General features: G+C 39.7%; 1 protein-coding gene and 1 long non-coding RNA gene across 2 annotated transcripts; one reads left to right on the forward strand and one right to left on the reverse strand.

The window, feature by feature from the left end:
* Positions 1-15,984: 15,984 nt before the first annotated feature.
* LOC121489756 lies at positions 15,985-22,619 on the reverse strand. The gene is made up of 3 exons (XR_005987415.1): positions 22,438-22,619; positions 18,171-18,271; positions 15,985-16,043 (listed from the first exon to the last, which is right to left on the reverse strand). It is a non-coding gene; the product is annotated as an uncharacterized LOC121489756 (long non-coding RNA).
* XRCC2 (X-ray repair cross complementing 2) lies at positions 22,614-48,681 on the forward strand. Its single transcript, XM_041753077.1, has 3 exons — positions 22,614-22,735; positions 38,216-38,297; positions 47,827-48,681. The coding sequence occupies exons 1-3, from the start codon at positions 22,697-22,699 to the stop codon at positions 48,543-48,545; spliced, it is 840 nt and encodes a 279-aa protein (XP_041609011.1). The 5' UTR covers positions 22,614-22,696; the 3' UTR covers positions 48,546-48,681.
* The last annotated feature ends 23,408 nt before the right edge of the window (positions 48,682-72,089 follow it).

A 72,089-nucleotide genomic window follows, 5' to 3' on the forward strand; every position in this document is an offset into this window, starting at 1 on the left:
CCGGGTCTCCAGGATCGCGCCCTGGGCCAAAGGCAGGCGCCAAACCGCTGTGCCACCCAGGGATCCCACATTTAGAAAATTTAATGAGTGAAGAAAAAAACCCTTATAACTGAAGAAAAATTTACAGTGCAAATTCCTGCAAAGTGCCAAGCACTTACGCTAGAGCCTTATCCTAGAGTACTGAGAAGTAAAGCCTGAGCCAGAGTGCATAGCCCTGGATAAACCCTGGGTGAGCTCTCACACCTTTATGCCTTTGAAAGGACATGCCACTCACTTTTGGATGCTATTTTCAAGTTTTGGATAATTTTTAAATTTTTTAAAAGATTTTTATTTATTTATTCATGAGAGACACAGAGAGAGAGAGAGAGGGGGGCAGAGACACAGGCAGAGGGAGAAGTGGCTCCATTTGGGGAGCCCGATGTGGGACTCAATCCAGGGTCTCCAGGATCACGCCCTGGGCTGAAGGCAGGGCCAAACCACTGAGCCACCGGGGCTGCCCAATTTTTAATTTTTTAAAAAGATTTATTTATTTATTTATTTGAGAGAGATAGAGCGTGCAAGCAGGTGGAGGAGGGGCAGAGGGAGAGCAAGAGCCTCCAGCAGACTCCCCACTGAGGGTAAAGCCCACTGAGGTAGGGTCCTGAGGTCATGACCTGAGCCGAAACCAAGAGTCAGACACTGAGCCACCCACGCACCCCAGAAAAATTTTAAATAGTCTCCTCCCCCCTGACAAATAATACTGGCAGATTAGTGTTCTGTTATTTATTTTGGTGACAAGAAAAGGCTGGTCTCCTTATGTTTAGTCTGATTATTACACAGTTGCAGCAGAGGGTTATATTAATCTGTCAAGTGCAACTCCCCAAATATCCGTAGGTAGAAAGTAATTATTCTGCTGTTTAAGTTGATTTTTAAAATTACTTGGAAGATTCTCCATCTCAGTTGTACGAAGCTTGAGGAGCACTCTATTCCAGGGCAGGAAAAATTTCCAATTAGTGCTTGCTTTGTCCTGCCTCTGTGTGCTGCTCATCATGCTCAGTCACTTGTTTAGAGCTTCCAAGTCCAAAATTGCCACTGCCTCACCCCTACTTATTTCCTCTCTTGTCTGGGTGTCTCAAGGGCAGCTCCAGTTCAAGCACATCCAGAGAGATAAATGATTATCTTTGCCAACAAACTCAGTCTTCCCTCTGTGGGAAATTACTATTGTCCGCCTTGCCACTGGAGTCAGATACCCAAAGTCATGCATCTAGTTCAACTAGTGAACAATTTTCAAAAAAATAAAATCACAACTTGCATGTAACTGTAAAAGGAATCCTTGTCAAACATTTCATTCAACTCACTACCACACATCAACATAAATGACTCTCACAGACATACTGAGCAAAAGAAGCCAATCATAAAAAAGTACGGCTCCATTTATACGAAGATTAAGAATAGGCAAAGTGATGGTTATAGAATTCTGAACAGCTCCTAACTACAGCTAGAGGAGGTGGGTATGGACTGGGAAGGAACATGAGACAACATTCTCAAGTGCTGGAAATAGTCTAGATCTTGTTCTGGAGGGTGATTACATCACAGTACATATGAACAAATTCACTGAACTGTGTATACTGAATGTATGTCATATCCCAGTAATATAGGATAGATTAAAAAGTGATAAATTTAAACACCACATTTCCAATCCTTAGTTACCATGCTAAGGTACTCTTACTCATTTCTCTTTTAAAAAATTTTTAATTTAAAAAATTTAAAAATTTTTAATTTTTTTCAAGATTTTATTTTAAAGTAAAAATACACCTCTACACCTACAGGGGGCTTGAACTCGCAACCCCGGTATCAAGAGTCACATGCTCCAACTGAGCCAGTCAGATGCCCCTACTCATTTTTTTATTAGCATTTCATATTTACCCTACAAACTTGTCTACAAATTGGGTTTGGTTGCAATTTGTCTTATCTTTCACTCTAAACAAGTCTGCAGCTTCTTCCCTACCTTAAAGAGTCCATGATTAACAAATCAAAACAAAAACAAAAATCACCTTTCACAGTGACACACCCAGACAATGGAAGTCAGTAAAAATCAGTAAAAAAAAAAGTCAGTAAAAAACATCCTGGCATATCTTCATCATTAACTGGCAAATGGAGACATTAGCCAAGTCCCTTCAATCACATGCCGAAAAGAATAATACCTATGATGTCGGCCTATGTCAGTGGTTATGCAATGAAGTTAGAAATAATTATGAACAAGCTTTAGAAATGAGTGATGCACTTGCCACATGTAAGCTTTTACTACTGGTGCCACTAAATAAATGTTCATTGAACAGTTGAATGACTGATCATTATTCACCAGCCAGCCAGGCTGCTTCAGAAATCCCCAAAAAGATGTATATTCAGCATAAATCTTTTTTTTTTTTTTTTAAGTAGTTTCCACAACCAATGTGGGGCTTGAACTCACAACCCTGAGATCAAGAGTTGCATGCTCTACCAACTGAGCCAGCCAGGCACCCCCAGTGCAAATTATTTTAAAACACATGATTAATGGGCAGCCTGGTAGCTCAGCGGTTTAGCACTGCCTTCGGCCCAGGGCATGATCCTGGAGATCTGGGATCGAGTCCCATGTCCAGCTCCCTGCGTGGAGCCTGCTTCTCCCTCTGCCTGTGTCTCTGCCTCTCTGTCTCTGTTTCTCATGAGTAAATAAATAAAATCTTTAAAAAACAAAAACACGTGATTGTCAACACCAATGCCAAACTGTCAATCTTGCTAGGTTTCCAACTCAACCTTACAGTTTTTACATGAGAGTAACTGGGTAATGGGCCAGCATGGGCAGGGGGAAGTCAGAGGAAAAACGAACAGCTATGTGTGGGTGCTCACCACCCGACAGCCGGTTGATAACCTGGAGAAGGAGATGGGAGCCACTGGGGGTACTGCAGAGTGTTCTGCTGGGGCCTTACAGAGTAGAAGCCCTCTTCTTCCTTAAAGTCAGCTGGACTCTGGCTGCTGCACAGAAATACTCTCTCCCCATGTTGCATGCTTTTTTCTCATTGAGCTCACAGTTCTTAATTTTTAAAATATCCCCACCATTTAAACTCTAGCTGTTCTCTATGGTAATATTAAAAAATTCAGAAATTGAGGGGTACCTGCTGGCTCAGTTGGTAGAGCATGCAACATTTGATCTTAGGGTTGTGAGTTCGAGCCCCATGTTGGATGCAGCGATTATAAAAGTCTCAAAAAAAAAATAAAGTTAAAAAAATCTAGAACTTTACTGTAACAAGAGGAGGTTGTGAATTTGAAACCACTGATGCTCATTAATTTTGTAAAGCTAATATATTTCTCTGCGGGTTTGCACAGTTAAGATTTGATGTCCGTTGACATTCTCCCACGTTACTCTCTCTCCTTCCCTCATCTGTCCTCCTCTTATCTCTTCTAATTTCTGAGGTCACCAGTCCACTGAAAAAAGTTTTAATGTGTTACTTTATTAATAATTAGAAAAACTTAGTATCCACTTCTTTCTTACATGGACCATAAAACTGAAATTTCTGCCATTACTAGCTAATTGACCCTGGTCAACTCACTCATCTTTGCTGTCAACAGGGTAGCTAATGATGCCTTCCCCATATACCAGAAAGGACTATAGGAAGGTCAGGTGAGATAATAAATGTGAAAGTGCTCTGATGAATCGAGAAGAGTGATACAAATGTCAGGTGTTATTATTAATAATTCATAAACTAAAATGCTGACTTACACTCCCTAACCAGAGGAAATTGGTTCTTGGAGTTTTTTTTTATTCCATTTACTCTTATGGGACCATAGTTTTTACTAAAACTGGATGAGTAAGGGTGGCTCATTCTCAACAAGTTGTTTGTAAGTAAGACACCATAAATTAAAGACTTGATATGTCAACAGAGACAATTAACTCAATGCTAAAGCCTATTATACAACATCAAAAAAAAAAAAAAAAAAGAGTTGGAGGAGCAGGCTTTTAAGAATCTTCTCCAATAAAGCTTTTGGGAAGGTGCTGATTGCCGTGGGGAAGCAGTAACAGTCATTTAGCGGGATTATATGACATCAGGCTGAGTCATGCTAGTATGTAAAACTAGTATGAGGTCATTTTAAGCTAATCAAATGGGTGGCTGGAGAAAGGTGCCATTCACTCTTTATTACCTCAACCAGAAACAAAAGGACTGGATTCAGTTAATGGAAACCAAGGGCTTAATGAATCAGAGGAAACAAGGAGGGTGGTGGTAATTGTGTCATTAAGGCCTTAATACTGAGAATCTGTCTACTTCTTATATTGGCCCTAGGGCAACTTTTCCAAAGGTGGTTCTTTGGTCATTAAAAAAGCTTTCTGCTTTCAACGAGTAGAGCTTTTCTTTTTGAAAGTCACTGAAAAGTGGTTTCTGGGTTACTGAGAGTTTGTTCTGGGTCATTGGGAATGTTCGTTATTGGTCTGCAAAAATGTTGGTAATGCCCATCAAGTTCTCTTCCAATAGCAGATGTCTAATCAGTCAGTTGATGTGACTAAAAGAAAAAAAAAAAGCACTAAAGCTGATTATATTGAATGGCTTCTGGAAACCAGTCTCATTTTCTTACTGTGCCATCACATCAGACAGGGACACAAATTATTACAATTCAAGAAGAGGCCATAAAAGGAGCATAAAGAGCTGGGGGTGGGAGGAGGGGAAGACCAAAGGTCTGACATTTTTTATATCTAATTGGTGGGCTCAGCTCTTTAGAAAGATGACTCTTACAGCCATTCACAGGACAGAGGGGCAGAGGTAGAGGGCTGGAAGTGGTGAGAATCTGCGAGAACTGGGTTAGAGCCAGAAGAGCAGGAGTGGATGAAAGAGAGCTTCTGCACAGCAAAGGGGCTCAGAGAACTTTGGCTTCCAGTCTGAGTACACAGGAAAGACTGGAAACAATTCACCCAAACGAAGGAGGGGAACGGCATGGTTGAGGTAGGAAAGGATGATTTGGGTTTGGGATGTGCCAACCTGGAGCAGCAAGGATTCCTAGGTAGAGAGAAGACCAGAAGGCAGGGACCTGGAGCCAGGTCAATCTGCCCTCTGTGTGGACACCTGCTGATGGAGCAGGAGGAAAGAGGCTATGATTCAAGGAGGGACCACAAGATGGCCCAAAATCTGGGTCACCAGCTTGAGGATGGAGAGAGAGGGGAAGGCAGACTGGGAGGGGGCGCATTGTGGTATAGGACAGCAGGTCCCACTGGCCTGCGTGAGCACGTCCCCTAAGGGCTGATTCACACACAGGACAGGGCTCTGCCTCAGAGTCCCTGATTCAGCGGGTCTGGACAGGGAGCCTAGAATTCACATTTCTAATCAGTTCTGACATGCTGGCCTGCGTCCCACCCTTTGTAAACTGCTGGTGTACAGAAAGCAGTACAGATGGGTTTTGGATTCAGAAAAACATGATGCCAGGTTCCAGCTCGGTTGCCTCACCTATCTTCTCTGGAAGCTACCATTTTCTCAGGTGGAAAATGAAGAAATAACCTACTTACCTCAAAAAGTAAAGGGTATGAGTGTATAGAGCCTCCTAAGAGAGCCTGGCACATAGCTGGAGCTCCGAGTGTGATCCTCAAGTTGGGTAGGCAGGAAGAGGACAGGATGGCAGGTAGGTAAGATGACAGGTGGCTGGATAAGACAGTCACAGAGGCAGACACAAACCCACTAGTCATGGGCAGGGAGACAAGAGATGACAAGAAGCACAAGGAAATCTGTGATGTAAAGAAGATGGAGCACAATAGCTCCCTGGTCCAAAGAGCGATCAGCCTAAGGTGCTTTTGTACCTGGCAACTGGCTTTGCCAGCAGAGTAACTGTTTAAAGACGTAGCTGGGGAGGGGCACCTGGGTGGCTAAGTGGGTTAAGGGTCTGACTCTTGATTTCAGCTCAGGTCATGGTCTCAGGGCCCTGGGATCAATCCCTGCATCTGGCTCTGTGCTCGGCGGGGAGTGTGCTTGAGATTCTGTCTCTCTCTCCTTCTCCCTCTGCCCATCCTCCTGTTCATACACGGGCTCTCTCTGTCCCTCAAATAAAATCTTAAAAAAAAGATACAGCTGGGGAGCAAGAATAAACCTGGTTACTACACAGGATACAGTAAGTGGTGATAAATAAGACAAAGCACGATAATGCTTGAGCCTTGCCACCCAGGTTGTGGGTTGGTGCAATGATGACCACTGGAGACTCTTCTCAAGAGAAGACACACACTCTTAGTCCTGATGCTGGGGCCTCGCATGGCTCCAGGAATACAGAATTAGCCAGGAAATGGGGGGAAGAGAAAAGAGGCAAATTCTATTAAAGGCAGGATCAGCTACATAGTTTTCAGATCTCAGTGCAAAATGAAAACATGGGGCCCTGGTTCAAAAAGTATTAGGAATGTCAAGCACATGTCAGTAGTGTCTTACCAAGGCCGGGCCCGTCCTCAGAGTGGAGCCCCGTGTGCACAGGTCATGCGCCAGTGAGACCCACCCAGGTATCACCCATCGTGCCCTGGTACACACACACTGGCCTATATATGCAAACTCTGTAGCTCAGTTCACAGCTCTGGCAATCTCTTAGAATAAAAAGGAAAAAATATTCTCTTCTCTCCCATTTAGAATCCTTTCAATGCAAACTGATGCAGCCCTTGGAGGTGTTTTGGGGGCTCCTACAACATTCTAAAACTCAAGGAAAGAGGATGCCTTTATAAGGGACATGCCTTTGCTCCTGTGATCCGACAACAACCTGCCAGGGTCATGGAGGCATATGAGTTTGTGGACCTGGTTTGAATCCTGATCATGAAAAGTCAAAAGTCCCTTGTTTTGGGATCCATTTTTGATGAAGCACTTACCTCCATAGTGTTTATGTTGGCCGGTAAATCCACACTCTTTCCTGCTGGGAAACCTTCCTCTCCAAACTGACCGAGGCCACCTGTCCACACATCCAGCAGTGTCTGTATTCGACACTAGGAGGCAGTATTGTCTAGTTGTCTGTAGGCTGCACTATGAGGATTTTTTTTTTTTTCCCCTCTTAGTTCCATTTGCTAAAGGACTTTGAATCTTTATCTAAAGAAGTGAGGGGACTGTCTTAAATGTCTACCTCACAAGCAGTGGAAATGTATGAGCTTTATGCAGGGACCCGCAAAAGAAAAATGTAAAGGTAATTTTGGCTGCAGGGTGCCCGGGTTAACTGGAACATAAATCATTCAATCTAACACTACAGGGTCAAATTCTAGTTTCAAGGATTTGAAAGAGATTCTCCTGTGAATAACTGTCCTGAAACTGAAGGAGAGCTTAGATTTTTTTTTTTTTTCTAAACTAAACTTGCTTTGCAATGATGCTCACGACACTGGCTTTGACCAGAGGAATTTCCTGTTTGATTCCTATGCCCCGAGGCTTACCAGCTTTCCTTTGTTGGCAAGACAAAATAGAATTGATACCGACAGAAGATAGCAATACTAACCAGAGCTCACAGCAGGCCTCCTGGGCCATCCCACCCTCTCCAGGGCCACAGATCCCTCCAATCCTCCTTCCAGAAAAATCCCACAATCCAAGTCCTCTGGAAATAGTCACTGAGTTCCCAGAATGGGCTTAGAAAGAGCTATATGTTAGCTTCTATCTTCTTACAGGATCTTAAAGGAGGTAGTTCATATGCACAAGTAATTATAGGTGATAGTGTGTTTAAAGAGATGATATAAACAGTATCACCCACAACCAAGGGTTTCCAGGTGGAGTAGGGAGAGATCCCTTCACACAGGAATAATCTGACTTCACGAAAGGATGGCACTTCACAGAGGCCTTTCTCAGAGGAAACAGAACAAAAGTAGGAAAGCACAAGTCAGGTTCAGGTTCAGCGGGTAGTTTAACTCTGCAGGATACATCTTCCAGAAAGATAAGTGATGAATCGTTGGTAAGCAAATACGGAGTTTAACAGTTGCCTGTTAAAGAGCCAGTCCAGATTTTTAGAAAAGAGCTGAAAAATGTCTTATGGGAAGATCTATAGAAGAGAATGAATGAAATATGAGCAAAGAAGCACTTAAAAAAAAGTCACCCCAAAATACAGCTGAGTCAGGTGAGGAGGCCTCAGGCTGTTTGCCCGTGAATTCTCACTCCCTGGCATTGAGCTGTGTGACCTTGGGCAAGCTAGTCAACCCTTCTGAGCCTGTGTCTCATCTGTAACACGGGGTTAACAAGAGCATGAGCCTCATAGGGTTAATATACATATCACATAAATCAGCTACAGAAGGCACCTGTATGGTGGCAGCATTGTGTACTCGTCACTGATGAAGATGATGGCACTCTGAGGAAATTGTGGCTCAACTAGATCAACAACTACCCAGAGGTAAATCTGAACAAACTGTAGTCTTATGACTCTGATCCACGGTTCTTCTTCCTTACACGTACAAAAAAAATCCAAAGTCCTTCCGTCCCCAAATATCTCCTGCAATCTTGTATTTTCACCTTTATGTTAAAGCACCAATAGCTTCAGAAATATAGTAGTCTCAGTAGTAGCTCCATTTTCATGACTCTGAGGAAGAAAGCCTAATTTGTGACTACAGTTAACTGATTTCCAATTAATAAAGATTTTATTTAGCTGGGGATTTCAATGCCTTTCCGTCGAATCCATTGTTTTCATTTCAATAAGTAAATTTGATAGTATCTATAAACATGCTATACAATAAAATGTATTTAAACTTTTTTCTGGGCAGCCCGGGTGGCTCAGCGGTTTAGTGCTGTCATCAGTCCAGGGCGTGATCCTGGAGTCCCGGGATTGAGTCCCACGTCGGGCTCCCTGCATGGAGCCTGCTTCTCCCTCTGCCTGTGTCTCTGCCTCTCTCTCTCTGTGTCTCTCATAAATAAATAAAATCTTTAAAAAATAAATATAAATAAATAAACTTTTTTCTACTTTAAGAGACATAGTGTATACATTTTTATTTGTATTATTTTATTTAACGATTTATTCATTTATTTTAGGGTAAAACAGAGAGAGAATGAGGACAAGCTAGGGAGGGGCAAAGGGAGAGGGAGAGAAAGAATCTTAAGCAGACTCCCTGCTGAGTGTGGCACCCAACAGGGCACTAGATCCCAGACCCTGAGATTATGACCTGAGCCAAAATCAAGAGTCAGCTGCTTCATCGACTAAGCCACCCAGCCACCCCGTCTATACATTTTTTTTTTTTTTAATTATCTTAGGGATGCCTGAGTGGCTCAGCGGTTGAGTATCTGCCTTTAGCTCAAGGCATGATCCCAGATCTTGGGATTGAGTCCTGCATCGGGCCCCCCACAGGGAGTCTGCTTCTCCCTCTACCTAGGTCTCTGCCTCTCTCTCTGTGTCTCTCATGAATAAATAGAATCTTTAAAAAAAAAAAAAAAAGTTATCCTGATTTTTAAAGTCTACTTTTGTAGGTGCAAAAAAACCCAAATCATATAAATGTCTTATTTAGGCAAGTAAAATTAAGATAATTGAGATGCATAAAGTCTTCGGGACATAACCACATATAACCAAATGCTATAACAGCAATAATGATGCTATATAATGGCATAATAATGCTATAAGAACAGGAACAAACCAATCATCCTTTCACCAGAAGTGATTAACTGGTTTTATTTAACCCAAAGCAAGCTTACTATTCTGGATGTTTTTACTGGCAAGGAATAAGTAAAATTATTTTTAATTCTACGATGCCATAGGAGAAATAAAGATACTCAAAATACTTTGGCGGGTGCTGGGAGAGAGAAGAGCACTGTCTTGAAGCCCTTGCAGAACCATCACTGCATGGAAGAGTTCCACTCATTCCATGAAGTTCTAGAAGCCAAGACAAGGACTAAACAATTTGAAATGATATAAGTTCCAGTTCAATTTAGCACAACTTTCTGTCCATTAGAGTGCTCAAAATGGAACTTAACATGAAATTATGTTCTTATTCAGATTACATAAAAAGTATATGTGTGGTGCTGTCTGAAGGAAGGGTACAACAATCATATAAATATGTGTACAAAACCCTCCAGGTACAATGGTTGCCACAGTGAGGGGCACTGAACAGACGGAGAATTATCCTCTCAGCATATTCTTTTGTTCTGCATGTGTTTTCATGTGTAATAAAATGAGAAAAAAAGGAATGCCTCAGTAATTTTTCGAATTCTGATGGTGGTTGGGCACAATCTTGTCGACCAGTTGATAGGATTGCTTTGAAAAGAATTCTTGCTTTGGGTGAGGACCTGTTCATGACAAAATTCCAAGTTCCATTCCAATTTAGAGATCTATGAACAGGTTAGAGTGGTGGAGGTAGATGAGGCAGGTGAGCCAGAGACAGTGGGGAGGACTTCATGCACTACATTTCTTTCCAGGTTCCATGAAAGAAGGGTGTTAGCCTTCCAGGTGTGCACCAATGCAGAATCAGTGATGGTTACCAGAAGCAGAGGGATGCTTGCAACGTAGTCTTGATTTTTCTCCTTATACTTTTCTGCTTATATATTTAATCTCTTAGCTTCACATCAGCACAGTGGCAGATAGTATCAACAACCATTATCTCTGCCCTGAGGTAGTTATCAACCTGGGAGAGAAACAGGATCGACTCTGGGGAAATACCACCTGGGCTTTGCTCCTAGAGGCTGTAATTGCCTCTGTCAGGAGAGGTATAAAATTCCACTTCCCTCTGCCACAGAAACCAGAGTGAAATTCTCTTCCCTTGCATTCCTCTGGGCTCATCCCATTGAGAATAAGGCTGGCTCTGGACAAGAAGGAAATGAAAGGAGATTGTCCCAGTTACAATGTCTCACTATATCCTTCCAGCTGCCACTGCCCTAGCCAGTTCTGCTGACCTCCCTCGGGCACTGTGGCCAGTTGACTGCCAATACCATCTTGCTTCCTCTGCTCGTGTTCACTCTGGCCCAACCTGGCCCAGGCTTTGACATATTTAGTATTGATCACTGACTTAGCTATAACCTTTCTTAAGAGGTCACCTCCTTGCTTGCACCTTTAACCCAGTGTCCCCTACACCCCTGGTATGACATATGGTGTGTACAACCCCAGGTCATTGAGGAAGGAAAAATAAGTTCGGTCCTCTTTGATGAAATACCTGATTGCTTTATGCTTTGCATAAAGAGAAGTTTGCTTCAGGTAACACATAACACATGAAAGCTGAGAATGGGATTGCCTTTTTAAAGGGAGAATGTCTGCTCAACCTAATTTGGGGAATGTTTCTCTTATCTCCATTGTTCAGGCTAACTATACAATTTGGGAACCAACCAGATCTTTTCCTTTATCTTGTTTAGTCACCTGCCTAGCCTCTCAGTTATTTAGAAAGTGCTTAATAGCATCTTCACTAATGAGTAAAGAAACAGTGAATGACATTTAAAAAAAAATAAAAGCTTTTGTTTTGTTTTTACTATTAACTTATCTGGTAAGGATAAAATTTTAATAAGGATTGAATTCAATACCTTCTGCAAATGGTAGACTGGATAATGAGGAATAACTCCTCCACTGAGAACAATTAGAAAAGCTGCTCAAAATATAGAAATAATTTGTTTGAAGGCATTAGGGGAATTAACAACACAGTAAAAAAAATTACAGGGCTGGCATCTAGAGAAGAATTAAACCCAAGGAGTGACATCCAGCATTAGGTCTACTATTCCCCCAAGGCACCTGCCTTACTAAAAAAAGTAACTGAAAGATTGAAAAGCTCAGCAGATATTTTAATAGCTTTGTGAGGGAGATATCTGAGGGGGAGTGCTAGACACACACACACACACACACACACACACACACACACACCACACTGTGTGTTGGGAAATTCAAGGAGCAGATCCCAGAAATCAGGATGAACTGAAACTCAGCTTCCAATTATCTTAAGGCCTCTATTGAATTAATCTGATCTGGAATTCCTGGTATCCCTAGCCACCTGCCAAAAGCAAATACAAATCTTCTCTAGCAAAAGATAACATTATATCAGATTTAAATTATTTCTGTAATAATCGATATACAATGTTCTTGTACACAACAAAAAAGAAATAGGTTTATGAGGAGTCAAGTCAGCTGAAACCTAGAGAAACAAAAAACAATAGAAATATACCCATAAGGATCAAAATAGTGGAGTTCTTCTTACTCAGAGGTGTTAAAATAACTATGCTGATTATGTTCCAAGAGACGAAAAACAACTCAAAAGAGCATTGGAAACTATAAGGCAGAACTAAATGAAAGTTATAGAATTAAAAAAGTAATAACTTTGGTTATTATTATAAGAATTCAGTATATGCATTTAACCTATTAGACACAGCTAACAAGAGAATAAATTAGAAAGAGGTCAGGAAAAAATATCTAGCATGAAGCCTTGAGAGACAAAAGGTAAGAAACCATAGAAGAGGAAGTAAGAGGGATCCCTGGGTGGCACAGCGGATTGGCACCTGCCTTTGGCCCAGGGCGCAATCCTGGAGACCCGGGATCGAATCCCACGTCGGGCTCCAGGTGCATGGAGCCTGCTTCTCCCTCTGCCTATGTCTCTGCCTCTCTCTCTCTCTCTCTCTCTGTGACTATCATAAATAAAAATTTAAAAAAAAAAAGAAGAGGAAGTAAGAGGAAGAGGCAGAAGGGATTAAAATATGTCTAAATAGAGTACCAAGAGAGAAAAGAGAATGGGGATGAAGCAATATTTGAAGAGATAATGGTAAAGAATGTTCCAAAATTGATGAAAGATATGAAGCTACAGATACCATCATCCCAATGAGCCGCAAGCAAGATAAATACAAAGAAAAATTTCCACGTAGATACATCACAGTAGAACTTCTTGGAAACCAAAAACAAAGAGGAAAATATACAAGTGCAGCCAGAGGAAAAGAAGCTTTCAAAAGAATAACACTAAGACTGGTCGCAGAATTCTCAATAGAAACAACAGAATCCAGAAGATAAGAAATATCTTTGAAGTGGTTAAAAAAAAAAAAAAAAGATTTAGAAACTACTTGATAAAAAGCAACCTTACTAATTCATTCAATCAGTACATATCGTGCATCCATTGTGTGCCAGGGACTCTGTTAGACAATGGGCGTATAGCAATGAAAAGGCACATTGCTTAATTCAAGAAGCTCAATAATGGTACTCAACCCTTTGCTCAACAGCTTTCCACACTTGAGCTACATAACATATTTCCAGCATTAATGGGGGGGGGGCTCCTCACAGAGCAACTTGAAGAAGGTGGGGATTCAAGGATACACATCAGAACTTGAAGGTGTGTGTCATTTTAAAAGCATCTCCCAAATGATATAATACTCTCCCTTAATCCCCTGCAGGATGTTAGATGTATTGAGAGAGAAGGTGTAAATATTTGCACTGTAATAAAGTAAAGTCATGATCAGTTACCTAACCCAATCATTTAACATTGTGCTATGAGTACAATGATAAATAAATCCTATTTCCTGACTTCAAGATGCTTACAGGTCAATGGGAGAGACAGCCAAGAGAAATCACTAATTACAACACAGGGTTTATTATTTAATATTCTTTGGGAAACAGAATGGTACGAGCATGATCTCTCTCTGTTTCACTATGTTCTTATAAAGATTAAGTGAGCATATGCAAAATATTTAGTACCATACAGCGCTTGGAATTTTAAGTAACTGTTAGTAAATATTGGCTATTTGTTTACAAGTGCCAGAATTCAACTTTATGTCGAATAAGCAAAAAAGGTGGGATTTTCCTAAAGACACAGGCATATACCAAGAAACTTAAGGACAACAGGGCCACAGGAAAGGATCCAAATGAAATGAAGAAAATTAGTAGAAATGGGCAAAGTACCATCTCTCCTCTTTCCTCTCTACTTTCTGCATTCATTTGGCTATCCTTCTGAAGCCTGGACTTCTTTTTTTCAGTAAAAAGGCCAACTGCGGCCACCCCCTAACTCCTGAATTTATGGTCTGTGGTCCAGCCATATACAGGGACTGCTGACAGTTTTACAGATGCCAATTCTAAAACTCCCGATTATGACAGACACTCACTTATGATACAATTAGTTTGGGGGGAGAGGTGAGGTCAGTGATACAAACATGATTGGAGGGACACTCGGGTGGCTCAGCGATTGAGCATCTGCCTTCAGCCCAGGTGTGATACTGGAGTCCCTGGATCGAGTCCCACATCGGGCTGCTTCTCCTTCTGCCTGTGCCTCTGCCTTTTTCTATGTCTCTCATGAATAAATAAATAAAATATTTTTAAAAAGAAACATCATTGGATAAAAAATAAATAATATAGCCCTTTTCGTATTCTTTTCTATGCCTTCAATTAAATACTACATATGGTAAGCTAAGTATATTCTTAATAATTGATGAATGCAGCTCAGTGATGTGAGCTAGTCAAGCTTCCCTTCTTCCAGCATATCTAGAAAGTAAGACTTTGCTTTAGAAGTATGTAACAGATCCTTGGTAACTAGAATTTATAATGGATGGTCATGTGCAAGATTCTTCCAGATGCCCTATAGGCATGAGATGATATGAACAGCGGTCTTGGTCTGTGAAGCTAGGAGGGGGATATGGTATGGCGTGCATGGATGCCTGGACAGAATGGGTGAAATGAGATAAAGAGAGAGGATGGCTAGGCCTATGTTCCCAGTTGCGATTGACTGAGGGGTAAGGTCTCAAAGTGGAAGAAACATATTTCCAAAAAGCTCTGGCTGGTAGAAGTCTGGATGACAGCTGCATGGCTCTGAGTTCCAGCTGAGAGACTACAACATAAGACTGGTGGGAAGTCTATCCACCATATTCTGTACATTTGCCCTCTGAGGGTTCAGTGTAAACACCTGCAGAGGACAGCTGGGTCCAGTCAAATCATTGTTCAACCAGAGCACCAGGAGCAAGCCAGGATAAGATCCTCGACAGGAAAACTGCACAGAAGAACCTAACTGAGACCTATTTCTTTTTTTTTTTAAGACTTTATTTATTTATTCATAGAGATACAGAGAGAGAGAGAGAGAGAGAGAGAGGCAGAGACACAGGCAGAGGGAGAAGCGGGCTCCATGCAGGGAGCCCGACGTAGGACTTGATCCCGGGTCTCCAGGATCATGCCTCGGGCCACAGGTGGTGCTAAACCACTGCGCCACTGGGGCTGCCCCTGGGACCCATTTCTCAGGATATGACACAAACTGAATGGATCCCAGAAATGCCTTGGGGTGTAGAAGGAAGGGATAAAAGAGGTTAAGCTATTTTCTGAGCATGTGAAAACTGAGGCTCATCCTGGGTTTATGGTATTCACGGTGTTCCTCAGTTACACCCTGAGCTGGGCCTGAGATCTTTGACACTAAATAAAAAGAAACAATTTTATGTATGAAACATTTGCAGACAGAGGTTACCCTTTTATATATGTAAAGTAAATCAAGTTTTAAAAGATCATCCTTTTTAAATTGGGTTATTAACTTTTTTGCTCTTGAGTTTTATGAATTTTATTTTTATTTTTTTTAAGGATTTTTTATTTATTTTTCATAGAGAGAAAGAGAGAAGAAGCAGGCTCCATGCAGGGAGCCTGACGTGGGCCTTGATCCTGGGTCTCCAGGATTACACCTCGGGCTGCAGGCAGCACTAAACCGCTATGCCACTGGGGCTGCCCAAGTTTTATGAATTTTTTGGAAATTTACCAATTTACCTACTACTTGATGGTACAGATATTTTCTTCCATCTTTAGGTTAACCTTCCATTTCATTGCTTGTTTTCTTTGTGGGGTGGAAAATTTTTAGTTTGATATAATCCTACTTGTCTATTTTTGTTTTTGTTGCCTGTGTTTTTGGTGTCATATCCAAGAAATCACTGCTAAGACCAATGTCATGAAGCTTTTAAAAAATGGGCTAAATACTTGAATAGACATTTCTTCAAAGAAGATATACAAAAGGCCAATAGATTCATGAAAAGATGCTCAACATCATTCATCATCAGGGAAATGCATATCAAAATCACAATGAGATACCACCTCATACCTGTCAGAATGGCTGTTATCAAAAACTCCAAAGGATGATAAATGTTGGCAGGGATGTGGAGAAAGGGAACTCTTCTACTCTGCTGGTGGGAATGCAAAATAGTGCTGCCACTCTGGAAAACAGTATGGAGAGTCCTCAAAAAATGAAAAATGGAACTACCATCTAATCTAGCAATCCCACTCCCAGGTATTTATACAAAGAATTTATTTTATTCTTTTAATTATTATTTTTAAATTATTTTTATTTATTTATGATAGTCACAGAGAGAAAGAGAGAGAGAGGCAGAGACTCAGGCAGAGGGAGAAGCAGGCTCCATGCACCAGGAACCCAACATGGGATTCGATCCCGGGTCTCCAGGATCGTGCCCTGGGCCAAAGGCAGGCCCCAAACCGTTGCGCCACCCAGGGATCCCTATACAAAGAATTTAAATCAGGATTTCAAAGAGTTATTAGCCCTCCAATGCTCACAGTAGTATTATTCACAGTAGTCAAGATGTAGAAATAATCTCAATGCCTGTTGGTAGATGAGTAAAGAAAACATGGCATGTACATACAATGGAATTTTTTTAAGATTTTATTTAAGAAAAAAAAAAGATTTTATTTTTAGGGGCACCTGGGTGGCTCAGTTAAGCATCTGACTCTTGATTTCAGCTCAGGTCATGATTTCAGAGTCAAGAAATTAAGCTCTACTTCAGTTTAGCACTCAGTGGGGAGTCTGCTTGAGATTCTCTTCCTCTGTGCCTCCCCTTACTCCTTCTATAAAATGAAATGAAATGAAATAAAATAAAATAAAATAAAATAAAATAAAATAAAATAAAATAAAATAAAATAAAAAACTCATAGAGTCAGAGAGTAGAACATTGGTTTCTAGTGGCTACAGGGATTGGGAAATGGGCAGCTTTTAATCAAGGGCCTAAAGTGTCAGTTATGCAAGATGGATAGATTCCTGAGCTCTGCTGTACAACATCATACATTTAAACATTTGTTGAGAGTAGATCTCATGTTGTGTTATAATAAATTTAAAAACGTATAAATGATACTTTTTCTTCAACGCATTTTGAAGTTTCTGTTTTCAACAGATTTTGTTAAAATTGGAAGGGAAGATTCTACCCTCAAAGAGGTTATAGTTTTACTGGAGAGACACCGAGGGGAATTTTTTTTTGTAGCCAAGTACAGCGTTTAAGGAGCAGTGAAACTGATGTCAACTATTCCTCTGGCTGCACTTCACATTTCATGACTCTAATCCATACTGTCACTGCACTTCCCAGTTTCAACTGACATCTTTGTGATGCACATATTGGGTGAGGCCTAAGGACATTTAGAAATAGCTTAGTGCTGAGCATAAGCTGAATATAGTCCCAGAATTCCTGTGCTAATCAATTATTTATCCCTTACAAATGCTGAGATCAAAAATGAAGAAAAGTTATATATTCGAGCTTGACAGGAGGCTTTGGGAGAGCAGCAGGAACAAAATAGTTTTGAGTCTACAGTGGGTAAAAATGAGCTTCTCAGTTTAGCTTTACTTTATCTAAAACAAGGCAAAGAATTCTCCTTTGCTACCAGGAGTTAAAAATCAATTTATAAATTATAAGCAATATGTAATTTATATGAAACGTTGCAGTCTTTTACCATGACTTACTAGGATTTTCTAATGTAACTATAAATATATTGTGATATTTCTCACACTTTACCCCTCATTTTTGTTTTAATATGGAAGTGATAAGATATACTAAATTGCTACTTCAAAAAGCATCTTTTCATCTATAAAATTCTCATCCTTGTACACATACATTTTTAACTAGGCTTTAGTTTTTACAAATACTGTTACATTTATAGGAAAATTGATAAGATAGAACAAAATGTACCTGGACCCATGTACCCAGGTACCTGACACCCTGTTTCAGCAATGATTACCATCTGTGGTATATTTGTTACACGTGATAAGCCAATATTAACACTTGTCTCCTGTTTCTTTTGTCTTTGGTTTTCTTCCAGCCTCTCTGTCTTTGGTGGTGCTGGGCTCTCCCCTGGTGCTCACAGCCTCTGACCACACCCAGCTCTGCCTCTTGCTTTTCACCCCAACAGTATTATGCTCCCAATCTTTTCCGTTTCCATATATACAGCTCCCTTCTTCTCTGAGTGCTATGAAATAATCCCTGATGTGAAATACCATAATTATTAAATCAATCACCTATTTATAGACATTGGTATGATTTTACAAGCAAAGCTTCAGCACTTACCTGGCACATATTTCTTTATGTACTTGGGCTCATATTTCCAAGGGATGGCTTCTTGGAGGGGAATTGATAGGTTCGAGGGTATCGGCTGTACTCTTCTAAACCTTTTAGAAATAGAGGTTTCACAGTAGTGAACATTCTATCTGTCCGCTTTTACTTTTCTATGTTATTCATAAACTATTAAATGCTTGATTTAATCAAAATATATCAGGGGTGCCTGGGTGGCTCAGTCAATTAAGCATCTGTCTTTGGCTCGGGTCATGATCCCAGGGTCCTGGGATCAAGCTCCACATTAGGCTACCTGCTGGGGGGAGGGCTACCTGCTGCTTCTCACTCTGCCCCTCCCCCTACTCATGCTACCTCACTTGTGTGCTCTCTTTTAAATAAATAAAAAATAAAAATATATATTAATGATAATTCCACTCTATAAGAGACTGACTCATTTTTAGAGCCATCTTCCTTTGGCCCTATTCACTTTTCCATTGTCTACCCACAGGTTATAGCTTTTTTCCCCCCCTCCACTGGAATTCTACTATTCTTAAGTCTGGGACCTATCTGACTAGACCCATGTTTCCTCTAAAATACAGTCACTTTCCATTGCTGCCTTTCCATGTGGTCAGAGTTAAGTTCTATATAGAGGTTCCTGTCATCTAACATTTAAATCTGAGCACTTTAATCTCCAACAAAGGAGGGAAAGGATGTATCTGAGGCTCTGCTTTCAACAGAATGAGGCTTCTATCAGTGAGCAGACGGTTCAATCCTCTTTCTTTTTCCTGTGCTGGTTTTGCATTTCATTTTAGGAAAACATGACTCATTTTTTCTGTGTGGTCTGGTGGTTTGTGGTCTCCTTGCCCTCCGACCAACCTCCAGCACCCTTCCTCCGTCCCTACTTTCCCGAATGCTTCCCGCCATCTTCCCCACTGGTGCCTCCACAGTAGGGGGACATGTTCTGAAGACAGCGCCAGTTCGCCTCTGTGTTTCAATATACGTGGTTCTTTAATATATGTGGTTTTTTAATATATGTGAAAACAGAGTGTAGCCTTTTATTTCCTGGCTCATACCCTAAGTTTTATTTCCCTGATTTTCAGTGGTGTTTATAAGATCATTTTCCAGATCCATCTATTCAAAGTTCATTTTGTTTGGTACCCAGGCTCTGTACGTGGCCATACCAACTGTTGCAGCAATATGGGTTTGTTTAGACCTGTTGTATCATCACCCCCAGAATTACTGAGACCAGTACTACCTCAGTTCTTGCTCCTGTATTACTGACTCTGGCCTGGACTTAAACCTGTTCCCCTCCTGCCTTCTCTCACTTCCTCACACAAAGCTTCACAACCATTAGTGACACATTCTAGCTTCCTTCTGGGCTTTTCAGCAATCGTGATTACCGAAAATATACCTAAAGTTGAGTAGAAGGGCAATGGGCTCTGCATTTAAAGTCATCAACTGTAAGACTATCATGTCATTGTGAGGGATTTCCTTTTTCTGTTAGCCACTCCTCTTCTGTAATTAAAATGGCTTTTTTAAAAAAAAGATTTTATTTATTTATTTATTTTAGAGACACGGGGGGAGAGAGAGAGAGAGAGTAGAAGGAGGAGCAGAGGGAAAGGGACAAGCTCAGAGCCTGACATGGAGCTCAAGCCCACAGCCCTGAGATCATGACCAGAGCTGAAGTCAAGAGTTGGATGCTTTACCAACTGAACCATCCAGGTGACCCTGGTTTCTATATTTTCATAGAACAAAAGTAAATGTTTAGTTGTGAGGCACGTGCTTTGTTACATAATTTTTGTACATATTCCTAGGCATCTGTGCACATATTTTGAAATGTAATTATTAAATAATGATTCCGTTAAAATGAAATGGGAAACCTAGTCAAAGCAACCATTATAAGGAATTTTAGCCCTAAACCAGTGGTCATTGTGCTATGATCTGAGGCTCCTGCAATCGCCAGGACATTTCAGGGGTTCATGAGATCAACACTGTGTTCATAAAAATACTAAGATGTTATCTTCCTTTCTCTTTGTGTTGGCATTTGCACTGTGCTGACATCACAACAGACTGACTTCAGAAGCAGATAGGAGATTCTAGCTGTCATCTGATTAACCATTAAAGAGATTTGCAAAAAATGTAAAATGATGCTATTCTTTTCTCCAATTTTTAATTTAATTTAATTTTTAAAGATTTTATTTTTGTTAAATAATCTCAACACCCAGCATGGGGCTCAAACTCACAACCCCGAGACCAAGGGTTCCATGCTCTACCAACTGAGCTAGCTGGGTGCCTCTCACTAATTTTTGATTTAACAAAATACTTTTTTAAATAAAATGTGTTGGGGACACCTGGGTGGCTCAGTGGTTGAGCATTTGCCTTTGGCTCAGGGCATGATCTCAGGTCCTGGGACTGAGTCCCACATTGGGCTTCCTGCATGGAGCCTGCTTCTCCCTCTGCCTGTGACTCTGCCTCTCTCTCATGAATAAATAAATAAAATCTTAAAAATATATATATTACATAAAATATGTTGACATGTAACAGGTTAAATAAATAAATATATATATTTAATTTTCTCAACTTATAGTACAGCAATTACCATTAGATATATCACATATAAATATAAGTTTTTTTGGGATCCTTAATAATTTTTAAGAGTACAAAGTGTTCCTGAGCCCCAAAATTCTGAGAGCTGCTGCCCAAAAATGATTATTCAAATTCAGTCTGGATAGTTTTCTTGGAATTTCCTTTGACTTTTTTTTTTTTAACCTAAAAAGGTGAGAGAATTCTATCTACTATTTCCATCTTCACCTACATAACAGATTTTTATTATAACAACTCTTTTAATATATGTCTATAAATATAAATGAAAAGGAAAATAAGAGAGGGCATTGGAAATCCTATTCTCTAAGACCCAAAAGAGATATACAGATGGGTAAAAAAGCAGTCTCTGAGAAATAAAAATTCCTTCTGGAATGAACTGAGGTCTGTGTAATTAATTATCTGTAAAAATAATAAAACATTGGGGGACCTGGGTGGCTCAGTGGTTGAGTTGGCTTGGGTCGTGATCCCAGGGTCTTGAGATCAAGTCCCTCATCAGGCTCACCGTTGGGAGCCTGCTTCTCCCTCTGCCTATGTCTCTGCCTCTCTGAGTGTCTCTCATGTATAAATAAATAAAATACTTAAAATAGTAAGTTTGTAAATAAAGAAGATAATGTTGTCCTAGTCCATTCCCAACATCCACTTCTCTAAAAGTCTTAATCTCATAGTCTTCTTCAACAGCTTTCCTGAAAAACTCACATGCATACAGTTTACCTATTAAAGTGTATAGTTCAATGGCTCTTAGCTTATTCAATAGTTGTGCCTTCATTATACCATCAATTTTAGAACATTTTCATTATTTCAAAAAGAAACCCAGTACTCATTAGCCATTATTCACCAACACTCCCCCATACCCTCCAACACTAGGCAACCAATAATCTGATTTTTTAAAAATTTTATTTATTTATTCATGAGAGACACACGGAGAGAGAGGCAGAGACACGGGCAGAGGGAGAAGCAGGCTCCATGCAGGGAGCCCAATGCAGGACTCGATCCAGGGACTCCAGGATCACACCCTGGGCCGAAGGCAGACGCTCAACCACTGAGCCACCCAGGTGCTCCATCTAAAGCTAATTTTTACACCTACACCCTCCATCTTCTCTAGGTCCTGACTCCATCAAGTAGTCTTCCTCTTTCTCTAACCAGTAGGTTTCCTAGTTCTTTCCTGCCCGCATTTAAAATGCCCTAGGCTTTGCCTTCTTAAAAGACTCTTCCTTGATTTTTCTTGTTACTAAGTTATCTCCTTCCCTCACAACCATGTTTCTTTGAAGAACTGTTTGTATTCATGCTCTTTCCTATTTCTCACTAATGCGCTGATTCACTACACTATGGTCATCAGAGTAACGTGCGCCACGGTTGTGCCTCGGTTTCCTCATCTGTAAAATGGGGATAATAGTATCTACTTCATAGGACTGTGGGATTAAGTTATTATATGCAAAGCACTAAGGACACATACTAACCACTCTTAGTGTTAACTGTAATTACTATTACTATAATACTTATTTCTTAATTACATAGATTCTTGCAAACTTACTCTGTTTTCAGAATTCACCATGAATCCTATGTACAGCCAGCCACAGACTTTTAACCCACAACTGGACAAAAATCCCTACGTGCTCAGTAACTGCTTTGTTTATAATTAAAAAAAAAAAAAAAAAAAGGTCCATAATGCTAGTCTTACCTAACAAAAACGAATCGTAGTTTGTGAGAGAAGACAAAAAAAATAACCAGCGGTCTCCGGGTCTCCTAGGAGACGGGGTCTGACGTCACCTGAGCGAGGGAAGCCCGTCAGCCCTGCTGCGCATGCCCGCTGCCTCCCTGGCTGAGGAAGGGCGCAGTGCGCATGCTCCCTTCCGGGTCGGCGGGTCAGCGCGTCTGTCACGGTAAATGGCGCTGGTGGCGGGAAAGTTGAGTGCTTGCTGCGCCCAGCCTTCGGGGCGATGTGTAGTGACTTCCACAGGGCCGAGTCTGGGACGGAGGTGAGAGCTGCCGGGACGGAAGCGAGGGAGATGAGAACGGGGCGGTGGGAGGGCGGGGGAGGGCGGCGGGGCGCCCTGGCCGGGAGCGCGCGGCGCCCTCGGCGGAGGGAAGGCGAGCGGGGCGGGACTCTAGCCTCCCCTCCGGCCGCCCCCCTACCTTTGCTCCCCGGGGCGGGCTCCCAAGACCGGAAGTCCCTGAGGTGGGAGGGCTGACGAGCGCGCTCCGAGGCGGAGATGGGCACTCCAGCTGCGCGCACGGATAGGTTAGGTGTGCCATTCCTCATCTCTCGCTGCGCGCACGGATAGATGTACAGTTCCTCATCTCCCATCCCACTGCGCACACGGATAGGTGTGCCATCCTCGTCTCCCATCCCACTGCGCACGGATAGGTTAGGTGTGCCATTCCTCATCTCTCGCTGCGCGCACGGATAGATGTACAGTTCCTCCTCTCCCATCCCACTGCGCACACGGATAGGTGTGCCATCCTCGTCTCCCATCCCACTGCGCACGGATAGGTTAGGTGTGCCATTCCTCATCTCTCGCTGCGCGCAGGCGATGGTCATTCTCTCCCATCCCACTGCGCACACGGATAGGTGTGCCATCCTCGTCTCCCATCCCACTGCGCACGGATAGGTTAGGTGTGCCATTCCTCATCTCTCGCTGCGCGCACGGATAGATGTACAGTTCCTCATCTCCCATCCCACTGCGCGCACGGATAGGTGTGCCATTCCTCCTCTCCCATCCCACTGCGCACGGATAGGTTAGGTGTGCCATTCCTCATCTCTCGCTGGCGCGCACGGATAGATGTACAGTTCCTCATCTCCCATCCCACTGCGCACACGGATAGGTGTGCCATCCTCGTCTCCCATCCCACTGTGCATGGATAGGTTAGGTGTGCCATTCCTCATCTCTCGCTGCGCGCACGGATAGATGTACAGTTCCTCCTCTCCCATCCCACTGCGCGCATGGATAGGCGTGCCATTCCTCATCTCCTGCTGTGCGCACGAATAGATGTGCTATTCCTGATCTGCGGCGCACACGGATGGGTGTGCCATTCCTCATCTCTGCTTGCAAGGGATCCAGAGCTGTCACATGTTAACTGCTGTTAGAAATAGTAAACCCCCAACAGAACCGAGGAAAAGGGGGGGATTGCCAGTTGGAGAATTTATAGCCGTTATCCAGGACAGGAGGTACTTGAGTAGGTTGCCTCCCCTTCGCCCTCTAGTTCCTGTGTCTCTGCTTATGGCATCAAGCCCTGGCCGGCCCCGTTTGCATTTCCAGCTTAAATTCCTCCCAAACCATGCCAGGTCTTTGACGTCCTGCAAGAATTTATTCAGGAATTGAACCAAGAAGTGTCAAGTGCTTACTATGTGTCAACCACTGGTTAAGGAACTTGGAGTAAGAAGCAAAAGCAACAACTTCTGCCATCAAACTAGGAAGGGAGGGTGACTTTAAAGAACTGCAGCCTGTGTGGTAGAGCATGCTGTCTAGAAGGGCAGGTATCACAAGCTAGTTAGGAGGAGGCAATGACTGAAGTCTTAAGAACCTTGTGAAATATGTTAGGTAAGGAGGGGGTGGCAGTCAAAGCAGAGAGTAGCATTTAATGTGGGTTCTGCCTCAAGAGCAGAGGACTTATATAGGGGAACTGCAGGTAGATCTGTAGTTGGAACAGAGCTAGTGAGGGAGAGTGGGGTTGGGCAGGGAGACCTGAGAAATAGGTAGAGGTGGATTAGGAAGGATCTCTTATCCAGGTTGGGGAGAGAAGCAGTATTCTTGAGAGGAGTCAACAGACTCTTCCTGTGAAGGGCCAGGGGGTATTTAGGCTTTGCAGGCTAAGGGTCTCTGTCAGAACTACTCAGTCCTGCAGTGCTAATGTGAAGGCATCCATAGGGAGGTGAACAAGTTAGTATGGCTGTGTTCAATAAAACTTACTTTTAAACTTTCGGATTTGACCTGCTGGCCATAGTTTAGAGCCACTGCAGTTAAAGCTTTACTTATTTAAATGATTATTTGAAACCAAGGTTAAACCCAGATGACTTTTGCAGTCAAAACAAGCCTAGTATCAGGGATCCCTGGGTGGCTCAGCGGTTTGGCGCCTGCCTTCATCCCAGGGCGTGATCCTGGAGTTCCGGGATTGAGTCCCACATTGGGCTTCCTGCGTGGAGCCTGCTGCTCCCTCTGCCTGTGTCTCTGCCTCTCTCGTGAATAAATAAATAAAATCTTTAAAACAAACAAACAAGCCTAGTATCTTAAAAATGGGAGCCCAGCACAGCCCAGTCATTGAACAAAGAATTTAACGACACATCCTTGACCTGCCAGGTCTGCATGGAGACTCTAAGCCGATTGCCTGGCTCATATTACCAGGACAGAGGGGTGAAGGGGAGGATAAGGCACTGGGCCATAGGTGCTACTTTATTCTTTTTCCTTTTTGTTAAGAAAACCAGCTAAGTGAATCTCTCTTCCTTTAAGAGTTCTTGGATACTTGATGGCTAGCACTTAATTCGTTTGGACACAGTTTTCTTCCTTTGCACATTACTGCAGTACCTTATGGGTTCTACTTTGAGGCATCATGTTGAGGAAGATACTTGAAGTCACAAGCTAGCCCAAGAAACTGAAGTAAACTACTTTAAAATTTTAATTCACTAGAATTACAACTTTAAAAAACAGCAAATCACTCCCACATTTTGTGAGTATTAGGGAAAAGACATTTTATACAGGGTCTTCTAAGAAATTAAAGTTGCAAAAAAATATTTTAACAGATTCTAGAGATGGAATTATGGTAGACCAGGTAGCGAGTGGAAAACTTAATAATAATCCCTTGATTTAAAGATCCGCATTTGACTACAATTTATAATAAAATAACCAATTTTTTACCTTTTCTACTGTTAATCTTTATTTTTTACCCTGTTTATTCTTTTTTATTTTATTTATTTATTTATTTACTTACTTATTTATGATAGAGAGAGAGAGAGAGAGAGAGGCAGAGACACAGGCAGAGGGAGAAACAGGCTCCATGCCGGGAGCCTGATGCGGGACTCGATCCCGGGACTCCAGGATCGTGCCCTGGGCCAAAGGCAGGCGCAAAACCGCTGAGCCACCTAGGGATCGCCTACCCTGTTTATTCTTCTTAACACTTAGCACACCTGACATTTTATGTTGATTTAAGGGTCATAGAGCAGACTTTTTGCTGTCTGTTGAGTTTACTCCTTTACTCCAGTGTTTAGAACAATATTTAGCCCATAGTAGGCACTCAGTAATTGTTTATTTAGTGGATAAATTTCGTGTCTTTCTCTTCCCTCTCCCCTTGTTCAACCTTGCTTCATGTGTCATTGAGAAAACAAAAAATTTCACAGAAACTCCCTTAATTTTTCTTGTCTTTCTGTTACTGATTTGTAGTCTGTGCCCATCATTGTTAAAGAACATACTTTATATGATTTCAGTTCTTTTAAATTTGTTGAGGTTTGTTTTATGGCATAGAATGTGATCTGTCTTCTTAGAAGCAACTTCAGAGTACTTTGAGGTGCATGAATGGATCGGTTGGTTAAGCATCTGACTCTTGGTTTTGGCTCACTTCATGATGTCAGGGTCCTAAGAATGAACTGCCCCACACCCCCCACCCTCACCAATCTCCATGCACAATTGGGAATCTGCTTGAGATTCTTTCCCCTTCCCTCTCCTGCTCCTCCCTACAGCATGCAGCATGTGTGCCTCAGTGCACACACAGTCTCCTTCTCAAATAAATCTTTTATTTATTTATTTATTCACAAGCGACAGAGAGAGAGGCAGAGACAGGCAGAGGGAAAAGCAGCCTCCATGCAGGGAGCCCAATGCAGGACTCAATCCTGGGACTCCCTGATCAGGCCCTGAGCTGAAGGCAGATGCCCAACCACTGAGCCACCCAGGCGTCTGAAATAATATCTTTTAAAAAAGAAAGTGCAACTTCTCCACTTAAATACGGATTTCTTCCATTCCATTCCTCCTTAAGGACTTTACTGCTACAGGTGTTCCCACTCCTCTGGTCATTTTTCTGTCTTTCGTACTTTTAATATTCTTTTCCACCAATCATTTCCATTGGTATCCTAACATAAAATAACTCCTTAGATGTCTATACCCCATCCAGCCCCATTCTTTTACTTGGCACAGCAAAGTGTTTGTACTTTGTGTCTGCACATCTTTATCTCCCAGTCACTCTTTAACCCATGGTGATCAGGATTCTTTCTCCCACTGTACCACTAAAAATTCTCTTTTCAAGGTTATCAGCCAACTTTATGTTGCCAGATGCTCATTTCTGAGTGAGCATTTCTCATTTCTTTTAGACTCAAATATAGGAACACAACAGAATGTGTACTTCCTGTAGGCAAGCCGTTAGGAGGGAGAGAGGGAGGGGATGATCCATGCATGTCTAGTACCTGCTCTTGAAATAACACATTAGAAAATCTTCCCTGAGGAAGAGAATGAGAGAATAGGAGAATATGCCAAGAGTGTTTCTCCAGCAGAGTTCCTCACATGCAAAGTGAGAATAAGTGTTCAGCCAACATTAAGCTCCTATAATTTTGATTTCGTGCTTTACTGTTTTTTTCTGGGACTGCATATATTTGATTTTTTTTATCTAAATGAAAATTTGAAGCAGTTTGGTATAAATTCTTGATGAAATCTGAAAAATGCATTTAATGGGATTATTAATTTGTGGGATAGCATATATTTAAAATTTAATCCTTACAAATTCTGCTAGAAATTATAATGCTGCTTACACACCTTCAGAATGGCTAAAATCAACAACACAAGAAACAATGGTTGTTGGCCAGTATGTGGAGAAAAAGAAATACTCATGCACTGTTGTTAGGAATGCAACTGGTGCAGCCACTGTGGAGAACAGTATGGAGGGTCATCAAAAGTTAAAAAAAGAACTATTGATGATCCAGCAATCGAACTTCTGAGTATTTACCCAAGGAATACAAGAACACTAATTCAAAGGGATACCTGTACCCCAGTGTTTATAGCAGCATTATTTACAGTAGCCAAGAATATGTAAGCAACCAAGATGTCCATCAATTGATGAATAGATAAAGAGGAAGTGGTACAGGGATGCCTCGGTGGCTCAGCGTTTGGGCATCTGCCTTCAACTCAGGTTATGATCCCAAAATTTGCTTCTCCCTCTGCCTGGGTCTCTGCCTTTGTCTCTCTCATGAATAAATAAATCTTAAAAAAAAAAAAAGAAGAAGAAGTGGTATATACATACACTAGAATATTAATTCAGCCACAAAACAATGAAATCTTACCATTTGCAGCGACATGGATGGAGCTAGAGAATATTATTCTAAGTGAAATAAGTCAGAGAAAGATGAATACCATGTGATTTCATTCATTTAAGAATTGAAAAAATAAATGGGCATCTGGGTGGCTCAGTTGATTAAGTGGCTACTTTTGGCTCAGATTGTGATCCCAGGTGTCCTGGGATCCAGCCTTGCATCAGGCTCCTTGCTCAGCAGGGAGTCTGCTTCTCCCTCCCTCCAGCTCCTGCTCTCTCTTTCAAATAAATAAAATCTTAGAAAAGAAAAGAAGCAAGCAAAGGAAAAAGACAAACCATTACACAGACTCCTAATTATAGGGAACAAACTGATGCTTACCAGAGGGGAGGACAGTGAGGGGATGGGTGAAACAGGTCATGGGGATTAAGGAGTGTGCTTGTCCTGATGAGCACAGGATGATGTATGGAAGTGTTGCATTACTATATTGTACACTTGATTGTACACCTGAAACTATATGTTAGTTAACTGGAGTTAAAAACTTAAAAAAAAAATTTGTGCTGCTTAAATTATCAAGTGTATATTTAGTATTTTTTGCTTTATATGTATTTATTTTTTCTTCTTATAGGATGATTGCTTTTATTTTTGTCTAATTTTTATTTATTTATGATAGTCACAGAGAGAGAGAGAGAGAGAGAGAGAGAGAGGCAGAGACATAGGCAGAGGGAGAAGCAGACTCCATGCACCAGGAGCCCGACGTGGGATTCGATCCCGGGTCTCCAGGATCGCGCCCTGGGCCAAAGGCAGGCGCTAAACCACTGCGCCACCCAGGGATCCCGGATTATTGCTTTTAAATATTATTTATAAAAGCATTAGCTTTTCATGGAATGTACTTAGAAATGATGGGATTTAACCATATAGTGTGTTATTCAACAGTTATCTTTTCCAAATAATTTTATTTATTTATTTTAGTTTATTTATTTTATTTTATTTATCTATTCACGAGCGACACAGGCAGAGGCAGAGAAACAGGCAGAAGCAGAGGGAGAAGCAGGCTCCATGCAGGGAGTCCAATGTGGGACTTGATCTTGGGACCACGGGATAACGACCTGAGCTGAAGGCAGATGCTCAACCGCTGAGCCACCCAAGTGTCCCTTTTCCAAATTAATTTAGACAAAAGCTTGATTGAAGAGCCAGGCCTAGTACTCTGCCCTGAAGGACAGTTGAGTTTTCAAAGCGGCAAAGGAGCCTGATTTCCCATGTGAAGAGGAATTGGTCCTCTAATTTATGGAGCTACCATAAGAGCCAGATTTTGCATCAGTCACCTAAATACTGAGCTGCTGCTTTGCTTCGCTTCCTTACTTCAGCTCCTTTCTTACATTCCCTGTGTTATAGCTGTTTTTGCCTGAATTTCCTCTACATATGAATTGTTTTCATTTTCTAGGTGAAAACCTAGGCCTGTTAGGGGGCAGGAGCTAAGGAACTAAGGAAATACTTAGTTTAGAATGTTGGATTTAGGTAGCCTTTTATACTTCACTGGTTTGTAACACTGCTGCTGGGTGGGGTCTGTCTGCAAATATTTAATTAGAAAGGTCAGGGGATGCCTGGGACCCCTGGGTGGCTCAGCGGTTTGGCGCCACCTTTCGCCCAGGGCGTGATCCTGGAGTCCCTCGTTGGGCTCCCTGCATTGAGCCTGTTTCTCCCTCTGCCTGTGTCTCTGCCTCTCTCTCTGTCTCTCTCTCTCTCTCTCATGAATAAATAAATAAAATCTTTAAAAAAACAAAAAACAAAAAGAAAGGTCAGGGGAAATGAGCCTTTATCCAAATGAGTCTTATATAGACATTTACCTTAATGCCATTTGTTTCTGGTTAGTTTGATCTTTAAGTTCTTCTTTCTGCTCTTGTGTAAGTTTTTCTGCAACCAAATGCTCTTTAAAGACACCTATATGGTAGGTATTCTACTTACTAGGTGTTGAAGGTACGGGATTGCACCAGAAAGGCCTTGTGTTAGTATGAAGAACTTAGATGATATACTCATGGACACGAATATTCAAGGACTTTTGTTTGGTAGAAATTTGCAGACTATCCAAACATAAAAATCAAGATAGGGGCAGCCCCTGTGGCCCAGCAGTTTAAGCGCTGCCTTCAGCCCAGCGCGTGATCCTGGAGACCCAGGAGTCCCACATCAGGCTTCCAGCATGGAGCCTGCTTCTCCCTCTGCCTGTGTCTCTGCCTCTCTCTCTCTCTCTTTGTCTCTCATGAATAAACAAAATATTTAAAAAGAAAATCAAGATAGTTTGAGGTTCTTTACGCTCTCCACCCTTCCCAAGCTTGCCTACATGTGTCCTGTTTACCTTTAACAGGCAGCTGAGTTTCTGCCAAACAAAGCATTTCTCCATGGTAAGCCAGAATAGATTCTTTTCCTTTTGAGTTTTTACATCCAGGTGAGGGAGACAGGTTGGTGTAATGTGTTAAGTACAGTAATAGCTTCATGGAAAGAGGTGGCCTTGAGAGATGTGTATTATCATCATTTGTTCAAAAGTCTTGACCTTAGGGGCACCTGGGTGGCTCAATGGTTGAGCATCTGCCTTTGGCTCAGGTCGTGATCTCAGGGTCCTGGGATCAAGTCCTGCATCAGGCTCCCTGCAGGAAGCCTGCTTCTCCCTCTGCCTGTGTCTCAGCCTCTCTCTGTGTCTCTCATGAGTAAATTAATAAAATCTTAAGAAAAAGTCTTGATCTTAGAAATTTAAATGAGAGAATAGGCAATGGATTCCACATAGAAAGAAAAAAAGCATTTCTCTATCAATGCACATTTTGTGTTTAAAAGAACTATATGCTAAATTTCTCATTCAAAATTGAAGGTGCCAAAAAAAAATTGAAGGTGCCTTCCACAAATTAAAACTGCCCGCAAGACTGAAGAAAAAAGCCAACAAGCCCACCTTGTTATGAAATGGCTTGTTAAGGACCTTACTCACTGAGCTGTCTCTAGCAAGATGAGTAAACCTTAGCAACCCCATCTCCCTGAAGAGGCATTTCTTGCCCTGGGGGTTGGGAGTGCTTCAGGGGCCACCCAAAAGGAGACTGTTTAATGGATGTGTGTCCTAGGTCTCCAGGGCAGGTCAAGGATGTTGTGCCTTAAGGGTGTACTTAAGGGTGTGGTTAAACAAAAGGAAATTCCCAAGAATGTTGGGAGGGAGCAACATGCTCCAGGAGGTCCCAGGTCATTGGCTGGTCCTTGGGATGATTTGTCCATGATGGCATTAGTCAGGGTCACACACCTTTGCAGCACCTGCCTCTATTTCTCTTGTAGCATCTACAGTACTTTACTGCAGTTTTGTAACCTTCTGACTGTCCCCTATTAAATTCTTTGAAGATGGAAACTGCTACATCTGTGTATCCCTAGCACCTCCCTCAGTTCCTGGGACACTGTTGACTTGGCTGAAATGTTTACCAGTGGATATCTATACAATTAAGTATTATCCCCATTGCAGACCATATACTTGTTACGGTAATAGTGCTGCCGTTGAAGACATTTAGGGCTCCTTGTTGCTGTTAGAGGGAGTACTAACAGAGATGGTTGAAAGAGGCCAGGTGATTACGTAGACAGGATCTCAGACAGATTTTGGATCTTAGTAGGTCCAAAAACCATTTCATCTCTGTACTCAAATTTTATTAGACTCGCCACTACTGACTGTGAGACATTGTAGCACAGTAGAAGAACCCCAGCCTTTGGGAGCCAGAATAGATCTCCTAAATCTTGACTCTGGTATCTACTAGTTTTCTCATCTGAAAAATAGAATGGTAATAAATACAAACCAAATGTCAAATCTATTAATTAACAATATTAGTGAAACTGCCAAATAGACTAAAATTGTTGTGTCCACTGTGCATTCTTTCCTAAATAGGAAATTTGGCCTCAGAAAGATTGTTGAGAGAATCAAGAGAAATCCATCACCAAGCTAATTGCCCAATGTGTTAATCTTCCCTAAAAGGATTAAACTGTCTTGTCTGGCAGAACTTATTCGGGTTTCCTTTATCCTGGACACTTAATAAACTCTTTTTTGCCCTTCAGAAGCTCCCGATTGATTATACCTGGCTTCTTTCAATAATTCCTTAAATCTAGACATCATTAATTTTAATTTCTATAATAGGTTTGTGTCAGGCCTTAAGGTGTTTTGTGTGTGTGTTTTTTTTTTAAGATTTTATTTATTTTTTTGAGAGAGACAGAGAGAAAGAGAGATAGAGCCAGAATACAAGTAGGCGGAAGGAGAGGGATAAGCAGACTCCACGCTGAGCATGGAACACAATTTAGATTCAGTCCTATGACACTGAGATCATGACCTGAGCCAAAACCAAGAGTCAGATGCTTAACTGACTGAGCAACCCAAGTGCCTCTAGGGTCTGCTTTCTGCTTAGGTTTGGAAGATATCTCATCCTATAAAATGGCTTTTATAAACTGTTACTCTTATTTGTATTGTAATTTGTAAGGGTAAATCTAGGTTCTGGGATGCAGTTTTACTGCCTCTGTACTCTGTATACTCTGCTTTGTCATTGCAAAACATTATTTTGAATATTCTCTTTCTTTTAAAAATTTTATATATTCATGAGAGGCACAGAGAGAAGCAGAAACATATAGGCAGAGGGAGAAGCAGGCTCCTCACAGGGAGCCCGATGCAGGACTGGATTCCAGGACCCTGGGATCACAACCTGAGGCAAAGGTAGATCCTCAACTGCTGAGCCACCTAAGTGCCCCTTGAATATTCTCAGTAGTGGGAAGTTTTCACCCTTTGAAAATTAATTTGATTTTTTAATTGGTGGCGATTCAGATGCAAACTGGCTAACAGCCAATTTAGTAAAGGGAGTAATACATTTTTGTCCAAGTGTCATGTCAATGTAACACCTTCTTGAACACTTTCTTACAAGGACTTCTCACAGGGGAGAATTCTAAAATATTTTGAGGGATCCCTGGGTGGCGCAGCAGTTTGGCGCCTGCCTTTGGCCCAGGGCGCGATCCTGGAGAACCGGGATCGAATCCCACGTCGGGCTCCCGGTGCATGGAGCCTGCTTCTCCCTCTGCCTATGTCTCTGCCTCTCTCTCTCTCTCTCTCTGTGTGACTATCATAAATAAATTTAAAAAATAAAATAAAATATTTTGAGCAGTGACAATAAGAATAAACAATTGGAGTAACTTCCTAAGTTAATCATTCTGATGAAGAGGTTAGCCATGTGTATACATGCTTTTTAAAACATTTTGAAGTCCTTTGAGTTCCATCTTGCCCATGAAAGTTTCTGTCTTGTCCTTCAAGCTGGACTGTGCATCTTCTAACTCAGTGGTTCTCATACTTTTTAGCTTTAGGGAGTGCATTAAAAATTATTGAGAATTTGAAAGAGATTTTGTGCATTTTTTGGTGGGGGTTGGTGGTATAATAGATATATAAGTTTCAGGTATACACCATAATGATTTAATATTTGTTTATGTTGCAAAATGATCACCACAGTAAGTCTGATGATCTGTGATCAGTAATTGGTGATCTGTCACCAAAAGAGCTTTTAAAAACATATTTTATAAAAAATATTTTATTTATTTATTCATGAGAGACACAGAGAGGCAGGCTCCATCCAGGGAGCCCCATGTGGGACTCAATCCCAGGACTCTAGGATCACAACCTGAGCCAAAGGCAGACGTTCAACCACTTAACTACCCAGGTGTCCCACCAAAAGAGCTTTTGTTTTTGTGGGTTATATCTGTCAGTGAAATTGGGAAAATTAATTTTTAAAGTTATTGAATAGCAGAAACAAGAAAGTTTGTTAAAGTGAAAAGTATACTCCAGATATCTCTAGAGAGGCAAGCTCTAGAAAGAGAGCTGCACTGAGAAACTTAAAATTTTTTAAATTTACATCCATATACAAGTGACAATAATAATCCCTTTGAATATTATAATAAATATTTTAATGAAAGATAGCTATATTCCCCTAAACAAAAAAATGTGAGGACTGACACTGTTTTACATATTTGCAAATCTCTTTAATGTCTGGCTGAACTTAACTGAGTTCTCATCTCTTCTGTATCCAGTCTATTACTGGACGTTGTTCTGGTTAAAGTACATGAGGACTATCTAGCCTTTCACAGATAGATACGGAGTTGGAAAAAGAGGGGGGGATTTGAAGATCTTGTCAGCTAATTGTGGATTTTCTTCCTTGGTTCTATACCAAAACTTGACAAATAGTAGTTTCCTAAAACTTAATTGCAACGTAGATATAAAATTTTAGCAGTGAATTTTTCATACATTAAAGCCAATTGATTGGTCTGAACACTGGGAGTGAATCTTTTACCCAGGAATATTTTAACGTCATGCATTGGTCTTTGGAAATATTGGTTCAGTGAATTACACAGATCTTTGAGGTAGTGATGTGTTTTGTTAGATGATTATTTTTAAAAATCACATTCATTAAAACACTGGTGATTCACCAAAAGGACCTTAAGTATTGGGAAGCTGTCAGGGTCACAGTACTGGATGAGTTTTCCAAAATTCAAATGTTATCATTGGCAACAAGTACTGTCAGTTTTCTTGAAATGACCAACGTACTTTCTTTGTTTTCGATAAAATGTCTGCCAAATACCAAAGTCTGTATAATCAAAGTTTGTCTTTTAGTCATTCTTTTAAATAAAAGGGTAGGCTATGAAAAAAGAATCCTACTGAAATAATCAACTCAAGTGCTTTTCCTAGAGAAAAAAAACCCGATTGTATTTCATTTTGGAGCAGAAACCCTTAATTGTGTGTGAAGTTGGGGAAGGCCTTTACTCCAGACAGAATGCAGCCTTTACTCCAGACAGAATGCAGAGTTCCAGATCCCCAAGACTACACTCAGCTCTGATATTAATTGCAAGTTGAGGGGTCCCTGAGACTGCCTTTAGGTATAGCAATTCAGTAGAAGGACTCACAGAACTCATTGGAAACTGTTAATTCGTGGTTATGGTTCACTACAGGAAATGGATGCAGGTTTGAAAGCAGCTAGAAGAGGATAAAAGTCCGGGAGAATTGCAAATGTAGACCTTCCAGTTGTCCTCTCCTGGTGGAGTTGTGGATGGTACTCGGTTCTCTCAGCAGCAGTGTGTGACTTCTGCCAATCATGGAAGCTCACCTGGACTTTGGTGTCCAGAGTCTTCATGGGGCTCACTCATGGAGACACAGTCAACTGCCCAAACAGCTGACTGCACTCTACAGCCCCTCTGATACCAGAGATCAAGTTGACCCAAAGCCCCAACCCTAAGTCACTCTGTTAGACTCTCTGGTGCGGCTGAAGGCCCCCTGGTAAACAAAGACACTTTTATCAGGCAGGATATTCCAAGAGAGTTGGAGATGACCTCTCAGGATCCAAGGGCAAAGGCCAGACCTCTGCAGTCAAGGTTAAATTCTTTACTGCTAGTATGTGGCCTGTGTTATCATAACTTTAAAAAGTAGTCAGGGGTCATGATTTAATACAACTAATACTTTTAACTGCATCATCAAAGGCATTCTTATGAAAAACTAGTTTTGCTTGTTTGAGTTTTTTTTTTTTTTTAAGTGGTGAAGAATGCTGTGTCTGCAGGGACATAGTTTGATGCCACTGCCTTGTTTCTGTCAGCATTTTCATCCACCACTGCTGTTACACTATCACTGCAAGCGTCAATTTAGGGAAAAAGATTATGTCTTAGTACCCATGAAACGAGCCTTAACTTCAGATACACCTCCAGAATCTGCTCTAACTCAGAGCACTGTATCTCTTGTTTATTGAGCAGTCTTTACTTTGTTTTGTAATAAAATGTCATTTAGAGGACGGACACAGCAAGTTCTTTAAGGGTCGGTTGTCATCTTCATCTTTGTAGTCTGCATTTTACCTGCCATGGTGCATTGTATGTAACAAAAACTCAATAAACATTTGCTAAATTAATGTATAGAACCCTTTCATCACTTCAGGAAATCTTTTCAGAACTTTTGCTTCAGTTTAAAAAAAACCTAAAGTGACTGCTTTGTTCCCATTTGTGATATGCTCTTTTTTTTCTTTTGTTTTATGGAAGAGTTGTCAAATCTGTGCTGATTACTTAGAAACTTGAGAATCAGCTGTGATAGCTTTGATTACATGTCCTTCATTGACATTTAAATCAGTCATGCAATTCTGTTTGCTGTCATCCTAACTACTTTTGTCTTGGGGGGGGGGGCACTCCTCTCCAGATTAGTGTGACAGACTCCATCCTTGTTCCCTCTTAGCCACCCGAGATAATCTATTTAAAATGCAGACGATGATAGCTTGTGCTCTACTTACATTGTGCTTACTTTATGCAAAGCACTTTTTAAAAATACTCTGAATCGTCAATAACTTTGGGAGGGGAGATACTGTTTATCACTTTAATGATAAGATACCTGGGGCCCAGAGAAGGGAGTTAGCAGATCTAGTTCTGAATTCCCAGCTGTCTAAACTATTTGAGACTGCTTCTCAGAGACTGCTTATTACACTGTTGCTTAAAATCCCTTCTCTTGTCTACAAACCAGAGAACAAGCTCCTAAATATGGCATCTAAGATCTTCTGTGATGTGACTTCCGCTCTTTTAGGACTTATCTCCTGTTTTTTTCATACTACGAGCTCTAGCAGTTCAAGTTTACCTACATGCAGAGTGCTCCTTTCAGCCTCTGCACCCTGGCTGATATCACATCTGCCTGTACCCTGATTCAGAATATTACTGTGTATTTGACCTAACAGGTAAGGATCATGATTTGAATTCAAGTCTCAGGTTTGCCCCTTCCTGTGTGACCTTATGAAGTCACTTAGTTAGGCAACTAGAGCCTCATTTGCTTCATCATGAGGATTAAATAAGAATGAAAGCAAGGTGCTTGTTCCCAGGGCCTAGGGTGTTAACAGCAAGGCTTCAAACCTCAGAAGTTCTTGGTGGCGTCATCATTATTCCTAAAATTACCTTTTGCATGGCAGATCTTGCCAATCCTGGTATGCCTTTATGTTGTGATTTATAATGAGAAATATGTATTTGGTCTTTATCCCCATTTCTGGCACAGACCTCCTAAAAATCCTTGGAATTTCCTATGTGTTAAGACTGACAAACATGTCATTTGTTATGTTAATGAGGTTACTTTTGGACCCCACCTACGGATAGGGACTGGTCATCAGGAGAAGGAGCCATGTGATTAGAAGGTTGAAATCTTCAGTCCCCCTCTCTGACCACCAACCTTCTGGGAGGGCAAAGATGCTGGAGACTGAATTCAACCACCAAAGGCCAGTGATTGCATCAACCAAGTCTATGTAGTGAAATCTCCATAACACACACCCCGCCCAAAGACAGGGTTGGAAGAGATTCCAGGTTGGTGAACATATAAATAGAGGTGCTGGGAGAGTGATGCATCCGGAGAATGAAAGCTCCTCCCTCTTTCCCCAAGCCTTCCCTGTGCATCTACTCCTTTGAGCTCTTCCTGAGTTGTATCCTTTTATAATAAATGGGTAATCTAGTAATAAAATGTTTCTCTGAGTTCCATGAGCTGCTCTGGTAAATTAATGGAACCTGAGGATCCTAACAGATGGAAGTGGGAGCTCCTTGAGGATGGCTTTTCTCTACCTTTTTCCTTTGCCCCCTCTCACTACTAGATAAAGAATTGACAATATACAAGGCAGACAGATAAAAAGCTGATATCTGTATAACAAGTGTGGTAAGAAAGTGAGAAAGAAAAATTGTGACACATAAGAAAGATAAGTACTTTGCAGTTAGTTTGGTCCTATATCCCAAACTATATAATCAGCTCTTTTGAGGGCAGGGACTCATTTTATACCTCAGTATTTGATACATAAACAAAAGAATGACATATTTCCTGAATAAATGAACAGAGTTTTTCTCCTAAATTTTATTTCCTATTTCTTTTTTTTTTCTTTTTTAAGATTTATTTATTTATTTATCATAGACAGAGAGAGAGAGAGGCAGAGACACAGGAGGAGGGAGAAGCAGGCTCCATGCTAGGAGCCTGACGTGGGACTCGATCCCGGGACTCCAGGATCGCGCCCTGGGCCAAAGGCAGGCGCCAAACCGCTGAGCCACCCAGGGATCCCTTATTTCCTATTTCATAATTTCTTCCAAATCCTCAGAGTTTTTAAAATAGACTTTAGGAAAATTGTGTAAATGTAGATTTGTAAGATTTTGTATTTTTAGGTAATGAGTTTTTCCTTCTCTTTTTCCTTTTCTTTTCTTTTGCAAGCTCCTTGCCCGACTTGAAGGTAGAAGTTCCTTGAAAGAAATAGAACCATATCTGTTCGCTGATGAAGTTTCATCTGTACATGGTAAAAACAATTTCAAATCAAAATACAGTGTCATACATTAAGTCTTATAAAACGTGTTCTTTTCCAACATATATTCATTTATATGTACATACTTGTAGCAAATGGCTATATGGATTAACCTGTAAAATTAAAAAGTGAGAATAGATCATGACAGGACACTTTATCTGTGTCAGATGAGAGAAAGTTCGGCTCATTTGCAGTAAATTTCAGAATAAATACTGACCTCTGTTATCTTGACACGTTATTTGTGAGAGTTTTGTTATAATTTATTTTTTAATTCCTTAGAAGTTTGAGAATCATAGGAAAGTCCTTAGGTACCCTGTTGTTAATATTTCTATAGAAGGGAAAAGACATACCTGCTTGTTCCACCAACACTTCTACCTAGGGAAAACTTACAGAAAGGTACTGTGCTTGCATTGTTTTCTTCTTTAGTGTAAGAAGAACTCTGTAGAGATATAATTTATCCGTTTAAGTGTGCAGCTTCATGGTTTGTAGTATTCACATTTCTTTACCTGTCACCACAGTTGATTTTAGGGCATTTTCATCACTCCAGAAAGAAAGCTGTACCTGTTAGCAGTCACTCCCCATTTCCTCCCACATCCCTCAGCCCTAGGCGGTCACTAATGTACTTGACTCTCTAGACCAGCCTTGTCTGCATATTTCATATAATTGAATTACACAGTATGTGGTCTTCTGTGACTGGCTTCTGTTACTTTGCATAATCTTTTCAAGTCTTATCACATTGTGGCATGTATCTGTAGTTCTGTTTATTGTTGAGTAATACTCTGTTGTATGGGTATACCACATTTTGTTTATCCATGCATCAGTTGATGGACATTTGGGTTTCTTTTTGCTGTTATGGATAATGCTGCTGTGGTTATCTGTGTATAAGTTTTTCTCTGGATGTATATTTTCATTTCTCATGAGTAATACCTATGAGAGGGACTGTTAGGTTCCTGTGGCAACTATGTTTAACCTTTTTTGAACTACCAGACTATTTTCCATAGCAGCTGCACATTTTACTTGCCACTGGGGATGAAGCATAGAATGGTTCCAATTTTCCCACATCCTGCAAACAAATGTCATTGTCTTTATTTTTTATTATCCCCTTCCTAGTGAGTATGAAATGATACCTCATTGTGGTTTTGATTTACATTCCCTTATGGCTAATGATATTAAGCATCTTTTCATGTGCTTATTGGCAATTTGTATGTGTAATTTGGAGAAATGTCATGTCTTCTCATTAAAAAAAATAGGCTGTGTTTTTATTATTGGGTTGTAAGAATCCTTTATATATTGTAGATACAAGTCCCTTATCAAATATGATTTATAAATAGCCTTTCCCACTCTTTTTGTTGTCTTTTCACGATCTCAATGGTGTCCATTGAAGCACAAGGCTATTAAATTTTTTTTAAGGCTTTTCATTTTTATGAAGTCCAATTTATTTATTTATCTTTTTGCTCATACTTTTGGTATAGCTAGGAGGTTATTGGCTAATCCAGGGTCAGGAAGATTTATGGTTTTGTTGTTACTGATTTCTATTTTCATTCTTTTCTGTCAGAGAACATACTTCTGTGATTCATTCTTTTTAATTGGTTGAGATTTGTTTTATTGCTGAACATATGGTCTATCTTGAATGTTCCATGTGCACTTGAGAAGAATGTGTATTCTGCTATTGTTGGATTGAGTGTTTTCTTGATGTTTTGTATTTCTGGTTGGTTTCTAGCATTCAAGTCTCCTGTTTCTGTGTTGATCTTCTACCTAATTGTTCTATATGGTATTGAAAGTGAATATTGAAGTTACCAACAATTACTGTTAAATTGTTTATTTCTCCCTTTAGTTCTTAGTTTTGCTTCATATATTTTGGGGCTCTGTGCACTGTTGGGCACTTACAAGAGTATTATTATACCTTATTGATGGATTGATTCTTTTATCATTATAAAATGTCCTTTGTCACCTCACACCCACTATGATAGTTACAGTAAAAAATAACGAGTGTTGGGTGAGGATGTAGAGAAATTGGAACCCTTGTGCACTGTTGATGTGACTGTAAAATGGTGCAAGTACTGTGAAAAACAGTATGGAAGTTCCTCAAAAAATTTTAAAAAGACCTGTCATATGATTGACGCATCTCAGTGGCTCAGTCAGTTAAGTGTCTGACTCTTGATTTCCACTCATGTCATGATCTCAGGGTTGTGAGATGGAGCCCTGCAGGTTGCGTCTGGGTTCGGTGCAGAGTCTGCTTAAGGTTCTTTCTCTCCTTTTCCCTCTGTCCCTCCCCACCCCCACCCCCACTACCCCCGCTTGTGTGCCTCTTTCTCTCAAAATAAATAAATAAAATCTTTTAAGAAAAAAGGAAGTGCCATATGATCCAACAACTCCACGTCTGGGGGTATCTCCAGAAGAATAGAAAGCAGAGTATTGAAGAGATAATTTGCATACTTATGTTCATAGAAGCACTATTCATAATAGCTAAGAGATGGAAACAATCCAAATGTTCGTTGACAGATGAATGCATAGACAAAATGTGGTATATGCAAACAAGGGAATATTATTCAGCCTTAAAAAGGAAATCCTGTCATGCTACTATGTGGATAAACTGGGAGGACATGCTAAGGGAAATAAACTAGTCACAAAATGAAAAATACTGTGACTTCACTTATATGAGGCATCCAAAGCAGTCAGATTCATAGGAACAGAAAGTAAAATGATAGTTACCAGGGGTTGGGGAAAAAGGAAACAAGGGGACTTGTTGTTCAGTGGGTTCAGAGTTTCAGTTTTGCAGGATGGAAAAGCTCTGGAGATGTTTTACAAGAGTGTGAATGTAATTTAACACTACTGAACTATACTTAAAAATGGTTAAGATGTAAATTATGCTGTCTTTAGCAAAATGGAAAACAAAAATATACTTCTTCATCTCTAATAACAGTTGTCTTAAAGTATATTTTGTCTGATAATAGTATAGCCACATCAGCTCTCTTTTGGTTACTGTTTGCATGGCATATCTTTTTCTATCCTTTTGTTATCAATCTGTTGTGACTTAGTGATGTGAAGTATTCTTATGGTAGATAGCCTACAATTGCATCAGGTGTTTTTATTCCATTCTGCCAATCTCTGCCTTTTGTTTGGACTATTTAATCCATTTATAGTTAATGAATTACTGATAAGATAGGGTTTACGATTGCCATTTTGCTCTTTTAGATAGTATTATATCTTTTTTGTCTTTTCCTCCATTACTGTCTTCTTTAATGTTAAGTAAATATTTTCTAGTGTACCATTTTATTTAGTGGGGAGAGGCAGAAGAAGAGGGAGAGAGGATCTTTTTTGAGGGGGGCAGGGGGAGAGAGTCTTAAGCAAACTCCATACCCAGTGTGGAGCCCACCATGGGCTCCATCTCACAACCCTGAGATCATGACCTGAGGTGAAATCAAGAAGCAGGAGTTAAGACACTTAACCAACTGAGCCACCCAGGTGCCCCTAATGTACCATTTTTATTCCTGGTCCTTTTACTTTATTCCTTTTACTTTATTTTTTTGTGTTATTTTCCTAATGGTTGCTCCAAGGATTACAATTAATATCTTAATTTAAAGCAATTTAATTTAGGTACATATCATCTTAATTTCCATATTTCATAAATACTTTGCTACTAGATAGCTCGATTTCCTCCCCCTTCCTTTGTATTGTTAATAAATTACATATTTGTATGTTGTATGTCCATAAACACTTCTAAAATTATTACTTAAAATTATTCCTTAATGCAAGAAATTAAAAAGCCAGTACAGCAGAGAAATTAAAATGTATTATAACAGAATAAAAAAAAATTACTTAATTCATTTGTTTCTTAAGTCAGATAAATGGGAAAAGGTTACAAATATAAAATGTGTACTGTCTTTCATACTTACTTAGGTAGGTTGTATTTACCGGTGGTCGTTATTAACTCATTTGGATTCAGTAACTATCTACTGTCCTTTCATTCAACCTAGAAGATTCCCTTTACTATTTTTTATAGAACAGGTCTGTTAGTAAACAATATTCTAAACTATCAGTAAAAGACAAATTTTGACAAAAGATTGAACTTTGTATTCTATCAGAAAGGATGTTATTAAGTTGGACCTTATGAAACTGACACTAACGCATGAGTTGGCAGCACCACTTATACATTTGAATATTACATTTGTAGAAACTTTAAAAACACCATCATGTTCAGTCAGTAACAAAAAAGTTTATCTAATTTGGATTAACACCATCTTAATTTCAATATTTTATAAATAGACATTTTAGCTGTAAAACTAGTTAAATGAATACTAATTGGAGCAATAGCAGACTTAAGACTGGTATTATAAGCATTATTTATCAACAGTAGTTTATCAGAAACCATATAGGGAAGGTCAAAGTGAAACAATAAGAGAGTTAGGGATTATAGGAAACTCTAATGCCATTCTAAACATTTCTATATGCTTTTTGTAGTAGTTACTCTGTACTATATACCAATTACCTCTTCCATACCATAATGATTGTAATCTGCAAATACAACATATTTGTCATACAATTAGTAGATTGGTACCAAGATGATGTATTTTTTTTGGCTTCTCTTTTTTATCCTTATTTTGAAGGATCTTCAGATTCATAAACTCACTCTGACAATCTGTTACCCAGATCCCTTACAGCATTCTATTTGTGAGAGCAACTATCAAGGCCAAACCATCCAGATTTTCTGATTTAGTTTAATTTGTCAAGTGCCAAACTGTAGAGGTGTTTTTTTGGTGTGTGTGTGTGTGTGTGTGTGTGTGTGTGTGTGTGTTTGGAGGTGGGGGTAGGGGTGGGGGTGGGTTTTTTTACTGCAAGTTGTCATACTCAATACTTTTGAGTGGACAAGGGTACAATTTCTGTTGTAGCAGCTCTCAGAAACATTTGAGATAGTGACTTCAAATACAGCTAAAAGGACGGTGCCCCTCTGTAGAACATCACGTTTGAAAATGATTTTTGATGTGAGGATTAGACAGTAAATGTTTCTAAAACCAGCAAAACTGACTTCAATTCATCATTAAACATATGTAGGGAATTTAGGATCTTAATGATAATATTTATGTGTAATTTGCAAGTTGCATATTTTATTTCCCCACTTGTTACAAATGACCCTTTTACTGCCTTGCTGTTAATCTGTAAAAGAAGAGTGTTTTTATATACCACTTAATAATTTCCTAACCAAGGATTTCACCTTAATCTTTGCCTCATCTCAATCATGCCAAACCAAGGATCTGCAGAACTCATATACTACATCATCTATTTCTTAGTAATGTGTGGCTTTAGCAAACCTTATTAAACCGTGTAAGCAAGTGTTCTTAAAGGCATAACTCTTTTGAGTTATCCAAAAGATGTTAATGAGCACCACCTTCTCTCCAAGAAAATATCTGGCAAGGTTTTAATTTTTTTCCTATTCTGAGAATTCCAGAAACATCCAGAGAGAGCTCTCACAGTTACCCTCTGGCCAGCTTCACCTATTTCTGTCTTCCTGTAGAGTCTCTTCTCTTTTACTTCAGAATATGTTGCCTTTCTCTTACCTTCGTTTGACTTCATTTGACTCCCCAGTGTCATGAACCTGCTCCTGAATATTTTTACTTTTTTTTTTTAAGATTTTATTTATTTATGCATAAGAGACAGAGAGGGGGGGCGGGCAGAGACACAGGCAGAGGGAGAAGCAGGCTCCATGCAAGGAGCCTGACATGGGATTCGATCCCAGTCTCCAGGATCCCACTCTGGGCTGAAGGCAGCACTAAATCGCTGAGCCACCAGGGCTGCCCATATTTTTACTTTTTAAATGAATGTAAGCCATCATATTTTTTCCCTTATTCCTCATGTGCCCTCTGCCTTCCCTTTACCCTGGTTCTTGGAAGAACACTGAGTGCTCCCTGGAGTGCCCTTCCATCTCTTTTCTGAATATCTGATTTTGAAGTTTGGTTCATAAAATAATATTTGTATTAAATGTGGTTTTGCAAACTACACATTTTTTGCTATAAGGTAACTATCCAGGACCAGTTCAGTGATCTGTTCCCAAACTGCAATTTTTTTTACTTTTAGAAATTTTGTGCTATTGAATGTTATTTAGTACAGTTTCATTTTCTTGAAATGTTTTGTAGTCTGTTTCCTCCTAATTTTTTTTTTAAGATTTTTTATTTTATTAATTCATGGAGACACACACAGAGAGAGAGGCAGAGGCAGAGACACAGGCAGAGGGAGAAGCAGGCTCCATGCAGGGAGCCCGATGTGGGACTCGATTCCGGGTCTCCAGGATCACTCCCTGGGCTGCAGGTGGTGCTAAACCGCTGCGCCACCGGGGCTACCCTCCTCCTAATTTTTATATTAAACTTCTGTTTTGTATGTCTTCATGCTGACTCCTCTAACGTAGATGTATCCTAAGAATTGAGTTTTTGACCTCTATTCTTAATTTTTTGTTCATTCTCACCCATGAAATTGAGCCGTTTTCGGTTTCTGTGTAGCTTACTCTCTGATCATTGTGGCTACATATTGATCATACATAATAAAACATTATTATTGTTTTGAATCTTAAATTCTAGTGGTTATAAAACATTTTTCTTCTATGACACCCTAGCTAACATAGCCTTTTGAAAGCTAAATTCTTGTTAGGATATATTTTTTTTAATTTTTATTTATTTATGAGAGAGAGAGAGAGAGAGGGAGGGGCAGAGACACAGGCAGAGGGAGAAGCAGGCTCCATGCACTGGGAGCCCGATGTGGGATTCGATCCCGGGTCTCCAGGATCGCGCCCTGGGCCGAAGGCAGGCGCCAAACCGCTGCGCCACCCAGGGATCCCTCTTGTTAGGATATTTATGTGATTATGTGACTTTAAAATCCCTGCTTTCTTATGTATTTGATTTGTATGGGTACATCGCTACGTTAGCTTTACCCTTAACCTTCTGAATAAGTGATGGGGGCTGAAAACCTGACACAAACTAGTGTCAGCACGTCTTGAGGGCCAGGTCTTATTCTTGCTTGCATCCTCTGCTGGTCTCTAGTTTCACACCTGTTGGACTCTGGGAAGCAATGCCACACCTCTATCTCTGTCCCCTACCCGACTTGCTTCCTTTCAAAATGTCATGTTCCAAAGTCCACTGTGGACCTTTACTCCTTACCAGATCAGGACTTATATTTTCATTTTTTAGATGTCTCTCAAGAAGTTCTCAAAAAGAAGGTAATCTGATGAAGTGCATCCAAAAGATACTGTGTTTTGTGCTGGAGATGGAATAGTGAGGTCCCAACTTAAAGTAGCATACAGGAAATATAATGAAATAGGCAAAATCACACAGCATGAGGGATGCCAGCTGGCTCTGTCACTGAAGTGTGCGGCTCTTGATCTTAGGGTTGTGAGTTGGGTGTAGAGATTTTTTTCCCCGAGATTTTATATTTTTAATGAATCTCTCCTCTTTAAAAAAAATTATAAAGTACAATAACTGTGATGATGGAAGGTGATAAAGTTTGCTTTCTTTACCTCAAAGTATTGTTATTAGGACCAAGTGAGGTATCATGAAGTTGTCCCTTTTCATCTGTAAAGTACAATGAAAAAGTTAGTTACTATTGATTGGCCTCTTCTGCCATTTCTGGGGAAAGAAGAGAAGGTTTGGTGCAGTCTAATTGGCTTCCCCATGTGTTTCTCTGTGGTTCACTGTGTCCTCCAAACCCTTTTTAAGATTAATCTTGCTAAACTTCAGCTTTCCTTCACTACCATTAATATCTGTTCTATGTTAATGTTTCATCTAATGCATGTAGTTTGTTCTCTTTCTATCATATAGAGCAGTGAAAGACTTAAGGGAAAGATAACAGCTTAGCTCCTCAGTCATTATAGTAGGAGAGTAAACTGAATATCTGGCTTACATATTTTTTGTCACTACGTTAACTTTCAGTAAGAGCATCAGTGAACAATTGTTATTGTGAAAATAGTTTTACTCCTTGAGCAGGGATCTTTTGGGGGAAGGGTGAGGAAGAATCCTCTTTATTTAAATTTTGAATTGCAAATTACATGTAAGGTTATGGTAGAAACTGAAGTTTGATAGTACCTTAAATATTGTACAGTGGTAACATGCTAGATTTTTTTTTACACATTGTGAATGTTCCAATCTATAACGGATTATTAGTAATAACAGGAAATAAAGTAACTGGACTCTCAGTAGACTGTAATTTGCTTGGGGCCCAAGAATCTGCATTTTTAACACAGTGTTTCCAATTATGTGATTCAGCCATAAATTAAATGGAAACAAACCAACAAGAATTGGAAGGCCACTGTTCAGAGTGGATTTTGAGGAGCTCTGGAGGCAGGAAAACTTCCCCAGGTGTTTAATTTGTGTTGTCTTCATTGGAAGAGAGTTACTGGAACCTATATAGTAAAGATTTGGAGTCTTTGAAGTTCAGGTAGTTTACTTAAATTTATAATGCTAGGAAAATACTTTACAGTGCAGATGTCATTCCAGCTGGGCACAATTTCAAGAAATTCATGTAACAGAGAATAACTGATAGCATTTTAGAAATGTGGACGGATGTTCTCAGCTGAGGGACGCTATTGGCATTTAGGCCTAAGAGCTGTGGACTCTTATGGCTCTGTATGTGTGAAACTGCACAGTCAAGAATTGTTCTGTGCATAATGCCAGTAACACTGAGAAACCCTAGTTAGGGATTGTTTCAGCGTGTAATGAAGTCCAGCCTAGTGGCTTACCTGCACCAGGCTTATTTTCCTCATCTCACAGTGGTATAGAGACAGGCCCTGCATAGCTGGGGTAGGGTTCTGTATTGTCATCAATGTCCTGGGCACCTCTTGTCTTCCTGTTCCACCATTCTTAGGGCCCACCCTATTTAGGGTGTCCCTTTTATACTCACCGTTTCAGGGTGGCTGCTTCCCCTACAGAGTCAGGGGTGGCAGAGCAGAAGTGGGGTCTGTATCAGGAGAGCAAAACTTAGAAACTCCCAACAGAAATCTAATTGTGTCTCATTGGCTACAACTGTGATATCTCTGACCCTTTTCTGCAAGGGATACTGAGAAAAATGGTTTTTCAATTGGGTGCATTGCCTTCCCTCGTACCCCCAAATTGAGGTTTAATACTTAAGGAAAAAGAATGTATATTGGGTAATCAAGCGCCAGAAATGGTGTGTACCATAGTAATCAGTAGATTTTTGAAAGACCATAGGTCTGGCACTTTATTAACATCACCAGTTTCAAGTGTGAGTGCATGTGGACCCCTCCCCAGGAGATTTCCTTGGGTGCCCTTCAACCCTGTCATTCTGTTTTTCACATTTTCTTGATGCTAATTAGTAGCCAGCTCCTTTCCCAGAGGTGAAATTTAATGATTCAGTTTCCTTATGTATTTGTATTTGCTTATATGGACCCATTTTGGCAAATGGATTTAGATTTTCTTTCGCATTCCAGTAAATGTCTTTTCAAACATTGTTGCAGACTTTTCATTCTGTAGCCTACCGTTACCGTGCTGCTGCATTTTGACTGACATTTTTAAATTTTACACAGGTGATATTCTTGAATTTCATGGTCCAGAGGGAACAGGAAAAACAGAAATGCTTTATCATTTAACAGCACGATGTATACTTCCAAAATCGGAAGGTGGACTGGAAGTAGAAGTCTTATTTATTGATACAGATTATCACTTTGATATGCTTCGGCTTGTTACAATTCTCGAGCATAGACTATCCCAAAGTTCAGAAGAAATGGTAAAACACTGCCTCGGAAGGTTGTTCTTGGTGAACTGCAATAGCAGCACCCAGCTGCTCCTCACACTGTACTCACTAGAAACTGTGGTTTGTAGCCACCCGTCCCTCTGCCTTTTGATCTTGGACAGCCTGTCAGCTTTTTACTGGATAGACCGTGTCAATGGAGGAGAAAGTGTTAATTTACAGGAGGCTACTCTGAAGAAATGTGCTCAGTTCTTAGAGAAACTTGTAAATGAGTATCGCTTAGTACTTTTTGCAACAACACAAAGTATAATGCAGAAAACCTCAAACTGGACAGAAGGACCTTCTTCTGCCTTTAACCATCCGAGGGAGGCAGATGCAGACTATAGACCCTATCTCTGTAAGGAGTGGCAACAAGTAGTAAAGCACAGAATATTTTTCTCCAAACAAGAGGATTTTAAAACCAACCAATTTTCTTTAGTTTCACGTCATTTAAAAAGCAACAGTTTAAAAAAGCATACTTTTATTATTGGAGAAAATGGCATTGAGTTTTGTTGATATGTATCATAAAATAGTGTTTTTCAGGATATTCAAAATTTTAAGTCTTTACTGAAATAAAATGATTCAATTATAAGGCTTTTTTTTTTTTTAAAGGTTTTTATTTAGTTATTCATGAGAGACACACACACAGAGAGAGAGAGAGAGAGAGAGAGAGGCAGAGACACAGGCAGAGGGAGAAGCAGGCCCATGCAGGGAGCCCGACGTGGAACTCGATCCCAGGTCTCCAAGATCACATCCTGGGCTGAAGGCGGCGCTAAACCACTGAGCCACTGGGGCTGCCCCCCCCCCCCCTTTTTTAAAGATTTTTATTTCAATTATAAGGCTTTAAACTCTGGGAAAATTAAATAATATAAGTGTCTCTACACAGAATGGATTTTTTTTTTTCCTTTCCAGAATGGATTTCTAAACTAGTACAGTAAAACTGTAGACTATTCTGTTCTTAAGTTGTTGAAACTAAATCAAAGTGCTGGTAAAAAGTAAACTGTATATTAAGCCTGTTTTAAAACTAAATAAATAATCTACATGTTGCAGCCTAAATAAAATGAACTTTTATAACTTTGTGTCACATTTCTGGAATTTTGTTAAGTACTTGTTTAGGAAAGTTTCAATGCATTTCTGATTTCTCATATGTAACTCCTTTAGGAAGCTGTGACTTTGGAAAATGTTTCTGCAGAGCTGTTATTTCTGCAAAGGGAATGAAAACAAGGAGCCTGCCCATCTGCCTTTCACACCAAAGACTGGAAAGTCAGGGCATTTTGATCTGATTTAGAGTGACTCCAAGATGGAGTTGCATTCTGGTTGGATTTCTTCATAATTTTTTAAACACAGGGAGATAATATTCCCATTCAAGGAATTCTGTGAAGATAGTTTTGAAATTTTCGTCTCCTCCTCCTCAAGTAAAAGACAAATGCTGAAACTGCATTATAATTCTATGTTACTAGTGTGTTCTTACACATTTGGAATAGTCCAGCCATACCATGAAATGATCAAATTATTTCCAGCTGAGAGCTAGATAACCTTCTGTACTTTGGTCAAGGGATGACCAGAATGGGAAGCATGCACCTCTGGCAATGTATTGTGGAGAGGAAGAAAAATCTCAGAACTTCTCCTTATACATCTTGATCTAAGAAAAGGTAAAATTGTATTAATGTTTGATATTCAGATTGACTGGTGCACCCACCGACCTGTGTCAGGTTGTCCTCTGTCACATACATACCTGAAGAATCTTATGGGGAAGTAGAAAGAATTGACAGTGATATTTTTGTAGGTATGTTACCAATTTAGTTAACATTCACTGTAAATTGACCTACCTAACATTGTTTTTAAGGGGTTAGAAAGAATTCTGCAAAGAAATTAAGATTAAAGATCATACTCTTTTTTTTTAATTTTAAGATTTTACATATTCATGAGAGATGCAGAGAGAGAGGCAGAGACACAGGCAGAGGGAGAAGCAGGCTCCCTGCAGGGATCCCGATGCACGACCCGATCCCAGGACCCCAGGGTCACAACCCAAGCCAAAGGCAGAAGCTCAACTGCCGAGCCACCCGAGCATCCCTGAAGATCATATTCTTCATAATGCAGCATAGCATATGCTGTCTGCCCTGTTCATGTACCCTGCCTCCTCTAGCATACCTGCACTCTCCAAAACCCATGGGCTTCTGGAGGTGTCCTCTGGCTGCCAGGCCAGGAGCCCTTAATCAGTAAAGGTGTGTAAGTGCTGCAGCTTTCTTACCCCTCAGCTTAGAGGACACTGAGGTTTTCTCAGACTGGCCCCAATAGGATTGGTTCCCATTGCTTATGGCAGCAATCCGTCTGTCCTTCCCTCTCACTGCAGCCTCATGGGGCATCCTGGGGTTGTCTCCCCAATGAACAACAAGTTCTGGTCCAGGAGCTACTTCTATTGTGGGTCAGGGGGATCCAAACCGACAGTAGACAATAAAAGGTGGTCAGACAGGCCTTCTAGGCCCAGGGTTTGTTCTTCAGCCACACTGTGAAATTTTAAACAATGGTGACCCAAATAGCAATCAAGTCAAGTCACATTGGATCACATTCCTGTCATTCACATTCCCACACCCACCCATATGCCTTCAATAAATTTTGTTTTCTCACTAATAAACCTTTTTTTTTTTTAAGATTTTATTTATTTATTCATGAGAGACAGAGAGAGAGAGAGAGAGAGAGAGGCAGAGACACAGGCAGAGGGAGAAGCAGGCTCCATGCAGGGAGCCTGATGTGGGACTTGATCCAGGGTCTCCAGGATCACACCCCGGGCGGAGGGCGGCACTAAACTGAGCCACCAGGGCTGCCCTGATAAACTTTAAAATATTTAAGAATATGACCTATTGTATCCCTAGTTCATCCATTTTCACTTTGTATTTTTTTTTATTACATGTAAGTAATTTATAAATATTTGCATGTTGGAGGAATATGCTAATATCCCCATATGTGTGTGATGAACCAGATTGAGACTCTTGGGGCACAGAGAGATTGAGACTCTGGGTGGATCAGTTGGTTGAGCCTTCAGCTCACATCATGATCCTGGGGTTCTGGAGTCGCCCACCTGTGCTGCTCGGTGGGGGGCCTGCTCCTCCCTCTCCCCTGCCTCCCACCTCCCACCCACCACTCACCCCCACCCCCCCACCCCCTGTCACCCATGTGCACCTGCACCACACACTTACTCTCAAATAAATAAAATCTTTTAAAAATAGTAAGATTGAACATCTCTTGGTCTACTCTAGGTTATGTCTCTTTTCAGCTGTTGGAAAAATGAAAATTCCACCACCTTCCCTGCCTAGCTTGTGTGTTACATGCATATAGGAGAAACTTACTAACTCTTAGCAGAATTCTATCCTTGTTTCCATTTCTCCTCTATATAAATGAAGTATTAACTTAATGGACTCTTATTCACAGATTTATAACTTATTCTTCAGGAACATGATTAAAAAATAATGAACTTTTATATTAACTTAAATTATCAATTATATATTAATGTGTCAGACCAAAGACTTAGTTATCTTAAAAAGATTTGTTATCTGACATGTTGGAAGGAATTAAGAGTCCTGGTTAATAAAAAATTCTTTTAAACTAAAAGTTATACCAATGGGATTTCTTGAACACTACAGAAAATTTAATGCTTATAAAAAAGAATGAAGCTTACAGGGAAAGAAAAGTAGCAAGCATATCTTAGGTTATGCGGAAAGCATATACAGGGGTGCTGGTTAGAACCAGAAGAATAATGAAGTGAGGGGTTACACATTCTAGAGTGTTCCATTTACCTGTAAAGAAGGGGGGAGGGGTGAGCTGCTTTGCGATCCTCCTGAGAACCTAGTGAAAGAAAATTGCATATGAAGGATACTCCAGACATTCATATGGTAAATGCAATACAAAATTAAGATAGCACTTACCTACTGCTTCCTTTATATAGAGTTTTCAGCCTTCAACTATCAAATACTGTGTTATTTATACCATTCCAAGCAATTTTGATGTAGATATTCTGCTTTATGGATTATCTAAGAATGAGGGTGAAAGACATTTTTAGATGAACAAAAACTTAGAATTTACCACCAAAATTGCCTCACTGAAGGAACTTCTAAAAGATAAACTTGAAAGAGGAGGAATATTATCACAGAAGGGTATAAGGAGTAGCAGTGAGTAAAGAAAATAATAAGTACTTAAATAAATCTAAAGAACTATTGATAGTGTAAACAATGTCAAATTTGTAGGAAAAGACGATATAAAGTAAAAAGTCTAGGTATCCTGTTTTTTTGTTTTTTTTTTTTATCCTGTTGTTTTTTAAGCCTAATGTATATGAAGTAGATAATTGAAATTATCAATCTAAATATCTTGTATTATTATTTTTTAAGATTTTATTTTTTTATCCATGAGAGAGAGAGAGAGGCAGAGACACAGGCAGAGGGAGAAGCAGGCCCCCTGCAGGGAGCTTGACGTGGGACTCATCCAGGGTCTCCAGGATCACGCCCTGGGCCAAAGGTGGTGTTAAACCGCTGAGCCACCTGGCCTGCCCCTCTTGTATTATTTTGAAGGAAAGTAAAGATGTGGACCTACTTTAGACTTAGGTATGAACTTGACAGAGTGAAGAGCTGCCCCTAGAAGAAACAAATCAATACATGCTCCACTGATATCTGTTGAGGAGGCAAAAGAAGGTGAGAAAAACAAGAAGCAAACAAAATACACACAGGAGGAAAAGTGGATAGGACAAATAAGTGCCAAATAATTGCTAAGATAAATCCAATGGTAAATGGATTGAGCACTTCTTCAAGAAATCTTGGTCATTAGTTTTTTAACAGTCTGCAATGTGCTTTTAAAAGAAATGCATCTAGGGCAGTCCCGGTGGCCAAGCAGTTTAGTGCCACTTTCGGCCCAGGGCGTGATCCTGAAGACCCGGGATCAAGTCCCATGTGAGGCTCCCTGCACGGAGCCTGCTTCTCCCTCTGTGTCTCTGCCTCTCTCTCTCTCTCTCTCTCTCTCTCTCTCTCTCTCTCTCTCGTAAATAAATAAAAAATCTTAAAAAAATAAAAGAAATGCATCTAAAACAAAGATACTGAAATGCTGAGAGCCAAAAGATTTAAAAAAAAAAAAAAAAAGACCAAAGAAAGATAAAAGAAAGCTCTGTAGCTGTATAAATAGACTCTAACTATGGTAACATTTTGTTTTAATGACGATCTCTACATAAAGACAGAAGGTTTGATTTATTCCCTAAGTTTATATGTCTTCAGTAAGATAACTTCCAAAACTATATAGCAAAGAGAAATTGTCAAAGTCACCGTCATGGTAGATGTTTTAATATACCTAGGAGATCAAGCAATTAAAAAAATCAGTTGAAGGGGCACCTAGGTGGTTCATTCAGTTAAGCATCTGCCTTTAGCTCAGATCATGATCTCAGGGTCCTGGGATTGAGCCCCATGTTGGGCTCCCTCTGCCACACCCCTCTGCTTGTGCTCTCTCCTTGCTCTCAAATAAATAAAATCTTTTCTAAAAAATTGGTTGAAGATAGAATATGGACACAAAATCAAACCTGATATAGTGAACATATGTAGAACTCTGCATACTAAATCATATGTACTTTAAACAAAAAAGGGAAATTTATGTAAAGTGATCTTGTGCTATGAAAAGATATTAAATTTCAAAGAATCCATATCATGGAGATCATTTTTCTTGATTATAATGGAACTGTCAGAAGTCAGCAACAAAAGAATGACTGGAAGTCTCCAAATAGAAGGAAAAAATGTTCAAATTTCTAAATCTCTAGGTCAAATACTATAATCATTACAAGACCTGGACTCTCCCAGTCAGTGTTACTTCCAGTAATAGCAGAATGTGTCAAAGCTAAACAAAACTGGATAAAATACACGTTTATATTTAAGGTATCAAAGAGCTAACCAGTTAATGAGGAATTATCAGATGAAGATTCAGAAGAGGAAGGACCAGGACCCTGTAGCCCTAGGATTAAGGGTGAAATTGAGGTAGACCAGCCTTGCACAGGCCACATCTTGGCCTCTCATCATCTGGATGGCTCAAAAAAAATCACAAGCCTTAAAAAATAATTTTTCAGGGATCCCTGGGTGGCGCAGCGGTTTGGCACCTGCCTTTGGCCCAGGGCACGATCCTGGAGACCCGGGATCGAATCCCACGTCGGGCTCCCGGTGCATGGAGCCTGCTTCTCCCTCTGCCTGTGTCTCTGCCTCTCTCTCTCTCTCTCTCTCTGTGTGTGACTATCATAAATAAATAAAAATTAAAAAAAAATAATAATTTTTCAAAATATATTTTACAAATTTGAAGTAGGCGGTGTAACAGAAACAAGAATGGTACAGTGTTCATGACTTAAATCTGGGTGAAGGGTGGTAAGGTGGTTTCAGACTTTTGGTGTACCCATGTCCCTATCAAAACACAAGTTCTCTCTGGAGAAGGATATCATCCTGGGCTTCAAATTATTTCTAAAAGTGAATTCTCAAGAGCACTGTTTAAGACAGGCAAGCACACATACATAACTCATACAGACCTAGACGCTTAGGAAGAGCAACACGAGGTGTGGGAGTAGGGGTCAGTTGAGTTGGTGTTCAGTCAGACTCTGGAAGAAGGAAAGGGATCAGTTAACATGCAGCGATAAAGAGGATGCATCTTATGATTTCTAGAATAACCACTCAGTAGAAAAAAGGGGAATAGTGTTATAATGAATAGAGCACAAATGATGATTTTTAAAATCTAAAGAGAAAAGGAACAATACAGGAGGACAAATTGAAAAGACATAAGATAATACATCTAAATCCATGTATAGGGATCCCTGGATGGCACAGCGGTTTAGCGCCTGCCTTTGGCCCAGGGTGCGATCCTGGAGACCCGGGATCAAATCCCACATCGGGCTCCCGGTGCATGGAGCCTGCTTCTTCCTCTGCCTGTGTCTCTGCCTTTCTCTCTCTCTCTCTGTGACTATCATAAATAAATAAAAATTTAAAAAAATAAAAAATAAAAATAAATAAATCCATGTATAGCAATAATTATATTTAAATGGACTAAGTAGTTTGGTTTAACATGCATTTTCAGACTGGATTTTAAAAATACATATTTGTTGTTTTAAAGAGACCTTTAGACATAAGAATTCAGGAAACTTGATATTAAGGGAATAGAAAAAAAGATTCTCTATTAAACGCAAGTCAAGGGAAGACTGATCTATGTATATTGATGGCAGACAAAAAATATTAAGCTGGAAGGTGTCTTTACTAAAGGTAAAGATTAATAACAAAATTGATAAAACTCTTGGTTCACCAGGATAATATGAAGTTTATAGAAGTGTACAGGAATCCATTCAGAATCATGGATAGAGATTTTAACGCCTGAGTGGTGCAAGGAGCAAACAAAATCAGAAAACATACTGAAACCTGAACAGCACAGTAAATAAACTCACCAAGTGCAGAATACGTTATTTTCTAGCATGCTTATAACATTTTTTTAGTGACTCTATACTGGGCCATAAATCTGTCAACAGAGTTCACAGGATTAAAATCACAGAGTAAGTTCTCCAGTGACAATATTTAGGGGGAAATTTACAGCCTTAAACTCTTATATTAGAAAGTCTTTAAAAAGTGAGCTAAATAAGCATTTACTTGAAGGAAATGAGCAAATCAAATCCCCTTCCCTGTGTAGAAGAAATGTAATAATAAAAGTAGGAATTAAAATGGGGAGGGGGAATGTAATAAAGGATCAACCAAGCCAATTGTTATTTCTTTGAAAAGGCTAATAAAATTGATAACCCCCTGGCTAGGCACAAATAACCAATATCAGAAATGAAAAAGGGGATACCCCTGCAGATTCTACTGACCTTTTTTTTTTTTTTCCTTTTTTTTTCCTTTTTTTTTTTTCTCTACTGACCTTCAAAAGATGAGTTATTAGTAATTATTTCATGTTCAAGATTTCTGATAAATGGTAAGATGAGCAAATTAATAGAAAAATACAGCTTATTAGAGTCTGCACAGACGACATTTTAAAAGTCTGTATAGTCTATAACTATTAAATTGGATCTGAAATTTAAGACCTAAGGAAACTCCAGGCTTTGGTGGTTTCTCCACTGAGTTTTATCAAGCATTTGAGGGGAGAATGTTATCAATTTTATGTGAACTCTTTCAGAGAAAAGAAGAAGAGGGTCAGGGTCAGATTCCAATTAATTTGTTTTTTGAAGACTTTATTTATTTGACAGAGAGAGTGTGCACAAGCAGGAGAAGTGGCAGGGAGAGGGGGAAGCAGAGTCCCTGCTTGGGAGCCTGATGTGGGGCCTGACCCCAGGTCCTTGGGGTGATGACTTGAGCCAAAGGCAGGCACTTAACCGACTGAACCACCCAGGCGCCCCAGATTCCAATTCATTTAATCAGGCTCCGAACACTGATGCCAAAACTGGACAGAGACATGAGGAGGAAATTATAAGCCCTTCTTTCTGAAGGGCATATATGCAATAATAACACAATCAACAAACAATTAACTACATCATGACCAAGTTGGATTTATCCCAGGAACACAGATTGGTTTAGCATTTGAAAACCAATCAATATAATGTAGACATAAACTGGATTAAAGGGAAAAACAATATCTGAAACAATGTAGAACAAGTATTTGATAGGACTCAGGATCTTCATGATAATACAATGTAGGGCACCTGAGTGGCTTAGTCAGTTGAGTAACTCTTAGTTTCAGCTCAGCTCATGATCTTAAGGTTATGAGATCAAGCCCCATGTGGGGCTCAACGCTGGGCAAGGAACCTGCTCAGGATTTTCTTTCTCCCTTTCCTCCTACCCCCTGCCATTGAGCTTGCACACTCTCAAAAACAAACAACAAAGAAAACCCTGAGTTCTAGCAGCAGAATTAGAAAAAGTTTTAAAATATATAATTTCAGCCGTAACTAGAAATATGAGATCCCTAGAAATCTCGCAAAAATTAGCAAGACCCTGGGAAAATTAAAATGCCGTGTTGAAAGAAGTTTTATTTATTTTTTTTTAAAGAATTTTATTTTAGGGGATCCCTGGGTGGCGCAGCGGTTTGGCGCCTGCCTTTGGCCCAGGGCGCGATCCTGGAGACCCGGGATCGAATCCCACATCAGGCTCCCGGTGCATGGAGCCTGCTTCTCCCTCTGCCTGTGTCTCTGCCTCTCTCTCTCTCTCTGTAACTATCATAAATAAATAAAAAATTAAAAAAAAAAAAAAAGAATTTTATTTTATTTATGATAGTCACAGAGAGAGAGAGAGAGAGAGGCAGAGACACAGGCAGAGGGAGGAGAAACAGGCTCCATGCACCGGGAGCCCGACATGGGATTCGATCCCGGGTCTCCAGGATCGCGCCCTGGGCCAAAGGAAGGCGCCAAACCGCTGCGCCACCCAGGGATCCCTGAAAGAAGTTTTAAAGAAAACCTAAATAAGTGGAGAGAGATACCATGTTCATAGATAGACTCCTTATTTTGAAGACGTCAGTTCTGCAGTGGATAAATCCAGTGTGATTCCTATAAAATCACAACAAAGTATTTTTGTTTTTATGTTCATTTTGGAAACCAGAAATCTGATTCTTAAATTTAATAGAACAAGGCACCAAAAATAGCCAAGACCCTTGTATCATTTTGGGTCTTCCAAGAGACAGTGGTCAAAATGTCGTTACAAGTGTAAAATGTGAAAGATAAAGAGGAAAGAGCAGGATTAGGCAGGGAAAGCCTTCAGGCTGAGATGCAGGTCTGACTCTGATGGGCAGATGGAGGAAGGAAGAAGGATTGGCAGGAGGAACCTCAGACTGGCCACACAGCTCTGAGAAAATCTTGGCTTGATCAACAGGGAGCTCCAGCACAAAGATTGTAGAGGAGCCCCACATCGTGCAGAAATGCCAGGCTTTAGTTGTCTGGGAAGAACATTAGTTCAGTTCAGATGCTGCAGCAGATCCAGAAGGTGCTTCAGATGGAGGCTGTCAACTAACTCCAGTGGTCGCATATCCCTTCTCAGGGAGGTCTGAGCAGTGCCCTTCGAAGGCTACTCTGTAGACTGAGGTAGGGAGGCTTACCCTATTATATGGAAATAGAAGTTATGTTTTTGGTACAGGAGTAAACAAGTAGACCAGAAAGAGCTCCAGAACAAACCCACCCATGAATGGGCTTGATATACTTCAAAAGGAGCAAATCATTGTGGAAAAGATGGACTATTCAAATTGTAACAAGAAGATAAGATACATATGGGGAGCAAAAAAAGAAACTGGATCCTTATAATATTTTTAAAAATCTATTTCAGTAGTTAAAGACATAAATGTAAAGGCAGAAGATTAAAAAACACAGGAGACAGAATATATTTGTAATACTCTAGGGAAGTAGTTCAGACAGACGCAAACAAAAGAATTGTTAATGGAAAAGAAGTAAATTTGACATGAACACTTTTTTTATCCATCAGAGGGTAAAATAAAGTAACATACTACAAACTGAAAGTATTTGCAATCCATGTGAACATAGTATCCAAAATAAATTGTTAGATATGTATCATATGACTATAAACATATACACTGTATATATTTTTTCTGTTAACTTTTTTTTAAAGATTTTATTTATTCATGAGAGACCAGAGAGGCAGAGACACAGGCAGAAGGAGAAGCAGGCTCCCTGAGGAAGAGCCCGATGTGGGACTTGATCCTGGACCCTGGGATCACGCCCTGAGCCGAAGGCAGACGCTCAACAACTGAGCCACCCAGGCATTCCTATCCATTAACTTTTCTAATTTGTTTTATATGTATATGATACTGTATGAACATACAGTATACACACACAATGATAAGGAAAAATTAATGAAGAGAAAAATGGGCAAAACCTATTTGAAGGCATTTCACAGAAGAAATGGGAATGATCAAAAAACATAAAATGAGGTTCAGTCTCATTGGTCATTTGGAGTACAAATTAAGATCTCAGTAAGATGCCATTTCATCCACAATTGGAGGACAGAAGCTTAAGGGCCAACAGTACTCAGCAGTGAAGGTGTGTAAACGGAGGGCAGTGCTGGTGGGAACGTAGAACCGTGGCAGTGCAGCACACGAAGTAACTAATTTGTCATTATTCTATCCTGTTAAACACAGTCTTTACTCTGGTATATGTACTTGAAAAGTTCTTGTTTATATGCATCAGGAAAGGTGTATAAATATCTTAGCATTGTTTTTAAGAGCAAAAGCTGAGGGGATCCCTGGGTGGCGCAGCGGTTTGGCGCCTGCCTTTGGCCCAGGGCGCGATCCTGGAGACCCGGGATCGAGTCCCACGTCGGGCTCCCGGTGCATGGAGCCTGCTTCTCCCTCTGCCTGTGTCTCTGCCTCTCTCTCTCTCTCTGTGACTATCATAAATAAATAAAAATTAAAAAAAAAAAAGAGCAAAAGCTGAAATCCACTAAAATATCCCTTCACTATAGTATGGGTAAACTTGATAGTATATTCATACCATGAAGCACTCAGCAGCGTTAAAATTGAAAGCACTACAGCGTAGTGCATAAACATTAGGGTAAACCTTCATTTTTTTCATAAGATTTATTTTGGTGAGACACACACATACACACACACACTCCCACATGTGAGTGGGAGGAGGGGCTAGGGGAGAGAGACTTTAAGCAGACTCCCCGCTGAATATTGAGCCCGATGGAGGGCTCAATCCCTCAACCATGAGATGACAACCTGAGCTGAAACCAAGAGTTGGCCACTCAGTGGACTGAGCCACCCAGCCACCCCTACATAAAAATCTTTAAACATACTGTTGAATTTTCTTAAAATACTGCCAAAGAACACATTCAATATAATGCCTATTTTTGATAGCTTTATTGAAATATGTTTCACGTACCATGAAGTTCACCCATTTAAAGAATACACTTTGGTGGTTTTTGCATATTCAGAGTTGCACAGCTATTTAATTTTAGACAATTTTCATCACCCCCCCCCCAAAAAAAACCGCCATACCCCTCTCTCCTCAGCCCCTAGCAACCACTAATCTTACTGTCTCTATGCTTTTCCCTATACTGAGCATCTCATATAAATAGAATCGCACAATACGTGGTCTTTTGTGAGGCTTCTTTCACTAAGCATCATGTTTTCAAGATTCATCCATGTTACAGCATGTATCAGTACTTTGTTACTTTGTATCACTGTGTAATATTCCATTGTGCAAATATACCACTTTTAAAAAATCCATTTATCAGACAAGTGGGTTGCTTCCAATTTGGGGAAATTATGATTGATGCTGCTGTGAACACTCCTAAGTTTTAATGTGGACATTCTTTTTAAAATAAGGTTCAAAGACAAGCACAACTAAACAGTATATGCTACAATTAGGAAAGGAAGGAAACAGATTGAGATTTGTCAATGTTCTAGTAAGTTCATTAAGGTTCATTTTCAATATGCCTTAGCTCGTTATCATACATTATAGTAATCATAACATGTACTCAAAAATGCATTTGGAGTGGGCACTCTGTCCTGCACGTTTTGTGAAAGTAGCGGTCCAATTCTTTCCTTCACATAAATAAAGAGATACTGCTTGGTTAAAGGATGTTTACTTTTTTGAGTTCTTAGTATATTAATATGTACTGCTGAAGGTTGTGGAAAACACTAAAGCCAATAATAAAGGTGAGGCTTTGGCGGTGTCATCTGGCTTCTTCCATTATTCAGTTCTTGGACTTCTAACTTGTGTGAACTAATGAATTTACATTTTGCCTAGTATGGCAAGATTTGTTATGACATTTCAAACTCTTGCTAAGCTAAAGAGGAAGGCACTCGACCATACCTATATTAGTATTTAAGTAACACAGTTCAGATCTCAACTGTGATGAGGATAGCAAAATGCTGTGCTTCTTGTGAGTGCTAACAAATGACTCAAAATTAAAAAGTTTGCATCTGTTTTGTATTGATATGTCTAAATTAAGAGTATGGGTTAATATTTAGAGTATCCTTAGCCTGATATATTATATTACATTGCATCTAAAGTCTTGAATTGATATGAATTAACCTACACATCTTTAAATATTTGCAAAATTATATTTGATATGAGCCTGTAATAAATGACCATATTACAGTTCAGAAGCTGGAAAGTGTAGTGAGAGTTACCATGGGAACCTTAATGTGATAGCCCCTTGCTTCCATTTAAATTTCATTTTTAATATTGCATTAACATTTTTGCATTTAATGGATAGATATTTGAATTAATATTGAAGTGCTCACTAATATAAATAAAATATAAGAAATGAAAATGTGATTTTTCTTCCAATGAACAAATGAATGTATAATCCAAGATCTTGTAGAAATAACAGCACTTGAGTTTTAAATTATTAGATTCCATTAATTTATTTTGAAGTTTCTTAAAGGATCTCTTTTTAAAGATTAAGAAATATTTATGAATAGTCACATAATTCATGTCTTTACATTTCAAATATGGCCCAGAATTTCCTGAAGTCTGTTTGGGGGCAGTTTTCACTGTGATTTAGTGTATTCTTTTGTCTTTTTCTGACCACTTGACCTCTGAGGTCTCTCCTACTTCTGTGAGTCCATATTAGTGTACTAATTAATTATAGGATGATATGACTCATCTCACTTAAAATTCTAACTACATTACCAAATACAAGTTTGTTCAAGTTCATTGTATAAAAAATCTAACATCCCAGGGGATCCCTGGGTGGCTCAGCGGTTTGGCGCCTGCCTTTGGCCCAGGGCACAATCCTGGAGTCCCGGGATCAAGTCCTGCGTCGGGCTCCCAGCATGGAGCCTGCTTCTTCCTCCTCCTGTGTCTCTGCATCTCTCTCTCTCTCTACGTCTATCACGAATAAATAAATAAATAAATAAATAAATAAATAAATAAATCTTTAAAAAACAAAAAAATCTAACATCCCAGAGATACAGGTATTTTTTCTTAAAGAGGATTCCTGACTGTACAAGAATATTCATACCTAGGATTACATGTGAATAGTGTGTTTAGACAGTAGAATCTGTGATTGGAAGTAGCCCTTAGGTGTCAGGAGTCTTAGAATCTTTCTGATGCCCCACAGTCATGTAGATCTGTGACTGTGTGCAAATCATTCAATCTCTTATATATAAAACAGAAAGACCAAATTAGGGTCACTGGGCTTCTTTGCTACTCATGTACTCCCTACATGTAATTTGGGGATTTTTGTATCGCCTTGCACCTTTCGAATTGACATTCAAAACTTTAATTCATAAGTTTAGGTATCGGCAAAAGATTTGATTTTTGACGTTAATATTTTAAAATAAAATATGAATTCTATCCAGTGAAATCTGTATCATAGCAATTTAATATTACCTATATTTTAGAATGCAAAAGTAAAGTTGATATCAATACTGTAGGATTCCACTTATGGGGGGCTGTGTATCATAGTCAAATTTGCAAAGACGGAAAGTAGGAATTGCCTGGGCTGGAGGGAGGGAAGGATGGGGAGCTGCTGAGTGGGTACAGTTTCACTTTTAGAAGATGAGGATTTTTGTAGGTTAGTTGCACAGTAGTGTGAATGAACATAACACTACTAAGCTGCACACTTCAAAGGTAACTATTATCTTATATGTATTTTGCCATAATTTCCTAAAATTAAAAACAGATTTTAAAAGGTAAAACTTCTATTGAATAGTCAGAATCTTTACATTGTTAATAGTTTCCTGAATTTGTATTTTCATTCCCTTCCCTTACTGAATTTTAATCTCATCTCATCTGCTTTATATTTGAAAGTCCTTTACTGACATTGTTGGCCTGATCACATGCATCTGCAACAAAAATATGAGTGTAAATTTAAGTTAGAAAGAATTTTCTCCTGTAACTTTGAAACTTACATATTAAGTAATTGAGTAATTATTACAAAGTTATTAGAATATGATTGGTCAAAACAACCTAAGAATTTCAAATATTGGTAAATAACCCAAAGTAAAATGTGTTGGAGAACGATTTCTTAGTAAAATCTGTTAGTAAAGTCAAAATAAGTACATACTGAGACTGAATAAATGAACAGAATTAGTTGATCAATAATATCAGGAAGGAAACTTGCCTGTGTTTAAAAATAAGTATGGATTTTCAAACGCAACAAGTTAAAAATGAGCGAAACTATACTAGTAATATAAAACTGTCACTTACCTTGAATATAGTTTCTTTCATTTGAAGTGGTAAGGTTCATTGGGTCAGAAGTAAACATGAAAATTTCCATTCCTCTTCCTTGGAAATCATGCAAAATGCAACTGAGACACATTGTGTGGCCATATTAACTATGTTTTTCCCCGTTATCTGAAAATGCAGAGAAAATGCATTTTGTAACAGATTGGCATTTCCCAAAATGATATTTACAAATCTTGAATATTTTAATTATTGGATGGATAGACAGGTAGATAAATTCACTAATCTGTGCCATTTTATTGCCCAAATGAAGTAAACTTCCACTGCCTTCCGTGTTTTTTTTTTAAATAAGTATTTTTTTTTATTTATTTACTCAGAGAGAGAGAGAGAGAGAGAGACTGAGAGGCAGAGACACAGGCAGAGGGAGAAGCAGGCTCCATGCAGGGAGCCTGACACAGGACTCGATCTTGGGTCTCCAGGATCAGTCCCCGGGCTGCAGGTGGCACTAAACCGCTGCGCCACCGGGGGTGCCCTGCCTTCCATGTTTTGAACTGATACTTCTTAACTCACATGATACTCCCCTTCAGAAGTGATGCATTCTTCCAAATAATCAGAGGTGTTAGGTTCCTAAGAGAGCAGTCTTTTCTCCACTGACCCACTTTGTGAGATATCCCACCCTTAACAAATAAGAGAGGGGTAAACATGGAGCTTTAGGGTTCTTTGATTAAAGAAATCCTCACAGACACTAGGATTTATAATTGATCACCACCCCTTGCTCACACAATCTAGTTTTATGTGATTATAATTTTTAATGCCACATGATACTTCATAGGTCCGTAATTTGACCGATTTTCAATTGTTGGACGTTTCTTCCTTTGCTTTGTCCTTTTAAAGATGATTTTAGTGTTTTGAGGACATTCATATAAATGCAATCCTCTCTCTGCTATCTATTTTTATTTTCAGATGATAGGTTCTTCAGAATGGAAATTCATTTCTAAAGGAAATGTTCATTTGACTAGTAACAGTATATAAGAGCACTCGTTCTTCACGCACTTGCTGATGCAGAGTATTATCCTCTCTCTCTAATCTTTGCTATGCTGCTGTGTACAAAATGGCATCTCATTTACTTTGCATTCCTGTTATTAACAGGATAAAATAAAGTTTCGGATGTTCATTGGCCATTTGTTTGTTTTGTGAATTGTTCACAACATGGTTTTGATTTTCTTAATATTTTTATTTCAATTTGTCACTTGCCTTTGTTTATAGTATCACATGTATTTTTCTATATATTTGGAGTAATTTTAAGAAAAAAACATTAGAGCCACCTTTCATCTATTCATAGTCATTCCTTTAGGGGATTTTCCAGTCAAATGAATGTTGAATCCCTCAAGGACCAGCTCAGATGTTGCCTTCTCCATGAAGCCCTCCCTGACTTGCAGTGACTTAGGTCCTTTCCTGGGTGCTCCCACATGTTTGCAGAGATACCTTGCCCATTTTAAGTTTTTTGAAAGCTGGAACAATATCTTATTCTGTTAACTCACCTCAGCCAAATAACATATCCTACACTTTGTGTATATTCAATACAAGAGGTTGAATTGATTTCTTCTCTTTAAATAGCAATGCTTTTACATTTAGGAATATTTTTCATAGAAGTATTTTTGAATAGTATATTTGCATACTTTCTTGAGCAGAGTTTATTAAAGAACAGTTTAAGATTTTTCATGATTGACATTTATATAAATATGATTTATTGGACTTTGCTATGATACACTAATGCCTTCAGAGGTTCCTAGTTCTGTATTCTACAACTGAATGGCCCTATGTGCTTATAGATTATGTATTCCTCTCTGATGGTGTGTCTCTGCCGATGTATGACGGCACCCAGCATTTTCCAGATGAGCAAGAGTGTGTTAGAATTTAATTTAATATTAGACTTAAGTACCCTTTAAACTTGTACCCAGATGGCACTCATCTGGGCTCCAGATCATTGAAGCTACCATGTAGATGATCTCTGTGCTCATGGCTGTTCACTGGAACTTTTTTGTGTGCCTAACTTCCCAGAGTTTTATTGTTACTTAACTCTTATTTCCTCAAACTGTGCAGAATGAATACCTACTCTTACCAGTGTTCTTTTATAATTGGTCCAATGTCATCTGCATTGTAAAGATCTGTGTACTATTCTATTATGATGTTGGACCTTTGCCATTACCTTTTGAGAGCCTCTCCTGAGTGTCAGAAGCATTATTCAGAATGTGCAACAGACGCAAGAGGTGTCTCTACCAGTGCACTGCTGGGCTTCCCACCTTTGACTGTCTATTAACTAGGTTACTGGACAGACAACTCTGTAGAGTCAGAGGTTAACTTGTAGATTCCTGTCCTGCTAAAAGATGCAAATAATTTTTGTCCAGTGGGAAAGATAACTCCGAGGTTGTGGCTTATGGCCCTGTGGGACATTAATTAGTTTTAAATATAACCTAGTAATATTATCCTAACATTCCTGCATTAAATTGTTATCAATACGTAGCTCCTCACATTCTCATTTGAACCCAGTCTTGCCATTTTACGCATTAACTAATGAGTTGAATAAAATCTTTGGGCATGTGTTCCTTTCACATTTGTATGAGATTGTATTTTTAACCTTTTGAAAATTATTTTTTGGCATAGTTTTAGAGGCCTCTGCTTTTTTTTTTTTTTTTTTTTTTTTTTTTTTTTTTTTTTTGAGGCCTCCGCTTTTTTACTCTGGCCTCCAAGTAGGTTAGGTTGATTGATAAACAAAAACGTATATTACTGGTAATAAAAATAACCCAACTGGTACTCAAATCCCCTCCTTCCTTCCTTCTTCGTTCACTGTCAAGTACTTTCTCTGCCTGTAACCTAGAAAAGATGAGCTACAGAGAATTGTTCTGTTAGCTAATCCATCTGCCAACAACATTTTTAAAGCCCCGTTTGTTAAGAGTGTGTCTCTGGAGGGCACAGTGAACAGACAGTAAAAGGGGGGATGTTGCTGCATGGTTTCATGTTACTGTTTGCAGCTGCAATTCTGCTAGTCTGAAACAGGAGGGAAAAATTTGCGACGATAACGAAATGAAGCTATAATATACATTAGCATCTTGCCAGATAAACAGACAAAGCCCCATGTAGCTTAGCCAAGTAATCATCCAGAAATGATCATTTTCCTTATTGGATGGTGAGTAAGGCTAACCTAGCGAGACTAACAGATTTGGACCTTAGAATCAGATACCTGATACGAAAAAGGCCCAAGAAAATGTGTCTTTTGGGAGAAGCACCCTGCGAACTGTGGGTGAAGGAGAATCTTCTACTCATCACAGTAATTGTTTCTGTCATTTTGTTAAACTTATTTTGGGCTTCAACACCCAGCTCAAATCTTACCTGCCCTGAAGCTCCCCTGATCCTTTACGCCAGAGTTAATTTCTGCATGCTTGTGTGAGCCCCTGTTTGAGACGTCTGCACTATCTTGGCCATTACTCTTACCTGCATCTCTTTTTCTATGGGTCTGGATTGTAAGTCCTAGAGAAAAAATTTTGTAGCCTCTACTTTTATGTCTCAGTGTTGGTTACATAGTGGCCATTCAGTAATCAGTAACTGTTGGTTGGTTCACAGGAGAGCAGATTACTCTTGGCCTATAGAGGTAGAAGAGGTACTACAGCCTGACTCTTTTTAAAGATGATCAAGCTCATTGGCACTTGATAGAATTTACTTCTCTGGATGATCTGCAGCAGTGACTACAGCTTCTGTGTGGCATTTTTTCAGCTATCTACACCCATTATTGTTTTCCTCATACAACCCAATGCCTAAAATTTGAAGTTGTACTTATGTAGCAGAAAGCTTCTGAAACTACTCTTGAATTTTCAATGTGGCATTTAAATTTGATTCATCTAATGAAGAGCAAGATGTGCACAAGGAAAGAACAAATCTAATTCCATATAATCACATGTGTTTTACATTTGGTTGAATGAAACATTTATTAAAGCAATATGCCTATGTTTCATGACAGCTAGTTGGAGTCTAAAAAAGTCTGTAGAGTTTTTGAGTCTAACAGGATGCCATTGGGATTGTTTCCTATTCCTATCTCCCTATATCTTCAGTAATACAAGTCTTGGTACCTTGCTCATAGGAGTTTATTAAATATTCCTTGACTGAATCATTAGGGTAAGCTGTGAACTAAAAAAGGACCAGCATAAATGACCACCTTATCCTGTGTGATCATGAGCCCTATTCCAAGTACTTCTAAGTACAAATACACTTTAGGGTGACCCTAATATAAGACTCCTAAATAAAGCAGGACTATTGTGGCATAGAAGAATAAAACTCTCTGTTTCCCAGTGCTTCTCAAACATTTATTTGCATACAAATGACCAGGAGGTGTGTGGGTTTTTTAAAAGATTTTATATATTTATTAGAAAGAGCAAGAGCACAAGCTTGTGGGTGGGACGGGCAGAGGGAGAGAGAATCTCAAGCAGACTTCCCATGGAGCGTGGCACCCAATGCAGATGGGGCCAATCCTAAGACCCTGAGATCACCACTTGAGCCGAACCAAGAGTTGGATGCTCAACCGACTGAGCCAGCCAGGCGCCCCAGGAGATTTTTTTTTAAATGAATGTTTGGATTCTATGAATCTGGGGTAAGGTCTTAGATGTGTATTTGTGCTTGTATTTCTAACAAGTTCCCAGGTAGTGCTTTCAATGTTGGTCTGGGATTACACTTTGATAATTGCTACCTTAGAGAATTTGGGGTTTTCAGACTATTTTGTGCTGCCCTAAAATCTGCCCTATTCCTGAAACTTTTCTTCTTCATGTTCTGTCCATTGAGCCATTGGGCCTTCTCTCTACCAGGTATCCCTGCTACTTCAACACAAAATAAGACTCAGCCCCCTTGCCTCCCAGTAATAAGCTATTTGTGGTGCAAAAAATGGACAAGACTAGCAAGTGAAGTATCAGATGCTCTCAGACATGAATTCACTGCATTTGAGATTATTCAAACCAGAAAATGTTGGATCTTTTACATTAGAGGCAAGGATTTACCTATAACCCATAGTGGAATTTAATAGCAGTTAGAGAGAGATGAAACACCAAGGCAAAATTCTATCCCATAATAAGGTTGAATTCATATGGAAAAAAGGAATCCTTGGAGGATGGTAACCAGAGGACGATTTATCTGCTGATTTTTATTTCAAAAATAATTCCCAACGATACTACAAAAACATACAAGTGGAAAACCTGCCCTTTAAAATTCTGGCTCCAAATGTAAATTTCAAATATGCTTTAATGTGACATAGTGAAGAAAAACAAAAGGAGTTTTCAGCTAAATACTCTCTAGCACAGTTACAGGTTGAATTTAATGCCTCTTTATGAGCTGCTCTGGTTACCTAAGACATAGAAAGCTTGGTGATTAGTTTGCACTGTGATCCTTCCTTTGTCTTTATTCAGGGAACAAATAAAAGGCTAATAAGAGTATACTTGTACTGACATGAGGAATAATGCATCTGAATAAGGGTTGGAAATCTCCCCTAGAAAGCCCCTTACTTGGCCTCTGACTTCTTTGGTTTCCACTATTACTGTGGAACTACTAGACATGATACTGCCATACTAAACAAAATGCCCCAAAAATGCTAGTTGGTAAAAGGAAATCTTTCAGCTTTGCGGGTCTTTTGGAAGGTATTCAAGTAATCATTTATCTACGTCAACTGATCCACTTATCTATTTACATCTACCCATCTGTACTGAAAATAATAGTTTCATACACTGAATCCCTCAGATCTCATTTAGATGTTTGCATTTAATTTAGGCCAGTTTTAAGAGAGATATTGGGGAAAAAGTGACTAAGTTGTTTACAAGTTCAGAAACTTCCTCATTTAAAGAAAGCTTGAAGGTTAACTACTTAAAAAGAAAAAAGTTAGGGAAGATTTGATGCTTGGCCTCAAATATTTGAAGAACTGTGTAATACAAGAAGGATTAGAGAATTTAGATGCTTTCAAAATATTACCAATTACAGGCATATTTTAGGTCCAGCAGCAAACCAGTTGCCTATGTAGGAAGTCATGAATAGGTTGTCACCAAGCAAAGATTAAAGGACTGTGAATTGAGCAGCCCTGGTGGCTCAGTGGTTTAGCACCGCCTTCAGCCCGGGGCCTAATCCTGGAGATCTGGGATCGAGTCCCATGTTAGGCACCCTGCATGGAGCCTGCTTCTCCCTCTGCCTGTGTCTCTGCCTCTCTCTGTGTGTCTCTCATGAATAAATAAATAAATAAAATCTGAAAGAAGAAAGAAAAAGAAAGAAAGAAAGAAAGAAAGAAAGAAAGAAAGAAAGAAAGAAAGAAGAAAGAAAGAAAGAAGAAAGAAAGAAAAGAAAGAAAAAGAAAGGACTGTGAATCAGGGATGCCTAGATATGTCTTCATTAATTGGAAATTGACCTTAGTAATATTAAGAGTCCCTTCCAAGTTTTAAGATAGAATTTGTCTTAAATAGAATATGAGATTTTTTTTAATCTAAAAATAAATAAATAAAATAAATAAAAATAAAAATCTAATCCATTGAGGTGACTTCTGGAATAGTGGTGTAGGGAATTCTGCAGATTTTCCCCTTTGTGAATTCACTGTAACTGGTAAACATGGCTTAAAAAAAAAAAAAAACTGTCTAAAGTCTGGAAGTGTGTTCAAGGCATACAGCAAATGAAGAAACATTGATTCAGGAAAATCTTCTAAATCTCTTTGAGAGAATAGGGAATGTCTAAAGAAAGCATGAGCTGCTTTCTTTCCCTCCTCCTCAGCCCAGCTCAGAATGATGAAGCTCTGCCCGGGGCCGACCCAGAAAAGAACATAGGGCTTTCTCTCTCCAGCTTCCCATTGTGGGATATAGTATCTTTCCAGGAAGAACAAATTACCAGCATTTCTCATTTCCTCCCAAATAGACATTGAGGAAGCTTGAGAGATCTGGGTCTTCATCACTACCCAGTACCCACTCAGGATGGAAATTCAACAAACACAACCAGCCAAGAACACAGGCCTCAAAAGCCCTCAACCCAGCTCATTTGTAGTGCAGAGGATTTATGCCAGGAGAGGAAAGCAGAGGTTACTGTCCCCACACAGCACCATGCTTTAAAAAACAGGGTGTCCCTCCAGGAGAAGCTGGCACTGCCACACTGAGAGAAACTCCAGAGCAATAGGAGAGAGGCAAGCTATAAGAATAGAGAGCTCCAAAGAGATCCGACATTATTTGGAGCAGAATAGGAGGAAGTTCAGGCTTAAAGGTGCTCCCCAAAATAATGGAAAGTTTGATGGTAAGCAATTAGGAAGAGGGTGGAGATCAGGAGAGGTGACTGTGTGCCTAGGGCTGTGCCTTCTGGTGAGCACTTTCGGAGTCTGCATGCTGCAGAGGGTAATGGATTTGAGTAACACAATACAGCCAAACCACCAAGAAAATAAGCAGAAACAACAGGCCTTGAGGGGTGGGGGAGGGGAAGCCAGCACTAGAGTTACTGTTATTGAGAATATCACTATGCAAAGAAAATTTACCAGTTATGCAAAGAAACTGGAAAATGTGACCCATACACATGAAAAAGAACAGGCAGCAGAAACTCCTCTGAAAGGAGCCAGATGTTGGATGAGTAGGCAAAAGTCAATTACAAATATATTCAAAGAACTGAGAAAATGCTTGAAGAATTAAGGAAGTTTTAGTGACACTGTCTAATCAAATGGAGACTATCAATAAGGAAATAGAAATCATAAGAAAGTAGCCAGATTTTTAAAAAATAACCAAGTGGTTCTTTTTTTTTTTTTTTTTTTTTTAAGATTTTATTTATTCATGACAGAGAGAGAGGCAGAGGGAGAAGCAGGCTCCATGCCGGGAGCCCGACTTGGGACCTGATCCCTGGTCTCCAGGATCACACCCCGGGCCGAAGGCAGCACTAAACCGCTGGGCCCCTGGAGCTGCCCAGAAAATTGCTTTTCTTTTCTTTTCTTTTTTTTTTTTATGTATTTATTCATGAGAGACACACAGAGAGAGAGAGGCAGACACAGGCACAGGGAGAAGCAGGCTCCATGCAGGGAGCCCAACGTGGGACTTGATCTCAGGTCTCTAGGATCACACCCTGGGCCAAAGTATCTGTCTTTTTCAAATAATAAAATCTTTGTAAAAAAAAAAAAAAAAAAAAAAAAGGATAGGTCGGTATCCCTGATGAAAATACATGCAAAAGTCCTCAACAAAATATTAGCAAACTGAATTTGCCATGTGTTAAAAGAATCACAAAAAAAAAAAAAAAAAAGGATCACACAGCATGATCCAGTGGGGTTTGATCCAGAGATGTAAGGGTGGCCATCTGCAAATCAATCACTGTGGTATCTATGCCCCATTAACAAGATGAAAGATGAAAATCATGCAGTTATCTCAACAGATACATGCAAAGCATTTGACAATATTCAACATCCATTTATAATAAACACTCTTGACAAAGCAGGTATAGAGGGAACATGCGTCAACATAATCAAGGCCACGGGATTAGCCCACAGGTAGCCTCCTCAGTGGTGAAAAGCTGAAAGCTTTTCCTCCAAGATCAGGACCGAGACCACTCTACAAAGCTGTTAAAATGTAAATAAATAAAATGTGTATGCATTTTTTAAAAAAAGATTTATTTATGTACTTATTTGAGAGAGAAGGAGTACATAAGCCTTGGGAGGGGTGGAGGTGGGGTAAAGTTTCTAATGTTTCTCCAAGGCCTCCTCACACCCCAGTTTCTAGGCAGTCCAGCAACTCCTGAGAACAGGAAAAGCATGCAATTGAAAAGGGTAGAACTCAAGTAGAGGGAAGAAACGAAAAGCATCTAACCAAGAAAAGGAATAAGAAGGAAATAAAAGAAAATGAAGAATAAAGAGACTACTTTGGGGGAAAAAATAGCAAAGTCAAAGGAATGGTGAAGGGTGAACA

Source organism: Vulpes lagopus, chromosome 4, assembly GCF_018345385.1.
Source record: "Vulpes lagopus strain Blue_001 chromosome 4, ASM1834538v1, whole genome shotgun sequence".
Taxonomy (NCBI): domain Eukaryota; kingdom Metazoa; phylum Chordata; class Mammalia; order Carnivora; family Canidae; genus Vulpes; species Vulpes lagopus.

Excerpts from the sequence above, each read along its gene's own strand:
- XRCC2 (XM_041753077.1), top strand. The coding sequence starts at position 22,697 with ATGTGTAGTGACTTCCACAGGGCCGAGTCTGGGACGGAG. Across the intron at positions 22,736-38,215 it reads GGGCCGAGTCTGGGACGGAG|CTCCTTGCCCGACTTGAAGG; the intron begins GTGAGAGCTGCC and ends TTCTTTTGCAAG. Across the intron at positions 38,298-47,826 it reads TGAAGTTTCATCTGTACATG|GTGATATTCTTGAATTTCAT; the intron begins GTAAAAACAATT and ends AATTTTACACAG.